General features: G+C 37.6%; 1 protein-coding gene and 1 long non-coding RNA gene across 2 annotated transcripts; one reads left to right on the top strand and one right to left on the bottom strand.

The window, feature by feature from the left end:
- Positions 1-5,038: 5,038 nt before the first annotated feature.
- GABRA2 (gamma-aminobutyric acid type A receptor subunit alpha2) lies at positions 5,039-49,054 on the bottom strand. Its single transcript, XM_053458420.1, has 10 exons — positions 48,909-49,054; positions 48,282-48,387; positions 46,562-46,677; positions 32,929-32,996; positions 23,130-23,350; positions 18,930-19,012; positions 17,278-17,421; positions 16,264-16,416; positions 7,638-7,840; positions 5,039-5,586 (listed from the first exon to the last, which is right to left on the bottom strand). The coding sequence occupies exons 2-10, from the start codon at positions 48,353-48,355 to the stop codon at positions 5,293-5,295; spliced, it is 1,356 nt and encodes a 451-aa protein (XP_053314395.1). The 5' UTR covers positions 48,356-48,387; positions 48,909-49,054; the 3' UTR covers positions 5,039-5,292.
- On the top strand, positions 38,349-38,705 carry LOC128482193 (uncharacterized). Its single transcript, XR_008351007.1, has 2 exons — positions 38,349-38,437; positions 38,612-38,705. It is a non-coding gene; the product is annotated as an uncharacterized LOC128482193 (long non-coding RNA).
- Positions 49,055-72,089: the final 23,035 nt, after the last annotated feature.

Below are 72,089 nucleotides of genomic sequence, written 5' to 3' on the forward strand. Positions count from 1 at the left end.
TCAGTTCCACCAGTTCAGCTAGCTTCATACAATATTGATAAATACTTGAAAGTGAGCTTTCACATGTCACACTAGGCTCAAAATAAATTTAAGAACATCTAGACTTGGAAGTAGTAAGAATACTTACTAAAAGAATACTTAACCTTTCAATATATGTACATTCTCTTTTAGATATTGGTCAATACATTATATAACCAAAGAGTATATTCCAGCACAGTAACGGAACAGTAACTGTGACACTCATAAAAAATGCTTCTGTTCTATTGGCCAACACTAGGGTAGGGGACACTGAAAGTTTAAGTATAGGCAATTAAAAAATTGCTGCATTTTTCCCTCTTAGCATCTTCTTTTGATCCATTTTTTTATATGTTTAGAATTATAGCCTAGTATTAATGAACATTTATTTTCCTCTTCAAAATGTACCAAATTACTATTTTACATCTTTTAATATAAAGAAAATATATTGACATTGGGCAAAGAAGTGTAAAACTCACTACAATTCATGTAAGAGAACAGTATTTTTTCACGTGTGAGTTTTCAAACCTATTAATACATAGATACCCATCTATTTTTTACCCTTTAGTTACAGTAATTTATTCTAGGGTTAAGGTTAACTTCACTCCTATTATTTGTATCACAACTCAATTTGTTAATTTCCATATAATTAGAAGCTATTATCTCATGTATTACTCTATATATTCGGTTTATAGCTTTATAGTATATCTCCTAGGAATTTATTTTGCTTATAAAGAAGGAGTAGAACACCAAGTGTTAAAAAAAATATATACAATGTATTGTGTCAAATTCATTTTGTTTTAGGACAACATGATAATGATTAAACTGTGTATATACATATATATATATATACAAAGCGCAAAACAATGTTTAATATTCGTTCTTCACTAGCAAAAAAAAACTTAAATTTTCTATAACACGGCATTAACATCCCTACCTCCCCACATACATGCAGTATATATATATATATATATATATATATATATATATATATATATATATATATATATATGTACACACACAAAACACCTATTCTATGCTATTATTTATGTTATAATGTATAAGTCTAGCAGCTAATAATGCTTATTTGGCTTCATAGTCTATGTGCATATTAAATATATATATGTGTGTCAGAATTGCATTTCTCACTAGACACAAAGTGAATGAAGAGAGTAACACTGAGGATTGCAATTGTAAGCTAAGGGCATTTGCAGGGCCGGCCCTACAATGGAGCCGACTGGGGCAATTGCCCCAGGCGGCACTTTTGAAGGGGCGGCACTTTGGAGGAGAGAGAGGGGCGCCGAGTGGTTTTCGCTTACCCGCTCGGCGCCCCTCTCTCCTCCGCGGCGAGTCTCCCTGTTCGGTCTCGGTGCCGGCTTGTAATGCTGAGCGCCGGAAGTGGCGTCAATTTCCGGCGCTCGGCATTACAAGCCGGCACCGTGGCAGAGCAGGGAGACTCGCCGCAGGACTGTTTAAACGTAAGTACTTTTAAACGGGGGGGGGTAAGGGTAGATAATGGCGTCGCCCCAGGCGGCATTAAGTCTTGGGCCGGCCCTGGGCATTTGGCATGTAGGCTTCTTTCTACATATATCTATCAAGATGTAAAGTTAATACATGTAGGACACATGCAGGACTTATTATAGGTACATGTAACCAGGTGACTCTACCTACCTGCGACATCTGTTCCTTGGGTCAGCTTAACTACCACCATAGTCTGTTGAGGGTCTATGTATCTGCAGACCATGGAGGAGGCATTGGTGGAGAGGTCTGGCCCAGTAGTTGCAGAGACTTTGAACTTCACTCAGGTACAGTTGGGCACAAGCACCTTTATGTTGAAATACGCCCTTCATACTCTTCTTTCATCACTAGTCAAAATAATCAAACTGTTTTTTTTTCCTTTTTTTAAAAAAAACAAAAACAAATGTAAAACTAGCTATTTTATGCCAGTACCTGACTATTAAAACATTATGGAGTATGGATATATACAAGTTGGGTATATAAAGCTACAACTGGGAAAACACTTTGGAATGGTGGAAATTCTTCAAACACGGCTGGACAGAATCAAGAAGCATGCTGCGGACACAACATTACACAATCCTGCAGTAATGGCAAATCAGCTAGCACTGCATAAGAGTAAAACAGAATACAGACTGCAACACAACGAAAGCTGTGAGTCTGTGTAACTGGTTTGCACTGGATGGAGTAAGAGTGCGCGTAAGGTGGAAGAGAGTTGCCGGCTGTACTTTCCCCTAGGGACCAAAGGGTGCCAGGCCTCTCCTGCAGAACTCTTGGTTGGTATGATGAAGAGAACTAATACCAAATAAACAATGAACTTTAATTGCAATACTTTAACTTAAAAAAAATACTGCTTTTTATGTAAAATAACTAATTCAATCTTAAAACAACCTAAATCTTATTTCCACTAGTACAAATTAAGCTAAATTAAAATATCTGCTTTTACCATATCACAATCAACATTACAAACAGCTTTTTTTTTTTTTTTTAAACAAAAATTATATGGAAAAAATGCAGAAGGGATATTTACATTGTATCTACTATTTAAACACTTAACAATATACATACATATTAAACAAGTTTGTATGGCACAAGCTATTCAGTACATCCCTAGATCTATTATGAGTGACATGATGCATAACATTCAGAAGGGGTCATAATAAATTGGAATAACAAATACATTTTTCAGTTATGATAGAGGTCACAGTAAACTCTAGAGGAGAACTTTGTACTTGCAAACCTCCAGTTGAACTATAATGCTCTAAATTAGTTTATTCTTTGAATTTCATGTTTGCATGATCATGAATGAATGGTGTACAACAATGTAAGCTTAAGGTAAAACTGGGTTATATGATCTAATGACTGCAATACACTGCAAATCAACTAAATTTGCCCTTGCTGACACGACATCAATATATATATGCTACTTGCCGGAGATTATTGCTTACCATCATATATGCATATTATATTGCACACACACTACAATGGAAGATCCAGATTCAATGTAGGTGTTCTGTTTGTCAAGATATATACATATCAAAATAAATATTTCTATATTTCTATGTGATAAAGTGCTCAGCTTGGCGTAACCTATGTGCCTCACATTTGGTAATAAGGAATAATTAATACCCTTTACATCTCGTGCTGTGTTGCCTAAGTTATACATTCTTTGCTTTCAGGCTTAATAGAAAAAACTCTGTAATTAAATGTATTTGTGACCTTGGCGTTCACATTTTCATGCAATGGATACTTTTAAGGTAAAGTAACAAAGTAACGAACTATGCTTACACCTCATTCTGCTACTTTATTAAATAATCAGAAATATGTACAGCCTTGACAAATGTTCATAAAATGCAGCGCTATATTGTACTGAAATACGGTAAAAAAAATGCAATGCAAAGAACACCGTACAGCTACAATGTTTTCACATAAAAGAGAAAAGCTAGCAATTATCTGTTAATGTACAATTTCAGCTATTAGGAGGATTTGCAATAAAGTGCCACTAGCTTGAAACCGTTTTTGTGTTAATAAGAATGTAGGGCAAAGAGGCACCGTAATGCTTTGGAGTGTCAGATATGAGAACGTGCGCTGTAGGGAAAGCACTATTCATGTCTCTGAAACTCAAAGTGTAACTCTATTATAATAGTTTAAAGTGTGGGATTGTAATTGTGGGTTTGGGCATTAAATTATACTCCTTAATGTCTATATTTGGGTAAACATGTATGAAAAAATCATGATAAAAATGCTGTTATGTAAATTACAATTTTAAAGGGGCATTGCCACCTATCAGATTATCTCTGGGTCTAATTGATGCAGCTAGATCACTGAAAGTGTGTTGCATCTTCCCACTTAGACTTCCATTCCATTTCCATGTTTATTGACGAATTATGGAAAATAAAGGGAAATGTGCATAAAATGCTCTTGCATCGTTAGAATGTAATTCTTAAAAGCAGATCAGAACGGATATGGAATATTAAATATGCATAATATCAACACAAGTGACAGATCATTTTTAGCAGTGGATCCAAAGAGATCTTGTCTGGCCACACAAGATAGGGCACTGAGTCTGGGCCTATATTTCAGCTGTATTACTGAACTGATGAGCTGAATTTTCTGATGTTTGGTTATAGTCAGGCTCTGGAATCAAATATTATCTTTTCTCAGACATGACAGCTCCCCTTTAATGCTCTTTCAATCCCCTTTGAAATTTTAAATCCACAGAGTAAAATCTGGGTTAATAAGTAAAGTGACGTTCACTGCTAAATCCACAACAATTCGTCGGAAATTTTCAAAAAAAACGTATCAATACAACACCACAATTAATTGAAAATGACTTCATTATGGTTTAAAAATAATATTTAAAAAGAGGGAAAAAATAATTGTAAAATAGATCTACATAAAAGGCTATGAAAATGAATGCAAAAGAAATAGAGACAGTCATGTCAGATGATCGTATAACTAAGTAAAGAGTTGGGGTTTTTTTTACAAAATGAATAGAAACATGAAAAAATATCTTTTTCATCTGGTTTTCAGCAAAATGTCAATTTATATGTATAAACCGCATACAGATCCTAATTATAAGAAGGTGACAATAACCTTTTGAGTTGTGTAATATATTGCATTGCAATATTTATCATATGGGTTTCTGGCACAACAAATAGGACATAAGAGGGCAGGATTATAGATCATTAAATAACAGAAGCAGATCTTAGCAAATACGAAAACAGGTGTATACGGCATACAAGTTTCCCTGATTTGTTGAATTGTCACCATATACCAAAGCGATTAGTCTATTGCACAAAAACAAAAATGCACTTTACATTTAAAAAGAAATGAGACGAATTGATAACCTTTAATTTATACGTGAAATATATGCTGCAATTATGAAATTAGAAATACTTGTTTTTTTTTATACACAGCATATTGCATTGTCATAAAAAAGATTGGAATTCTAAATAACAAAATAGGGTTCCACCCCCCCCCCAAAAAAAAACAATGTACTAGCAAATTTGTTTTCTGTTAACGTTAACCACTCTTTGTAAAGTACATGAAAACCTTAGTCCAAAGTGAAAGTACATTGTCGACAAGTTTTTATATTACATGAGAACTAGCTATTCAAAGCTGGTTTTAGTTAACAGAGCTTCTTCCCACTAGAGGTACTTACTGTACATATTGAATCACACACCAGTACTTATTATTAGCCATACTAAAACAATCTATCCATGTTTGAAGATGCTAATAATATGTTAGCAGGTGTTTGTTTTACTTGGACAGGACAAGCCCTTCTATGGCAAGTTCCCTATTCAAATAGGTGGCCCAGTATACCAAGTTAAATGTGCCGAATAAAAGTGGGAACACTATTCTAGACATTCTGTCGATTTTACTAACGCTGTTAAATGTTTTCTTTGCTTCCTGTGGTTTGGCTTTGTTGGCATCTGCTGTAGCGCTTTTTGATATTGTTGGAAGAGCGGAATCCTTTGTGATGTTGGGAGCGTAATTTGCTACTGCCACGGCATAAGCATTGTTTTTCTTAATTACAGACGCTTTTTCTTTTTTCTAGGAGATAAGGAAAAACTTGGTTAAAATAAAACTGTCAGTTGCTTTATTTACCAAGAATGTATATAAAACAGGGTCTATTAAGCAGTTGTCATGGTATCACATTTACTATTCTTCTTCAGTGGGGACTTTCTTATATAATGTTTTAATACTTAAAATCCCTTTAAAAATAACAGTTTTCTGTTTAAAAATAGTCATATTTTAAAGGCCGTAATATCTCTGACAGCTACATATTAGCTATAAGTATGTGTTTTACTATTTTATCTTAATAGAACTTAATGCACAAAAACACTAAGCCCTTATCACATTCCCTCACAAATGGATATTATATCATTATCACTACTTCTCCCAATCAGCCCTGTGTGGTGTAAGACAAAATTAATTTGGGCACTGCTAGGTTTAAGCTAATTTTGGTTTTGAAAACAACGGGGACTGAACAATACGCCAAAAGGCTCTGGACTCGAGTAAGGTGGGAGTTAATATTCAGAGCAATCATCATTGATGCCTTCCCTACACTAAGGCAATGACAAGAGGCAGCATTCATTTATTTGAGAACTGGTATTTTATAATTTAATAATAGTTAGAATGTTAAATAAAACACGCTACGTTACTAATAACATTAGCAAAAAATAACTACAGCAGTATCACTGTATACCAATACTAAGCTGATGAATAATTTCTACAAAAAATGGCGTTACAATTTCCCAGTTTACTCACTGAATCTTTGTAGATTGGCAAAAAAACAGGCTTAAGCATACAAAAAACCTCTAGTTATCCAATATAAATTAAGACCAAAATATCTGTGTGGCTTTGTGACAGTTAACTTACAGGTGTGAAACTTGCTCATCCTATTTTAACTGATTAAAACTCCACAAACTATGTTTCTTCTACTGTTGTTTCCCAGATGGGAAATGTTGTCAAGTTCCAGCTCAATTTTAAGCCATCCCAAGATACTCACAACCAGCAGGGCATTAGATCTGAAGTACTTTCTATTTGATAAGAGCGGGAACTTAAATTAGAAATTCTTGGTTTGCTTTCATTGCCTGCAGCACTGAAAATCAGCATTCCTGTGCTTTTCGGTTGTTTCTTGAATGCTGTTAACAAACTCAATTCACAAACTTGCCTGCAGATTTGTTTTGTTTCAGAAACTCAAAGTAATAAAAGAAAGATGTTTAGACCTAGTCTATGCTGCTCAGGAGAAGTGCTATTACTGCAGTCTGGAACTGCTTAACCTGATAGGGAAAGCAAAATAAAATGTACTTATGCTAATGTGAATATATCTAAAACATGGACACAAGGTAGACAGGAGCACTGCACCAAAGCTCCTGTGGGTACCTTTTCAACCCCGTACTAACAATTTAAGGGGCAGCTCTATCAGATGTCTGGTAACTGAGGTGCCTATAAAGTTCATGTAACACGGATCACTTAAACCTGGCGTAGAAGCTGCACAGACTGCAGAGAGGTAACAAATAGGGGGAGCATAAATGTAACTGTAAATGGTGAGAGAGGGTTTGTGCATGTACAGTATATGTTTGTGTAAGGTATTAATATGTGTTAGTGAATGCTGTTAGAGTGAGTATGGTTTTAGAGAGTGTATTTGTGTAAGTTTAAGTGTATGGTGTTAGAGCGAGTTTTTGTGCGAGTCTATAATATTAATTTGTGTGTTACTGTATAGTATTAGAGTGTGGGTGTCAGTGTGCGTTAGCATGAGTGTTTGGTGCGAGCATGTGTATGCATGTTCCTGTATTATGTTAGTGTGTGTGTGTATATGTCAGTATAAGTATAAGTATGTGTGATCATGCCTTAGTGTATGGTGTCAACATAAGTGTATGAATCAGGGCATGGTGAGTGTGAGAGGTGAGCCTAGGGTTAGTGATGTCTAAGAGAGGGGAAGAGAGGGGGAGAAAGTGTGTTTGTACATGTGAGTGTATGTTGTTAGCGTGAATAGGTGTTAGAGTAAGTTAGCATATGTTAGTTACGGGCAGTAACTAAATTCATAGAATACATTCACATAGATATTAGAGTTGTATTCAAAAAACACATTTTCTTACCTTGTCATTGACAACACTTTTCCCATCCCAAGCCCATCCTCTTTTAGTAAAGTAATTGACAGTGGCGAATTCTATCAATGCTGAAAACACAAAAGCATAGCAAACAGCAATGAACCAATCCATCGCTGTAGCATATGCTACTTTTGGAAGAGAGTTTCTAGCGCTGATGCTAAGTGTCGTCATTGTAAGAACAGTGGTAACACCTAGAGAAAAACAAAAATACAATACAATATTTTAAATGTGAAATCTCTGTTATTTTATAAATAACAAGTCAAAAGGTTTTTTGAATGGGGTATATCTAAAATTATGGAGATGTTTAATTTTAAACACAATAGTCTGGAATATAAAACTGGCCTATAACTGGGTGCATATTAATATGGTGTAGAATTGGGCCCACTATTTCCACTTAAGGCTGTGGGACCAGTGTTCTTGTTGACCATCCTTTCATGCATGGGTTATTTTTAAATAGATTCATTGTCCATCTTGCCTACATTCAAATGTTTAGCTAAAAATTTTTTACGTAGATATAATATGAATTTAATCATTATCCAGCTATTTATTAATGTGGTTAAAATATTGAAAGTATAAAAACAAACCTATTACTACCTCTTACCCATATTTATATCATATGACATTAGCAAAGTGGTGGGGCTCACAAACCAACCACAGACCTTATTTATGCATGGCCTTGTTGGCTGAAGTAAGAAAAAGGGAGGGTGGAGCTCTGTACAGAGGGGTTCCAAGAAGTATTTAGCTGTGCGTTGTTGTGTACCTTTTCTACTCTACTTGTTCTTTCTTGAATAATGGTATGTATAATATATCAGTTTTAGTTCTCACACAAAACATTGAGAGATTCGTCAGCCCCACACACACTTTTTAATGACGGCCAATCAAACTATAAAAGCTTTTGAGGTTGTCAAAGGATTGAGTACAATACTATTTGCTCTGTATACATTATGCATTTTCACAGCATTAATGCCTCTGCATATATCAGGAAAAAAATTGGGACTTTGCATTCCACAAGTAAGTAGAACAGGGTATTATAACATGACCCAGAATGACAAAATGTGACATTATGTCTGGTTCAGTGCATCCTTTGACAATGGACACAATTAATTACTATGCTGTGAACTTTCAGGATACAACATCTGCCGTACTGCAGTGAATCTCAACAGATCATGATTAATTCATAGGGCGTTTACCATACAGCAAATCCCCTGGATCGACAGGAATGTAAATATATGGCACATTTTGACCCAATCTGTTTTGAATATGATTTGTAGAATTCTGAAAATACTCACCTCAGAGACTCTTGATTTATATTGAGCAGCTTTCTCAAATGTGTCCTCCGGCTGAGAAAAGCACCTACCTATCCCGTCATAGATATGTTATCAAAAATAACCCGAGCATTTGCTTATTTTAATTCAAATTGTATTATTGAAATAATTCTCCACTGACAGCTTGAAAGAAGCACTGATAGATTCATGATGACACAATAAGTAACAATAAGTAATAGAAACTTAACAATCATCTCTAAAAGGGCCCTTCTTGCGACTAATATATATATATATATATATATATATATATATATACACACACACACACACACACGCACCGGTATATATTCTTCCGCATCAGACATTACTGCTGCTTGCAGTTCTTAACAATTGGACCCGTGTATTTAAGGCTTACTAAAAATGCTAACTGAAATCTATTCTAATGATTAGAATAATCTATTCCACTTCAATAGCATCCATTTAATGATTATCAAGCTGTTTATTTGGTTAATATCTTGCAAGTGTAAAAACAAACCCATTACTATTACTACCTCTTACCCATATCTGTTAGGGTGCTGACAACAGCCTTTTTTTGTTATAGGGTTGTATTCATAAATGCCAGAAAAACATAAGGCAGTAAGGCTTACAAAACCAAAAAAAGGGAAAGACTCAAGCGAACATCGGAAGATATGAGACCACAAAACCTATAGTCCCCCACACCCTCATTAAAACTGTCTAACCCATTGGTTTGAAACAGTACTAACAAATGTTTTCAACAACATATAAAAAAACATTTGTTCTACAAACAATATATACTATATTTGCATTCATACAGAAGCACTGGAAATTCTTTACCTTAATATAATTTGATATATAGTTCATACTTTACTGGATAACTTTATTATTACATTAGTTTGCATTTGTAGATGTCTTTTATTCACTTTTTTACTTATTTCAACATTCACGTTCCTCTTGAACAATTAAGCCTTTCTTTCTGTGCTTTGTATCTGTCAATGCAATCCCCGTTGCCTAGCAATGGGGCATATAGATATGTAATAGAAGAAGCGGCATTCTAATTATTATTTCCCCTGCAACTTGCCATCTAGATTATATTCCACGAAGTATTTTAGATTCCCAGTCCATCTGTGAGTCATGCACCGATATATTTAGCTCTTCAATCTTCTCCATTTCTGTGCTATCTACCTTTAAACATCTAATTGTACTTTTTTCCCCTCAATATGTTTTTCCTAAACATCTAATTGTACTTTTTTCCCTAGATACCACACCATCATTTAGTTTCCCTAATACATTAAACTCAAAAATCATAGGTGAACGCATTGTCATGAAAACTGAATGATAATGATGTGACTATGTACACATAGACAACCAACCTTAGATTGTTTTAAAACATACACATAGCTAACATATAATATAAGGCTGTTTGTGGGTCCTTTTAAGTCTGTGGGAATATACTTTATTTGAATTCTTCTCAACATGCCACAGTACCACTTTTAGGCATTATACTATACTATTTGGCATGCCACTTATATTTATCATTTCCCAGAATAATGGGATACAAAATACATATGGAACATAGACAAAGAAGACTGATTCCGCTTCCCTGGTTCCATTGATGACGTGAATTACTGCAACTTTCATCCCACTAAGCATTGTACCAGTTTGGCCTTTAATTTACAACACTGCACTGAAAATAACTGTTATTTTATCAATTTTGCCTTTCTGGACAAAACACTCTGTTCCTTTCTTATCTGTGTTTATTGTAAAACTTTCCTGTGTTCTTAATTTCTTTGACTTGAGTAAGGGTATCTGTGATACATTTTAGTGTGATAGATGGATTTCCCCTTTGGATTACCTGCCCTGTAAAGTACAAGTACATGTATTCTAAATGGAGCATCTGAACATTCTCTCTTAATGGACCATTAAGCTCTCCAAATGTACAGCATAGCAGAATATTGAAGTAGACATTGATGTCCATATTGGAGTTAATGGTTGCACAAAATATACCGTACCTAATGAAATTAAGCTTGGTCTTATTAATGTATTTTTATGTGCACTGTTACCAAAACAAGCTTTCATTCAAATCCTTGTAAAGCAAATCTGATGGAGTTGTGAAATTCTAGAAAATGAATTACACCATCCGATATATATGTTATGAGAAGTGCTTGTACAGATTTCAGACTAGGCGGCTAAAGAGGGTGACTGAAATGACAATAGTAACTACTTACTAAAGCAGGAGGTGGCAGGTAAGCAGTTGAAACCACATCCCTTCATGCTATCTTTTACGTGGAGAAAAAGGGACAGATGCCCCGGGTCCAGTCATTATTGGGGTGCCCAAAGCAGCTTCCCATTGAGCCACAAAGAATTCTGGTGCCCGCCACATAGACCACTGGAAAATGATAACCTGCCCTCTTGGTCTCTTTCAAGGTAACTTTCTAAGAATGCCGGAAAGTGATGTCATTTCCTGGCGCGCAGTGCAGTGAAGGTGTGACATTCTGCCCTGGTTTCCTGGCTCCTGTATTGTGCATTCAGGTTTTTGGACTGTTCCTAGTTCAGCCTCTAGTGGCCGCTCTGCCTATGTTTCTGCTCTCCTCCTACTGTTGCCACCTGGCCTCGTTACCTGCTGCCCTGCAGTATAAAGGGCTGTAGCTTCCTGCAAACTGGGCCTTGGCATTGTAGTAATAGGACTGTTTTGCCCTGGTCCTGTTCCTGAATTATTCCTGGCTTCCTTTTTGTTCCTGATTCTGTATTGCTCCTGCCTTCAGCCGTGCGAGTGGGCTTCTTGTCGTGTGCCCTGTAAGTGGGCTTCTTGTCGTGTGCCCTGCAAGTGGGCTTCCTGTCGTGTGCCCAGCCTGAGGGCTTCTAGCAGCATGTCCAGTCCTGTGCTCTGCCAGTGAGCTTCCAGTCGTGTGCCCTGCCGGTGGGCTTCTATTTCAGCATCAACCTTGCCAGTTCCAGTCCCGCACTTCTGTCTGCTGTGCCTGTCTACTTTGCACCATGAATCGCGGTGTACAAACAGACAACGCTATCCCTGCACCGAGGCACCTCGCTAACCTGCTTACCCAGTGTGTGACAGAAGGAGATAGCCAACTGCAAATAGCATGCAGGAGGACCTTAGAGGCAGTAAGTAGTGGTGGCGGCTTTTTCTGGGGAGCTGGTGGGGGTAGTTAAAGGATATCGTTAAGACTGAAGCAGAATAAAATGTAGAGAAGAAAAGAAAGGAAAATGAAATACAAGAGAGAAAAATGTGAGAGGGATTTGAAAAACACAAAAAGGAAGAGAAGTGATTTTCTACTTCTTCTTTTCTATCCTTTCTCTTGCTGAACTTTTTCTGCCTACTTCTTGCACATGACCCCTGCATTGAGTGCCACTCAGCCACATATAAAGCGCAAGGGGACCCCAAGCAACGTTGCCCAGGATCCAACCGATATTAAGATGGTTCTGCATCCCTTGCCACATTCTAACATTTCAAAAGTACTTTGGTGCAAATAGAAGTTGCTTCTGATAATGTGTCGTGAGAAATCACATGGAAAATCCATTATCTAAAGTATGATCTTTCTGCAATAGCACATGTTACTTAACACTATAATTATATAAAGAATGATTCCAATAATAAACTTATCCTGGAAATCCTACAGCACCTACGCAAACATTTTCAGCATTTTGGTGTTTTGGGTTGTTTTTTTTGTGGGGGGTTTGTTTTGTTTTTTTAAATTACTGTACTTTACATATTGGGAGTTCCGTTTGCTAACTAGTAAGCAGACTTATATGTATTTTAATCAACACAGCCATAAAATGGGGTGTATTTCTAATAGCCAAGGATTAGTTGCATCATTTATAAAACATTAATATATGCACAAGAATACATAGATTTTTACTTTTATTTTTGCTGCTGAATTATCTTCAGTAATTGCAATATTTCTCTAAACCATTTTATGTAAAAAAAATTCCTGAAAAGTCATTATTGAGTTTGGCAGATTTAAATTAGCATTATAGAATTCCTTATTAAAATATTCCATGTGTATTTATTCCACAGATATATGCCACACAAGCATGTGCCTTAATCTCGCTATCTAATAAGGTCCAAAAAATGTAATTTCAATCTGAATGTACCAAGCATTTGTATAATAAACCTTTAGTGTTTATTGTATTTCTTTTTTTTTTGTGAAAGGAAGTATCAATTTCTACAGGTCACCTGTACAGCATCTACCATTCTCTCAGTACAGTAAACTTCACAAATTGTTTTGACTTGCGCAAAACTTTTGAAGTATAGTCTAATGGTTGGTTATGGCATTCTGTTATCTACAGCTATGTATAAATCTGAAGCAAGCAGGTATTTTTTAAGTTACAAGAAAGCCTAGAATGTATTCGTACCGTCTAAGAGTCACTCTAATGGAGTCACTCTAATGTCAGACAAACATGGATTTGATTTTTGTTAACAGTTCTATTTTGTTGATGTATATTTGAAAATAAGTTGTTTTCATGCATGTTTTGCTCCTATCAGTGATCATGATAGATTTCCCACTATTACTGGATCATGTCAAATAAGCATTATCACATCATATGCATTACTTTCAACTATAAATCTCCAACATTAACATGTAAATTATGTTGCCTTTTGGCTATTTGTATTTACGTAGACCATTAGTTTCATGTTGTTGAATGCAGAAAACATGATTTATAAAATTGAGACAGATATATTGCTATTTGACATCTTTAAATGTATTTTCTGACACGTACATGTGTTTGTTATTACAGAATAAACCAATCAGAGCTATAGAAAATTCAATATCAGATGTGGTTATTGGATTATAGAAACAAAACAATTTGAATATGGATTTTTCTGAAAGCTGTTACTTCTATTATGCATCTTCCATCTACGATTTATTGAAGTTATGTACGTTCTCCTGTTTTTATATGAAATAGAATTGGACAAAAATATGAAAAACATTCACACTCAATAAAACAATTCCAGGCCAATGAACATATGAATGATTCAGAGGAGAACTGGTTGAAAGTGTTGTGGTCAGCTATTTGGCATCAACTCAACTTGCCGTGTTTGGAGGAGGAGGAATGCTGCCTATGACCCCAAGAACACCATCCCTACCATCAAACATGGAGGTGGAAACATTATGCTTTGAGGGGGTTCTCCTAAGGGGACAGGACAACTTTACAGCATCAAAGGGACGATGGATGGGGCCATGTACAGTCAAATCTTGGGTGAGAACCTCCTTCCCCCAGCCAGGGCATTAAAATGGGTCGTGGACGGGTATTCCAGCATGACAATGACCCCAAACACACGGCAAAGGCAACAAATGAGTGGCTCAAGAAGAAGCACATTAAGGCCCTGGAGTGCTCTAGCCAGTCTCCAGACCTTAATCCCGTAGAAAATCCGTGGAGGGAGCTGAAGGTTAGAGTTGCCAAACATCAGCCTCTAAAACTTAATGACTTGGAGAGGATCTGCAAAGAGGAGTGGGACAAAATCCCTCCTGAGATGTGTGCAAACCTGGTGGCCAACTACAAGAAATGTCTGACTTCTGTGATTGCCAACAAGGGTTTTGTCACCAAATACAAAGTCATGTTTTGCAAAGGGGTCAAATACTTATTTCACTGAGTTAAATGCAAATCAATTTTTAACTTATTTGAAATGCGTTATTCTGGATTTTTGTTGTTGTTGTCTGTATCTCACTGTTCAAATAAACCTACCATTAAAATTATAGACTGATCATGTCTTTGTCAGTGGGCTAACGTACAAAATCAGCAGGGGATCAAATAATTTTTTCCTTCATTGTATTTGTGTGTGGAAACATGCATGTGTAATTGTGTGTGTGTGTGTGTGTTTGTGTGCGAGCATGCATGCATAATTGTGAGTATGTGTGAGCATGCATGCGTAATTGTGTATGTGATAAAGGATTTCTAACTGTGTGAGAGCATGGATGTGTGATTCTGTGTGTGAATGTATGTGTAAGTGGGGTCTGATTGAGTGTGTGTTAGAATGAATGTGTATATGTATGTTAGTCAGTATGTGTGTGTGTGTAATTTGTATATTTGAGTGTGTTCATATGTGTGCCAGAATGTTTGTTGGAAGGGGGGGCGAGGGGCACAGACAAGTTGTTTGGGGGAAATGATGGCACATATCAGCTGTTGGGGGGCAGGGGTCCTGTGGTTTCTAGTTATGCCCCTGTATACAATGATGTGTTTAGGATATTATCCTTCTCCTTCCAGGCTTCAACATTCATACTTAGACCATAAAATCCTGGTTGAAGAGGTCACAGCCCAATCTAGGAGCATATTGCTAATGTACGATATACTCAAAAAGCCATTATATAGCTTCAGCAAATTACATTTTGCTAGTATTTCTCCTCTGAAACCATGTGTCATATAATGTGTACATTTCTATAGTAACCACATTTCCCTCCTTCAAAGGGCAAGCTATAAATATTAAAGCAATAGGTTTTTCAATATTATTTCACACTTCCAGAATCTGGTGAGCAGTAACAGAATGCAAATGATGGAAGAAAAAAAAAAAGAATAACGAGCTTCAGCAGTGTAGCAATACTCAATTATATTATACATATAGTTTCTACCCACCCTATTTGGTAATGTTTAAATAGAGTGCAACCATATTGAGATGATGATTAGTCATAAAAGCAGAAGGAGAAAATATGTTGTACATGAAAGCAAACCACATATGTCAAGACAAAAATGTGTATAAAGGTACATTTTGCAAATGTATTATAGTATATCCGATTAAATACAGTTATGTATAAATCTATATTTATATAGCGGAAAATTAATTATCAAGTGCTAATGGATGGATGAACATAGATATTGTAGTTGAAGTCCCAGAAGACGGTATCTTTGTTTGCCATAACTTTTAGGTATGTCTTGTTAGATTGCCGGGGGTGATACTTTAGGGGCTCTTCTTGAGAAAAGGAGCTGTGGGATTTTGAATTTTGTCCTATATATATTTATTGACCATAAAATTAAAAATATTGTCAACTTAGTGATGGTAAACATTTAAGAAAACGAATTCTAACATTTCTATATGCAAGTCTGGATCCCTGTTTCTACAGAGAAGACCAGGGACAAGGTAGTTTTTTTCTAGGGGACAATTCTGCAGACTTTACTCTTAATGTGTGAAGTTTAATTGTTTCTAGGGTTAAAAGGTAACCATTTTAATGCATGCTAGCAGTATTATTACAGTATACCCCCCATATCCTTTTCAAATTCCAATGATAAAATAATAAAAAATAGGTGCTACTATGAAACATATTTCATTTCAAATTACCAAAAATCATGACCTAGGAAATGTAGCTAATTCTACTCACCAAAAACTGTCCTTGCTGGTACAGATTCCCTGTTTAGCCAGAAAGATACCTGAGACAAGATAACTGTCATAATGCAGGGGAGGTATGTCTGAATCACAAAATAACCAATTTTTCTCTTCAAATGAAAATGCGTAGTCATTACAGTGTATTCCCCTAAGGAAAAAAAATATACAGTGTCCAGCAACAGCAAATAATACAACCTCTGTTATCACTACTAAATACTTGAATAATACATAACTATCCCAAGATCTGTATAACATATTATAACAATGCTTATATAGCTTATTTCATTACATTTTATTTATAGCATTCCAATAGATTCCTTAGCACTATTACAATCGCAGGGAGTGATTTTCATAACATTAACAATAGACAAAATAACATTGACACACATACTAATACAGAAAGACAAAAACCTTGCTCTTGTAAGCTTATATTTCTTTCTTTCTGCCTGCCTGCCTGTCTGTCTGTCTGGAAATCAACATTTGTTTGCAAGCAGGGGAGGGCTGACACAGTGGAGTGCTCTCTGGTCCCTTGCTCCTCCCAGTAACATAGTTACTAGCACACACACACACTTAAACACTCACTACAACACATGCATACACTCACACTAACAAATACCTAACACTCATTCTAACATACTCACTCCATTACTCTATCAATCACATCTCACACACCATACCTCGTCACTGCTCACTTCTCACACCCGTACTTTTCGAAGATCCGCTTTCCTTATAACTGTAATTACTGTGGGGTCGCATAATACCACATTGCATGACCCACTGTGCACCACTCTCCGCGCACCAAGTCCAGCTCTGTTTGAAAAACTTTAGACCCAAACAGAGAGAAATACCCCCCCCAGCAGCCTGGGTCATTGTGCCATTGTGCCCCTGTTTGCATACATCTTCAACAACTTGTATACACGGGTCATGCAAGACACATGTGAAGGTAAACTCAGTGAAATGAAACCAAGAAAACGCCCCATTCTTTTGCAGTTAGGTATATTTCACAAACCTGTGCTTGACTTAATAGTTTCTTTTCCAACTAAATGACCCAAAAGAACATACTGATTCAATCTTGACCCATCTGGTGCCACCACAACTGACTCTGTGGCATTACGCGTCCAAACATATGTTACTTCTGAGGTGGTATAGGCATCTGTAGAAGAAAATGTAATAAGTGTATGATTCATATATTAATATTTATAAGATATTAGCTACATTTATATCTATCTTGGAACACATGCAAACATACAGATATCTCTACATTTATTTATATGAAATAGTGATAACAGTACAGCATAACAGCAAACACAAACACAAATATATTTGAATAAATAGATGTGTAAACATCTTTTCTCCATTGTGCTTCAGTGCTTATATACAAGCATAGTGGGTGTTTACTAGAATCTATTACTTTCACAAGTGTGAAATATATTAACCTGCCGATACACACATACAGTGTGTCACAGAAATATTATTATTCTGTATCACTTCACGTATACTTTCAATGTGGATTATGAAGAAAACTATAAATAATAACACATTAATAAAAATGGCATGGGTATTCCCTTTTAAATATGGCCACTCATTGTTAGTTCTAGAACCGATATATTTCAACCAACTCTTGAACAAGGCATCAACGTTAATATGATGTACAATATGTACAACATTTTTTTTTTTTTTTTTTTTTTACTTTTGTTATTTTGACACTTCACAAAAATGATAAGAAAAAGGAAAATGCTGAAAATAAATATTGCTCAGAAAGCTACCAAACAATAATGTGCTTGTAAGGAATGAATCACCTAAGTTAAATAGAGGAAGAACTGCTGCATCCTGAGATCTAGCACAGTGGTTGATGTAACGTGGCTTGATCTGAGAAGGAGATAAGGGCCAGCTAAGTGAGTAGCTGGGAAATTAAATGCTATATATAAATGAAAATCAGCAACCATTTATTTGGCACTCTGCACGATCTATAGCTGGGAGCTGCCCAGTAAAGTAAGTGGAGCTGTTAAGAGCCAGAACATTAGATTTAATTGCTCCTTAACCCCTTAATGACAAAGTCCGCACATGTACGTGCTCAAAATACATTGTTTTCAATGGGTTTAGGGACCCCCCATTGTCCTTAAGGGGTTAAGAATATAGGCAGAACAATTTGGAAAGGGGGTAAAAAGTGGGATAAATGAAGAAGGAAACAGAACTGACCTAGACAGTAAAATAGGCCTTGAAACTGTAATGCCAGTGTCCACTTGCTGGATACACACAATGCTTTTACACCAGCCTACAGGCAGAGGTATATTCCCAGTCCCATGTGTCCAGAAGGTGGCCACACACTGCATTACAATAACCATGGCTGATGGCCAGTCTGGGCCTGCATGGAAGGGTTGAAAACCAACAGGAGAATTTATGAAGTGAAGAAATAACAGGAAGAGATGGTAACTGGTTACAAACAGCTAAATCAATCCAATTTTTTGGCCGTATTTAGTTTAAGTTTATTCACTTTGGCCCAAACAATAGCCCGAAAGTACAAACTTGCTCTATGGCGTATTTTGTTGAAAACTATCCCTGCTACTTCATAATAAGTTCAATGAATGTAATTACGAGTTAAACAGACAAATACATGCAATGCAGTTAATGACATTTTTACAATAAGTTGCAAATACTTACAGCTGCCAAATTTTAATGGGCAAGCGTGAGCATCCATGGGAAAATCCTCCAAATGCATTGGACATTCAGCTTGGACTGTAAGCCTGAAGAGCAAAGATCGGTATTTTATTGTTCTAAGGAGCAATACAAAAGGAAATCTGTTTCACAAAAGCAACAGCGCTTATGGTGGATGAGATAAAAATGTTCTGCGCTGGTAATGACATCATTAACATTTAAATCAGCTCCTCTGTTTTTTTATTTTATGTAGGCCTTTGGAAGTTTATTTATTCATCACATCAAATTCTTAGAAATAAAAACAAGATTTACATATCTTGCATATATTAATCAACTGAATCAGGCTACGCATAGATGTCACATTAGAGCAATACAATTTCTAGACACTAAGCTTATTGTGAAGGAATGGAAACTAAAGCTTTTTCAACTGAATACATCTATTAAATCCATGCACACATTTGTTTTTTCGTGTTCATTCATAGCAAAATAGTTGTTCAACTTCTGAAAGCAAAGAAAGAGAGGATATGTGTGATACAGCATCATAGGCATATCTTGGAACTCTCAGGGTTTGACCCAGAGTCTTATGGTTTTTGCTCCAATCTCAATGATGGACAATAAAATGACTAATATTTCATGAGTCACGAGGGGAAGTTCAATCAGAAAGTTCCCAGGTACTATCATATGTACCAACATTCTTACATTTTTCACTACAGTTCCAATAACCACCTTGGCTGCTGGCTATGCATCCCATAGCAGTGTCCCAAAAATCAAGACTGACGTCAGTTTTGGAATGGCAATGCCTGAATTCACAATTATTATCATCTTCCATTACAATATCCATCAGTATGATCTTTCGTCGTTTACAGCCTGGGCCTCAAATATTAGGACAGGACATTTTGAAGGGCCAGCTTGGGATGTAGCACTTCCACAATACATTGGTTAACCATATTGTAAATATACAATAATAGCCAAAGGAGGCTGTCATATGTAGCATTTTCACCAGTTGGTTCAGATTCAGAGACACTTGGCGGATGGATAATAGCTTTTTAAGTAATGGATTTAATGTGCTCCTCGTGACAATTACATGCGTCATTCCCTCTGAAGAACCCCCCATTCAAACATCTGAAATAAAGACACAATACGTGACAGGTTGGAATAAAATGGCCTCAACTTTTTTTTTAACAAGCGTAAAACAAAAGGTAATAAAGCATCAACCGGGGTTCCCCTCCCCAGGATCCATTACTTCTTAAACTAGGACATCATAAAACCACCTGGGCCTGAGTAAATGCCTGAGACACCACCAGCCAACCCTAGGCACTCCAAGCTAACTCTCAGGCACCAAGCCACAACCACATTAGCTAGGTGGCGTTATCATCCACCATAACAGAACTGGTGTACTGCACTTTAACACCCCTAGGCATTACTCTGGACCCACCAAACGCTGTGACACAGCTACACCTACCAAAATACATGATCCTGGGCAGGCGGGCAAATCACTGGCTGGGTAAGCACAAAAATGGACCCAAAACTAATTGCCCGAAACTTACAGTTGTGATCAAAAGTTTGCATACCCATGGAGAATTGGTAATTTAGGAACCAAAATTAAAGAAAACAGGCAGGTAACGTTCTCCTGGCATTCACCAAACACATACTTGCCCATCAGACTGCCAAACACAGAAGTGTGATTGAGCACACCACAGGACACCACTCGATCTGACGCTTTGCATTGCACTTGGTGATGGGGCTTTAATATAGCTGCCCGACTATGGAAACGCGTTTCATGAGGTACCGGCAGCACAGGTTTTGTGCTGAAATTAATGGCAGTGGAAGTTTGTATTGCTTCAGCTATGGAATTAGCAGAGCTTTGGTGACTTTTATGCGCCATGCGCCTCAGCACTTGGTGACCCGCTCTGTGACTTTATGTGGTCTTCCACTTCATGGCTGTGTTGCTGCTGTTCCTAAACACTTCCACTCTCCAATAATACCACTTACATTTGACCGTGAAATATCTAGCAGGGGTGAAATTTCACAAATAGACTTATTGCAAAGATCTTATCACATCTTATCACAGTAACATACTTAAATTCACTGAGCTCTTCAGAATTTTTTTTTTTACAAATGTTTCTAAATGCAGACCACACGGCTAGGCACCATACACCTGTTGCAATGGGTCTCATTGAAATTCATCTAGGTATAGGACAGGTATAGGGAGGGAATGGATCAAGTAATGTATCTTGGGCAATTAATTCATCTTTACCCAGTATACCATCCCCAGTTAGGACATATAATACGGTCACCACATCTGCAGGTCTAGTTTTAATTGTCTGAGTAGAGGGAGATTTGCCGAGTACAACCAAGACAGCTGTGACAGGATATTAACTCATCAAATTTGTGTGCTTTGCCCATTTTGACTGAGCTCCTCCATGTTTTAGGCACGTTCCTGTCATCCCCTGTACATTTTATAATTATACCCCCACCTACATTCCTTATAATAGCTTCAAAGTCAATTTAAAAAGGTTAGTTTATGTCATGAATGGCTTAAATTTAAATGTAAAAATGCCCATGTATAAGCTGAATGCTGACAACATTTAGAGATAAAAGTTAACCATGAAAATATTAAGTTATACAAATTGGTATGCCCATATTTCAGGTAGGTATGAACAAACAGCTAAAATAAAGGCAGGAAATCATAGTTATGGAATTATAAACCTTGCCTTTTTTCTATGATGTTCACTTCAAAGATTTCCAAAACCATCAAAGCATTATTAATCTTCCAATTGATGCTAATCCAAGCTAATCATTTTGGCAGGAGTAATAATGTTCTGAATGACAAAATGCTATAAGGCATACCTTTGCTATTTGGAGGCCTTTCAAGCATAGGCCGGATCTTCAGCTTTGAAAAATCATCATTTTGTTCTTTGTGCTCTTTAGAAGACTAAAATTATAAATTATTTCCAGAATTAGACCTTTCCGTATCGTTCTTACTGCAGGTAGCGATGCGTGGCCAAGAGCTCAAGACAAATGCATAATTTCCTTGAGTTTTGAGGACACAGTGTGTATCTACCTTAGAAGTTTTTTTTTTTTAAATCTTGTAAAATGCTCAACCCAGTTTGAGGAAATTGATATACTTGGGCCTGCTGCTTCAAATACAGTATTAGATACCTGAACCTGGTTAATTTCTATGCAAATGTAAGAAATATGACTGATACAAATAGTTAGTCATATAAATACGTCATTCGTCTAAATACAAATACATATAACTTTATATTAACTCTAACACCAATGATATGAAAAGCCAGACCTACTTAGTGAAGGCAAAAACATAGTTTACATAAAAATATTTCCACCCAAATAGTAAAATACACACATACATACATACATCCATACATATATATATATATGTGTGTGGATAGATGATAGACAATGGGAGGTGTCACAGTGTCCAATCATTCTGCTCCAACTACACGATCTCTGGACTTTAGCTTTAAGTCCTGATGAGCATTACAAACAATTTTCATGCTGACATGGCTTTTATATGTTTGTGCATATATACAGTACAAGCATCTTCAAATGTCTGTTTATAATTACACAGAAACATGTGCCTCTAAATGAAGAGTTTGAACAGTACAATCCATCCACTATTAGCAGCAAATTGTCTGTGGGACTTTGGTTCCTGAAAATTGTAATCAATACACTGCACTGTTTTGCAATCCGGTTAAATATAAGAAATTTGACCATTGATACTATTTTACGATGCATACCATCTTTAGGAAAATCACTAAATTACAAACGATGTGGTTGAAATTAAAAAACCCTTGTGTTTTGGAGAGAGACTGGCTCGAAAAACCAAATAAATGCTAACTTTTGTCAGTCCAGGTTTAAAAAAAATAAATAAATGCAATTTTCACCACGACTATTTTAGGTTTATTAAATTAAGTGGCTACGTGTTCTGACAAAGTCTACCACTCGTTTAACTTCACTTTTCTGGACTTATTGTGCATTTTATTATAAATACAAAATGCATTATTTTGCATTAATACATGAAAATGATCCCTCTAGAAAATGATGGAAACTATTACAATTTATATATTATTATGTTAGCAATTTTGTGTAATTATAGTTAATAGTATTATATTTATAGATTATATAGTATCCCTTTGGACAAAAAAAAACTACAAACACACACACACAGAAATACAAACATACCTCATTGTATACAAAAGGGTTCCATCATCTTGAATTCTTAAAAGCTTATTTGGCATTGTCATATTGTGAGCAATAGATTTCTTTCCATTATGAAAGAATGTGTCTGGAGTCCAAATTTTATTTGCCATCAGATTGTTTAGTCGAAGAATGTGCATGGGTCCTTTGAATCGTAGTCTCTCATCTTGCCAGTTTTGACGAAAAAACACATCTATTGTGTATTCCTACAATGTAAAGAAAGCATTAAAAGTTTATCACTGCTTAACAATAATGAACACAAAAAAATCAATGCTGCAGTATTTGTCACAGAAAAGACACTGTGACTTCTTCTTCCGATGCAAAGTCAACCCAATCCATTCTAGCTTTTCTAACAAGATACTTCCTGTTTTGGTATGTGCTGTTTTTCTGTGTTTTAGAAGAAACTGAATACATTTTACATATTTTTAACTATACTCATAATCCAGTCTGGTTTTCACTTTCCGTGAGTGTTTTTGTTTTGTATTGGACTTTGGTCTCACAGTTTAAGAAGCCGTTTCTATGCACCTATATACTGAGATGAGTTACATATACATTAGATGCTGCAGTGGTCTCTATTTTGTGTTTTAACATTTGTACCATTATAACATAAGATGCATACCTTACTTTGTTGCGGTGCCGGCATTTCATGCTGAGCACCGAAATATGATGTCATATTCCGGCGCTCAGCTGTAAACGCCGGCCACGCAACGGAGTCACGGAGAGTGAGGGGCACCAAGCCGTTGCTGAAAACTTCACGAGCAACCGCTTGGTGCCCCTGCCTAGGGCTTAAATTAAAGCATCGTTTTTTTTTGTTGTTTTAACTTTATTTAACATCCAGAGCGGCAGAGCAAGAAGACGGACGCCTCCCGCTCCCACCGCAGGACTCAACAAGGTAAGTAAGGATAATGAGAAAAAGGGAGAGGGGGTGAGGGGAAGGCAGTGACAAGGGGCAGGGGGGGAGGCAGTGAGATGGGGCAGAGGGGGGGAGGCAGTGAGAAGGGGCAGAGGTGGTAGATAGTGAGAAAGGGGAGTTTTGTGACAAGATTTTTTTCCTTTCCTTTTTTGGGATGGGGGGGCGCCACAGGAGTAGTCCGCACAGGGCGCCGGAACACTTAAGGCCGGCTCTGTCTGTACGATTCCTGCTAGGGGCTCATTTTCCCTGCCCTTACAAAATAAACCGTACAATAAACCCTGTATGATAACCTAGCAAGAAGAGTGAGAAGTGAGGGGAAAACAAAGTCTTCACACTTAATAAAAGAAACAAATAATAAAGAAAATAAAAAAATAAATACTAAATAATGGAGTTACTGAACCCAGGGGAAATTAAGGTCTTTAAGTAGCATTAGTTAAATTAAAATTAGAAATATTAAGTTGTATGTCCAAATATTATCTTAAAAGAAGCCCTACTAGTCCTGAAAATAAAATAATTTGTGTGTGTAGGATATAAGATTTGAATAATGATTTAATTAAAACCACATATGTGCTAGTCCTCAACAGAGCCCGCCATTAGACATGCTAAGGTGATCTTACTGCCACCGGATGTATAGCAGAAACGACACCGTCTTGTATCAAGGAGACAAGTACTTGCTACTACTAGCACAGCAGCTCCCACCAAAGCAACAAGGCTTGATGTCAGATGCCTGACAGGGTATGCTGAGTTTTCTTTCTGTATGTATAAGGGGTCCTGAAAATCCATGTGCCAAAGGGGCACCCAGAGGGCCTTTTAAGCAGTAGTCCTCCAGTCTACAAAAGTCTTATCACCAATGGGTTAATCAAGAAATGTATTACTCTTTGAACTAACTGAACTTTCGAACTAGTGCACCATCACCTCCAAAATCTGAATCAGTACTCTTGTGGCTTTCCACAAAGTACCCAACCACTTAAAAACCCTTTAGTCTTCCTATAAGAGCTGGTTTTGTCTTCCATTATCCTATAAGAGCCCTTAAACCAATGCCAGCTGGCAGAGATGCTTGTCCTTAATTGTGTCTCGCCGCCATTTGACTGCTTCTTGCACTAGCCAAGTGTTTACGAATGCTAATACTATTTTCAATATCATGTCTTCAACTATACCGTATAGTACACTAATTTGAAGAACAGAAATTTTAAACATATCACATGCATTAATGCTATTGACTAACAAATCAGTTGAACGAATGACTCATTCAATTAACCAATTTATTCTAATTTTAAGGTTTCAGCTACCGATTTCTCTAAATAAAATATTTTAGGAGGTTTGCCTTTTTGAATTTTAGACACTTTATCACCCTTACCATATGCAGCATCTGTTTTACTTCAATTTACACTGGATTAAACCCAATTATTTTCAACATACATCATTAACATCCCTGCTTTTCATATTCATGTTGCCATTTAAGATAGATGTGAACTCATTTGCTTTAAGTCATTTTAACAAAGGTTTGTTGTGCTTTTACCAAGTATGATTTTACATTTTGTCCTTTCTTTTCTGATTAACTATCATTTAACTTTCCCCCATACTTACCCAATCTGCATGATGGTATATTTCAGCTAGTAAAAGGAGCATGGGCGTAGGAGCCCCTAAAAATCTGGGGGGGATAGCATTTTTACTGGTAGGGTATACCTGGCCATTTCACCAACAGGGACTTTATGACATCACATTATAAATACAGACACATTAATATGTAGTTGGCCCCCCTTTGCAGCTATAATGGCTTCCACTCTTCTGGGAACGATTTCCACAAGATTTTGGAGAGTTTCTGTGGGGAATTTTTGCAACCATGCCTTTATGGACCTTGTTTTGTACACTGGGGCACAGTCATGATGGAATAGAAAAGGACCTTCCCCAAAACTGTTCCCACAAAGTTAGAAGCATAGTGTTGTCCAAAATGTCTTAGTTTATCACCTTCAGCTCATAAAACGTTCTACTGGATGAATGGGAGAAAATTCCCACAGAAACAGAAAAATCTTACAACCACAGATGGACTGCACTGGACCCAGCCACAGAGACTACTATGATGTATTCAAGGAACCATCTAACACGTCATGCACACAGGAACATATCCACACACTTAAACACTTGAATAACATACACACGCATGCACACACTTACATACACACACAATAATACACCCCAAAAGATTCCCACACTAATATACCTAGACACATGCCCACTATAACACACCTGGAAACATACTAACATACCCATAAAAACAGATGTGCACAATAACATACCCACAAACATACGCTATCACACCCAGACACGCAAACACATCCTTCACTTACTCTGCCTACCCCTAGATTTAACACGTGGCGCTTTGTATTAGTGATGGCCTAGACCAAGTGTCCAAATGCTACACACAGTGACACACACACTCATTTTAACCAGAAATAGGCCTGGATTTAACCCTAGGTGCCCCTGAGTTAAACGTGTTACAGGGAATCATTCTCTTCCCTTTAACACACACATGCACTGCTCTTACGCATGCCTGCCCACAAAAACAGATATCTACGCTGCAATTGCCTGCAGATACACACTTGCCAATACTCACACATATGCACTACTCTTATACACGCCTGCCCAAACATACATAAACTGCTCACACACACACACGCCTCCCCATAAATATACACTGCCCTTGCACATACTTACACAGACGTATACACTATAAGACAAATACACTCCTTATATACACACATATACACTGCCCATACACACGTACACATATACACTGCCCATACACACGTACACATATACACTGCCCATACACACGTACACATATACACTGCCCATACACACGTACACATATACACTGCCCATACACACGTACACATATACAATGCCCATACACACGTACACATATACACAGCCCATACACACGTACACATATACACAGCCCATACACACGTACACATATACACTGCCCATACAGACGTACACATATACACTGCCCATACAGACGTACACATATACACTGCCCATACAGACGTACACATATACACTGCCCATACACACGTACACATATACACTGCCCATACAGACGTACACATACACACTGCCCATACACACTGCCCATACACACGTACACATATACACTGCCCATACACACGTACACATATACACTGCCCATACACGCTGCCCATACACATATACACTGCCCTCATATGCGCGTGCCCATACACACACATATACACACACATATGCCTGCCCAAGTGCCCATACACATTCATAAACATTGCCCATATACATGCCTCACCATATGTATATGCACACACACATATCAGACCCCCCCCTCCGTTTTGCACATCAGACCCCCCCTCCGTTTTGCACATCAGACCCCCCCTCGGTTTTGCACATCAGACCCCCCCTCCGTTTTGCACATCAGACCCCCCCCCTCCGTTTTGCACATCAGACCCCCCCCTCCGTTTTGCACATCAGACCCCCCCCTCCGTTTTGCACATCAGACCCCCCCCTCCGTTTTGCACATCAGACCCCCCCCTCCGTTTTGCACATCAGACCCCCCCTCCGTTTTGCACATCAGACCCCCCCCTCCGTTTTGCACATCAGACCCCCCCCTCCGTTTTGCACATCAGACCCCCCCTCCGTTTTGCACATCAGACCCCCCCCTCCGTTTTGCACATCAGACCCCCCCCCCTCCGTTTTGCACATCAGACCCCCCCCCTCCGTTTTGCACATCAGACCCCCCCCCTCCGTTTTGCACATCAGACCCCCCCTCCGTTTTGCACATCAGACCCCCCCCCTCCGTTTTGCACATCAGACCCCCCCCCTCCGTTTTGCACATCAGACCCCCCCCCTCCGTTTTGCACATCAGACCCCCCCCCTCCGTTTTGCACATCAGACCCCCCCCCCTCCGTTTTGCACATCAGACCCCCCCCCCTCCGTTTTGCACATCAGACCCCCCCCCCTCCGTTTTGCACATCAGACCCCCCCCCCTCCGTTTTGCACATCAGACCCCCCCCCCCTCCGTTTTGCACATCAGACCCCCCCCCCTCCGTTTTGCACATCAGACCCCCCCCCTCCGTTTTGCACATCAGACCCCCCCCCCCTCCGTTTTGCACATCTCTTACCTTTCTCTTCCTCTTTGCCCTCTGGCTTGCTGCTGACTCTCAATGCAGTGCGGCTGCCCACACCTGTTTATTCTGAGCGCCGGGGCTGGGATATAAACGTCATATCCCGTCGCCCGGCGCTCAGTGACTGGTAAGTGTTACTTTAATGTTGGACTGGTTAGGGAAATCCCCAACCAGTCCTGTACGCTGCAGCTGCTGATCGGGCCGCTGGGCGCAGACGGCATTCACCTCACACAGCCCTGGGGGGGATTTCTCTATTATCGGTCCCCCCCGCATGATTTCCTGGGGGGGATCCATCCCCCCGTCCCCCCCGGTTCCTACGCCCGTGAAAAGGAGCCATGAATGAAAACAAAGGCTAAGATGTTAGAGGTAATTTAAGGGTGTTTTACTTTACCAAGAGGGCGGTAGATAAGCAGAACCGATTAGGCATTTGGCAAGACCAAGGGCCAAATATGGTTTGAGTTTTTTTCAGCAGGAACAAATGGCAGAGTTTCTTATCTACCCTGACATCCTTATTGGTCTAAAGCCCAGAGAAACATCCAAAAATAATTGGGTAACGCAACTATAATTTAATATGGGGACTACAATATGGCTTTGGATATGTTTATATGTGCGCAATCACAATCAGGAACGGCCCGACAATGGAGCCGAGTGGGGCAACCGAGAGAGAGAGAGAGAGAGAGAGAGAGAGAGAGGTGGTCTCGGAGGTCTCGGTGCCGGCTTGTAATGTTGAGCGCCGGAAGATGACATCATTTCTGGCGCTCAGCATTACAAGCCGGCACCGAAACCAAGCAGGGAGACTCACCGCAGGACTGCTGAAAGGTAAGTATGTGGGGGGGGTAGATAATGGGGGGGTGCGCGGCAGGGAGAGGAAGGGTAGATAATGGGGGGGGGCATTTTAAACTTCGCCCCAGGCGGCATTTTGTCTTGGGCCGGCCCTGTGCACAATATACACATATTTCATACTTGCTTAATTAAAGGGGTCATGCCAAATTTATTTTATTTCAGGGATCACTGGATGAAATCAAGTTGTTTTGAAGTTTGTAAGTAAAGGGCTTTGCAGACTGACATAATGTGCAGGGCAAAGCAAGGAACATTTTTAGAATGAATAAATAAAAAATTTACTTTTCCTTCCCTTTCCTTTGTGTACTATAATTAAATAAAATACACCATGTTAATTTGCTAGCATAGATATATAAGGAACAATATGGTTTAAAAAAAAATGATAATGAATATGATTTTATAGACCTGGTTAAGGATGTGGTCCTTCACATGATCAGTCAGATTCGTCACTGATGATTCTAGGTGTCTGATCGCAGTAATTACATTACTAAAATGTATTTCTTCTGATGAGTTAGTTATATGATGATAGAGGGTAAATGCTAGGAGGAAATGCTGTTTAATATGAGACCAAAAATGGACTAATACATCAAAGGCACTCATGATTTATTGTAATTCAGTAATAACCTAAGGCACCTTATGCAGCAAACAATTAGTTTAGAGTGGGAAATGCTTTTAGCTGTAGCACAGTCGATACCTGGCAAAGAAGAAGATGGATTTCTTTATAACATAGAGTAATGGTCAGCAATGGATTGGATGCTAATATAGTCCTGGGGCTGATGAAAGAAAATATTATATATATATATATATATATATATATATATATAACAGGGGGTAGTAAAGAGGAAAATTAAATGTATTTTAGGAATAAATGTTTTATTTGACTGCGGTGTATTAAAAAGCTCTGAATCAAGCATTTGAAAATACTGTCCCATCACTTAAGGTTCAGGCAGTTGTAGATGGATTTGTGGCTCTAGGTGTTGTGTTTCCATTACAACTTGCCATGCTTGTCTAAAGAGGACAACTGTAAATACTACACTTTTCTGTTTTAGAAATTTACACCAACTTGAAAATGTAAAAAATACTTAAAGATTCTTCTGCCTGGAAAACTTGCATTCACAGTTTTGCCAACACAATAAGTACATAGTTTTGGTCATCAGCGGTCACTGCATGAGTTGCCTCTACTCACCAGTCTCATCAGTCCATGACTGCGGTTCACACCCCAAAATACTGCCATTCCATAAAATTAAATTAGCCCACTTGGTATTTTAATGTTTTTCAAATTAAATTACATCAGAAGAGATATGTTCCGTTTGATCAATTTGTTGAATTCCAGTAGTCCATACTTTTGAGGACTATATTCTTTTAAAATGAAGAGATATAGCAACATCTCCTGTTAAGGACATGTCACACCTGTACAGAACAGAAAATGTAACTTGCCTGGTAACGGGAGTGTGAACAAAATTAAGCATTAGGTGGGACGACCTCACAATCTTTCCCAGGATGCACCAAATAGTGCAGGGGCAAAAATTTCAATATTGTTGAAAATAAGTGTTCCCATTTGAATTAATCAAAAAAGCACAATTTTCAACATCTGCAGGAGCATTTACAAGCTGCACATACTTTTTATCATGTGTGCATTGTGGTGTTCCAAGCAATTATGCAAATTATGACACAAACAACGGTTAAAACAATCAGAATCCCTTGCGCTAGAGAATTTCTGTGGGAAAAAAGTTTTCTGGCTTACCTTGTGGATGTAAGCTAGTATTTAGTAATGTCTCTTTTATTTCATATTATTATTATTATAATATAATAAATATCAAGAAAAGTACAGGAGACCTAAATTGGAGAGGAGTATTGCTTTTCACCCTTACACAAAAGACACAATGCTTTGCGCAACACTGAAATTAACTTAAGACTTGCAGAGTAGATTGCAGTCTAGTAAATAATATATATTAGGAGTACGTTCATGTCCAGGTCTGTTTCCAGGAGTCAGTAAAAACTACATCTGCTTTGCAGAATCTGTATTACTGCAAAGAGATCTCTTTCTCTGGAACCGTTGAGTATATACACAGGCACACATCTGGTTAACTAAACAGGCTAATGTGCCCCCCCCCCACATCGGCAGAGAGTTGCACAGAGAAACATTGTGCATTGTGCTGAGAGCTGATATATTTCTGCAAATGGAGCAGTCTTGACAAAACACATGACTGTTCCTTTAATAAAATACTTTAGAAATACATACCGTATTTGCTCGATTATAAGACGAGGTTTTTTTCAGAGCAAATGCTCTGAAAAATAACCCTCGTCTTGTAATCGGGGTCGTCTTCTAATCAGACCTCAAATGAGGTCTGACTATTAGACTAAGATCCAGATCCCCCGCATCGCTGCAGGGGACCTGGATCCTCCTGTGCGGTAACCTCAGCTGCTGCCGGCGTCTATCACCGAGCGCCGGCGAAAGTGCCGGCAGCAGCCGAGGTTGCATAAGCGCATACCTTCCCGGGATAGCCCGTCCACTGTGGGGAAGCAGAGCCGGTTGGGGAGATTCATCCAGAAGACCGGAACCCGGCGGTACTGCGCTGTCCCTGCACAGACCTCTTCAATTTTCTGGAGGAGGCGGGGCCTAGCGGGGTCACACAGCGTCATGCTGTAATCCCGCGGGAGCTGCAGCAAGCGCTGAGGCATCGCAGTGAGTGAAGTGCCTGAGTGAGTAGGTAAGTGTCTGGGTGGGTAGGTAAGTGTAAGTGTCTGGGTGGGTAGGTAAGTGTCTGGGTGGGTAGGTAAGTGTAAGTGTCTGGGTGGGTAGGTAAGTGTCTGGGTGGGTAGGGAAGTGTAAGTGTCTGGGTGGGTAGGTAAGTGTCTGGGTGGGTAGGGAAGTGTAAGTGTCTCAGTGGGTAGGTAAGTGTCTGGGTGGGTAGGGAAGTGTAAGTGTCTCAGTGGGTAGGTAAGTGTCTGGGTGGGTAGGTAAGTGTCTGGGTGGGTAGTGTCTGAGTATGTAAGTGTCCCCCTATATGCCACTCTGTCCCATGATATGCCTTTTAACCCCCTATATGCCAGAGTGGCATATAGGGGGTTAAAAGGCATATCATGGGACAGAGTGGCATATAGGAGGGTATAAGGCATGCCTGGGGGCAGATGTGCATAACTGGAGGGCAGGTTGGTAAATAAAAGGAAATTAAAAACAAACAAATAGTTTACATGAATTATTATTTATTTACTAGTAAAACTTTTTTCCTATGGGGTCGTCTTATAATCAGGCTTTTTCTTTTTTTCCTAAATTAATATTCAGATTTTGGGGGGTCGTCTTATAATCGGGGTCGTCTTATAATCGAGCAAATACGGTAATTAAAAAAAAATATCAAAATATCTGGATATTTTGTATTCTTTAGGCAGGTATCATAAGAATAATCTTGGGTGCCTTGTTGGTTATTTGCTTTACAATTACATCTAATTAAAAACTTAAGGAAACAATTTAGATTTAGTAACGAGAAGCAGTTTCATATGTTTTGAATAATAGAACCTGCAGTGATTACATTTTCGCTTTGTAGATTCCGTGTTCTAATCAAGCAAATCAGGACATTAGCTGATCATGCAAGTGCTTCTTGGCAAAGATTTATTTGAGCAATGATGAAATTTAGCAGGCTGGAAATGCCAGGTTTTGTCATTTATCATGCCTTGAGTGGCAAGCTTATTCTTGCTTGGCTGCCCTAATTTACAATTCAGACATGAGCACGTAAGATGTCCTGAATGCCTTTATATTAAAGCTATTACAATTTGGCTTTATTTGACAAAGGATCCATGGAAGTTAAAACACATCCTTTAGGTACACATCTGAAAACAAACAAGCAAAAGATATGTTGAAGGAATTGCAATGACTCACCATATCTGTATCAGAAACAGGGCCAAAGCTTGTCACGTAGATATCAGTGTGGACTTCTGTTACTCGGCCTAGAATAAGAAACCAACCAGTATTTAAAACCAATAAAATACTAAATTTAACATTAACAGTGCTTTAAATATTGTTTGTCACTTTATATATTTTGTATTGTCGTGGTTGTATATTGATTTGCATTGAATATACTAGGTCAGATATAACAACTATACCAATTGTGTTTTAGTATTTGGGACATTCCTCATTAGCAGAGGACAGCTAGCACCATTCAACACAGGACAAGCCCAATCCAGAAGCTCCCAAAATATTTGGCAAATGATGGCAAGGGAAACAATGTGCAACACTCATAATCCGGTACTGTCCAATACATATTTGCCAAAACGTACTACAAAAAGATCACATTAAGGATGCAGCCAACGTGTAAACCACTCTGGTAGCTATTTGTGGAACTAGAAGTTAATCCGTTAGAAAAGCTTTCTGGAGGTCTCCCAAATTCTTTAAATAAGAGCATCTATAGGGGTAATTTCCCTCTTCCCCATTTGGCAACCCTCCTGTTCTTTAGGATATTGGTGTACTATGCCTCTTTATCTATACAAATATCCCTTTAGAAATATCAATATTGATTTGGAGATGCTAAATGAAACTCTGGTAAAACCTTTTTGTAATTGTTGATAATTAAACATAAAGATTAGACTTGTGTATTCAGATTTACAGAATTCTGGTAAATTCAGCAACTCGTACAAAAGCCACAAAAACAAGCCCTGACCCTCCCCCACACGCACACGAATCGGATGAAAACAAAGCAAAAAAGCTCAGAATTTTCAGCCAAAATTTGTGGGCGCCATTCACATTTTATGTATCCTCCTAAACATAGTCCCATTCCAGTTTACTGCATGAAAGTGGGCCAAATCGGGATCTAATAGACCCAAAACAATCATTTTTGTTTGTTTCATTAGGGATCCTCCTCGTTACAAATCCAAATGCACAAGTTTAGTACCAATACTACTATGCACATTTCTATAAAATGATATGTTTTTATTATATTTGTATATTATTGTATAATACAAAAGGGGGTACAATCAGTAAGCAATATGGTTTAAACTATTTTAAACGTACAAGCATTCTTTATATAGTAACAACTTAAATATAACATATTTCTTGTATGTTAACATATTTGTATTTTAATGACCTTAGCACTAGTGCTGAGAATTTTATACCAACAAGCTCCTTAACTCTGTTTTCGATACTACAGCATTTCATAGCTTTAATTTTTTGTAACATATTTTATGCAGAAAATAGTAGACATGGCTCCGGCCAACTCTTCATGTTCGTTTTCGTGGGGGGAAAAAATCTTTGTATTCGACGAATATTTGCATGTTCCTGTGTTCGGTTCGGGCGAATATTTGTGTGCATTCTTCGTGTTCTTTTTTTTTCTTCATCATTTTTTGCCTTTTTGCAGAAGGGGTTAATACGGGGTTAACGCGATACGCACTAGGCAGCAGCTTTGGCGCCAAGATTTTAAATGTCCGTACGAGCAACTCTATTGATGGCAGACGAGCCCCCTGCTGGCGACCAATAGAGTCGCTCGTACAGACTTTTTAAATCCTGGTGCCGCAACTTGTCAAGGAGAGACCACTGGTCTCATCGCTCCAAGAGTTAAAGGTCCGTACGAACGACCAATAGAGTCACTTGTACAAACCTTTAACTCTTGGACCATGGTCTCCCCAGGCCAAGTTGGTTGATGCCAGAGAAGGCCCCTGCAGGCGACCAATATAGTCGCTTGCACGACCCTTTAACAGGGAACTTGGCCTGTCTCCCCATTGCAAGGGTTAAAGGTCTTTAACTCCTGAAAGCGAACCTACGGATTTCTGCTCCCGTTAACCCCTGCGATGCTGCGTAAATAAGGTAGGCTAGACAGGGAACGGACCAGGGAGATTGGTAAACGAAGGCAAAGATTCTTTGTGTTGTGTGTCTTCGTATACATTATGCCGCCGCCACCGCCATGTTAGGTATTCGACTGAACAAGGAAAATGCACCCTTCATGTTCGTTTTCATATTCACCCGAATACGAATCCACAAGGCTAGAAAATAGCCACTTTAACCTTGCAGCAGGATAAGAGAATCTGCAGGTTACAAGGCATATACAGCACATAATCATATCTTAAGTCAAAAACTTTGATATTACATCTGATATATTCCAAAATGTGATATTAGAACCATTTCGATTTTTCATTCATTTAGTTTTAAAAGGAGACACTTCAACCCCATCCTAGCTTTTGCATACATAACTGATAAAAGGGAAATAATTGGTTGATATGCCATTAAACAACTTTAAAGATTCCTTTTCCCTAATTGTTTATGTGGCTTCAATTCACTCCTAAATTTGGAGTACATCATAAATAAAGAAACCATCATCTTCATTAAACATTACAATCTGTAACCATGGAAACTGCCACCCTCTAATGCAAGATTTTCTTTAAAAAAATACGCCAAATTGTTTTGTTTGTACTACTGGCTTGCTGTTGTTACCTGGTAATACAGATATGTGTTTTATTGTCTGAGGGCCTCAGGAACCAGTTCATTGTTTCATCCTATGCACAAATAAATAGGTTTTACTTGGCATATTAATACCAGCTTCCCCAGAACTAGGATTGAGCTACATTTTATCAAGTTATTGTGTAGCAACAGTTATTTCTTAATTCTAAGTGGAGGGGATTTTCATCACGTTTCTTGTCCCCACCGTAACGTTTTCAGCGTGACCCTTGAAAACATGCAAATATCCAGTCAGGAAACTTCTTTTAAAAAAGGAATGCTACCAAATGTAGACATGAGTGAAACATTAAAAAATAGAATTTGGTGTTAGAATTATCAGTTGTAAGGGAATCTGCTTATTGAAGGTTAACAGGACCTTTTGCGGTAGAGATGCAAGAAAAACTAAAATGGGATTTGAGATACACCCTGGCTCAGCTACACCCCCCCCAAAAAAAAAAGCTACCTAAAAAAAAATAAAACTACCTCCAAACAAAATTTTAAAAAATAAGGCCGCTACTTAAACCAATGTAATGCTCATCCCCCCAGATGGAATTATGCGGAGGGCATCTCAGCCTTCTAGCTGGAGAAACACGCTAGGAGGTGGCCCTCCATATTGCATATGGGTGTGTCTACAATCAAGGGATAGAAGGTTTTATAAATTCAGCATCTAAGGTCTCAGAACATTTTACAGGCAGTCTTTCCAAAAATTCCCAAGCATATTGTTTGTTTTATTTCTTAACGTTTTATTTGTTTGGACACAAAAGGTGTCTTGTTATTGTTAGCGCCCATCTACATATCTAAGAATTTTATAATTTCCAAATCGGAGAGACAAGTACAGTCTTGGTAAAGGATGTCAGGTAAGCCAGTGGCGTATATTGTTAATGCTTAATAGTTACGTGCAGAGTATTTCTTTGGGGGGAAAAACAATATGTACGTTTTAATTCTCTGATACCACTTCTTAAGTAGCACTGACATTTCTAAAAACCATCAAATGGTCTACATTATTGGTTTGTTAGATGCTGCCCCCGAAGAAAACTGCTGTCCATGTTAACATAGAGACATAGGGACATAGAAATTGACTGAAGGTAAGACATCGAGTTTGATCATCACTAGTGAATGGGCCAGTTAAAAGAGAGATCAAGACAGCCCTCCATAGTTTCCTTCCGCACTTCCTGTAAAAGTGGAGTGCTGGGATATGACATCATATCTTGATGCCCACTAGAAAGGACAAAGATGGAGAAGCAAGGAGGAGCAGGCGGTGCTGCATTGGGTTAGGTCTAGGGCTGCACTATAAATAAATATGCCACTTTCTTTAACACCATATGCCAACACGCACACTCACTAACACCAAAACACACAAACTAATTCTCTAACACCATAAGATAACACATCCACAAGCTAATGCCATACACACCTATACATTATAGAACAACCTTTTATCTTTGGAGTGGCCACGGTATTTATGAAGTGTTTATCCCACTAGATGCAAATTTGCATAGGAATCACTGTTTAATGTTGTTTTGAATAAACGTCTCAGTGTGATGGGGTTTTTTTTTATCTTTCTGTTGGGTTTCAGTTAGATTGACTTGCATTCTTATGTAAATGGATGAGCAGAGATAAGCCCGTCAGCATAATATCTCACCAGTTTTTAGGACAATAGCTACTGCTAATAGTATTAAAATGCTTTATTCGGCTGAAATCTGCTAAACCTTTTTAAGCTAAGTAAATCATCGTCTATTCAAAAAGTATGGTTTCTATGTTTAGGGACCGCAGAGCAGCAAGTGTTTTGCAGCGAAGATAATTTCTGCCTGCATGGATTCCAAATCAATGAATTTATGACCCTGTTTAGAATAGAAATTCAAGGGACAAAGTTCTTAATGTGAAACAAGCACCATGGAGGGTTATTGAATGTTGCTGAATGATAGCACTTTGCTATATATGTTCTCTAATTCCAGACAGCATGACAGAGAGTTCTTGCTTAAATCTTAGCTAATAAAATCTGATATACACACTTTGAACAATCCATCTTTTTACTTCAACAAAAGAAAAAATAGATATTTGTTTGTAGGTTTAAACTATTATATATATATATATATATATATATAGTTATATATATAGTTATAAGGCATCTCATCAATGAAATACATAATTACATCTATACATCTAATGACATATTTACATTCATAACTATACATAGAAACATATAGTTTGATGGCAGATAAGAACCATTTGTAAGACCCATCTTATAATTCAATAGCTTGTAGAACCACCTTTAGCAGCCATAATTTGATGCAATTGTTTTCTGTATGACTTTATCGGTCTCTTCAACATTGTGGGTCCACTCCTGGGAAGATTGGCAACTGTCTTGAACGTTTTGCACATTTGAATAATCTTTCTCACTGTAGAATGATGGACTTTAAATTGTTTGGAAATGGCCTTATATCCGTTCCCAGATTGATGGACAGCAACAATTGCTAATGTCTAAACTCCTTGGCATTGTGTTAACACACCTGACTGCTCCAGACCAGAAAACTGATACAACTTCGGCATTTATAGTGGTGGTCACAGTTGCTGTTGATCAATTACTCAAGGCCATTTGATTAACAGCACCTGTCTGCTACTTAGCATCTCGATTCCTATGGAACCAGTAAGGGTGTACTTAGTTTTTCACATATGGCTTCTCCATTTTGGCTTTATTTTTGTTGAGTAAATCATGATATTGTGTAATATATAGTTACATATGGCATATGGTGTTCATCTGAGGTTGTACTTACCTAATTTGTTTTATCTGCTAAGGAACAATATATGTGTGTGCAAAATTTACATAAAGAATTATTCACAGGGATAATTTTCAAAAAAGGTTTTTGTAAAAACAGTGAGCAAATGCAAGTCTATTATTAGACCTTATCATTGCAGATAAAAAATAATTGTCAAGAGATCAAAGAAAGCTTAAAATAATAATAATGTGTTGTCAGGTTTTTTAATACCTGACAGAGCTGCAACAGCAGATAAAAAGAAGAATCCTTGTGCTGTGTAGGTGTATATAGACAAACAGAAAGAAAGAACATAAGTTTCAAGGCTGAGGCAAATAACACATTATGGGCATGTATCAGGAAATGTGTTTAGAGTGGAGAATAAGATTTATGTAATGTTGAAAGATATTTAAAGAATTAAAAATAATTTATGATCGAGTTATTTCATACAGAAAATTACATTATTTTGACCAGGTAAAAGGTGCTATATATTGTTACTGACCCCCACTTTTTTTTCTTATTCCCTATAAAAACCACCAGAAAAATGATACACCTTACCCTCTGATGGTAGTACCTATGGTCACCATAGTGTACTCTATCTCAGTGTCTTTGATTGTGCTCCTGTGTTTGACCGGCTTGACCCAGACTATCCTGAATTCCAGCTTCCTGACCTTGGTTTGTTACTGAACTATTCTGCATTCCGGTTCTCTGACTCTGGCTTGTTTCACACTTCCCTGTTTTGAGACTCCTGACTTAAACCTGGTTTGATCTACCTGTGTGTGCACTCTTGGAGTTAGTCCCGGGTCTTGGAAGATCATCACGAAGTGCCATGGCCAAAGTTTGTGGTATTCACTTTTTTGGTGTTTCCCCCATGCACACACTAGTTAGACTTCAGGTATGAATTTTTAGATTTGGTTATGTGTCACTACCAGACAACACCTTAATATGCATTCGGCAATATCTCCTAAGTATGGTGATATCACTCATGCATAGCTTTGTGGGGTTGTTTGGGTACTAAAAGGCCACATTTGGGACGTACATTTCAGTTTTTCAACTTAGAACTTTAACATTTTGCCATCCTGCACCGATTTCATAGTTTGGATACCTTTGAAGCCAGCCAATTCAATTTACCACTCATATAACCATATATTTTTGAAAAAACTAAACCCCCACGGTAGTTCACATGCAGTGTCTGAACTGAACGCCAAACTGTTGGTATGGGCATTGTAAACACATACATAAAAATAAATAAATTAAAAATAATATATGCACTTGTGTTTCTAACTCCCAATCTAAACTAACCCTTATTTCAACTGCCCAGTAACTAATAAAATAAAAACAAGAAAGCCACAAAAAAAATGTAAAAAAAACCCATTGAGTTGTAAAATGTACTGAATCAGAGCAACAGCATGGGGTTGCAAGGGTTAAATTAAATAAACTTTAAAAAAAAAAAAAAAGCTTTAAAATGTAAAAAAAAATAGGGGAAATGAAGGGATGGTAAGGGTTAATTTTAATAAATTGTATACATTTTTAATAAAATGTACCTGTACTTCTGTTACTCTCTGTACCTCATTATGAGCCTGAGACTTTGTCATAGGATCATCAGAATGACTGATCGGGTCCAAGAACTCTGCCTCAATTGTGAGAGGGAGTCTTGGACGAAGGAGGACGTGAAGGGTTTAAGAAAGAGGAAGGTTACTTGCAATTTGCAAACTACAGCTTTGGACAAATTAAGACCTTTCGTCTCTAGTGCAAACTTGGTCTGCAAGCTTGGATTAACTGAAGTTAGCAAAACTTTGAATGCATTTGTCATTTAGATACTGAGATGGTATCCATCTGAATTCTTGTGCTTGAATACTTATTATTTTGTATATCACAAATATTGGCAAGCTGCAAATTGTGGAATTAGTAAAGGCTTGTGGATCATTCAATAGACTTATCATGATAGAAGCTGCAATATAAAGCATCAATGACTGAAGTTGTCACTTTATAGTCTTGTGCATTCTAATTTATATTCCACAAATCGCATACAAGGCTCAGAATTTGGGTCTGAAATTTGTGAGGCCACATTAACTCACATTCTCATTCCCTTTCTCACGCTTTCTAAATGTTTCCCTACCTTTTCTGCCGACCACGTCTGCCAACCACTTTTACATCTTCTTCTTCAAAAGCCTTCTTCAGAAGCAGAAGAAGTGGTCGATAGAAGCGGAAATGGTCGTCAGATAAGGTGGAGAAACATTTAAAAAACGTATGAGAAAGAGTGGTGAGAGAGAATGTTAGAGTGTATATGGGCACCAGGCAACACATTTTGTTCCTGAATCAAAAATGCCCCTGAATCGAATGGGCAGAGAACAAACTTTGTTTTGATGGCTGTTGTAGGAGATACAGCACGCATGAAGCAGGGTTTTCTTTAAAAAAAAAATTCTGTTTTTTATAAATCAACATACAGACAACAGCACAGCATATACCGAGGATGTTACAAATATGTCAAAAGCAAACCAAACATAAATCAAAACCGATTGTTGGCTTGACTGCCCAATAAAAGGTTTTAATCAAAGGCTCCAAAGACTTTCTTATAAGCTTTCATTTTTCTCGCTCTATGATGTTATAAACAACAAACTAACTTATCTGTTTATTTCCGGTTTAAATATTAAATAGTAATACAGCGATGGTTGACGGAACATTTCCTGTTGACTTTCCCAGGATTATATAATGGCATAGGAGACACATTTTATGGTTAGATGAAAGGAAAAATCATTTGTAACGTAAAAAAAGTTATTTACCGGTGGCATTAAGGATGGGGGGATACAGAAGTTCTGGAACATGCAAAAGGTAGTAGTATAAATACCTTCAAGGGACTGTTTGGATAATTATCCCAGCAGAAGTGGTAGAGGCTAACGCAGTGAGGGTATTTAAGCATGCATGGGGCAGCCATATGGCTATCCAGAACATTATGCATTTTTTTATTTTTACAACAGGAAAGGATTGCAGACAAGAAAGAAAGAAGAACGCACAGGCATTGACGGTGTCATTTGAGCACTGCTGAATGCATTCAGGTGACAAGCATGAGGATTGAAACATGTTGCAATCCATGTGTGTTGCTACTACGCAATCTGCTAAACAAGCTAAATGCCATAAAAAGTGGAGGGGCCAAGTGGCTCTGCAGAGTGTTTCACACATAAATGAAGGAACACGTAAATAAACAAACAGCTTTAAAAATATTACAAGTTGTAATATAACTGTGGTCTGTACCATGGAACACAATTAAACCTTAGTATATCTGTCGTATTTGATAGGCTTCTCTCTTCTAAAGGCTTAACTCTTCTGTCCATCGTGATGTACTTCAATATTATAAAAATAGTGTCCTAAAGCCATATAGTGATGGCATGGCACATAATGAAGACATTCAACTCCAATCTTTATCCAATTCCATGTCAGAAGTATCATGCAATCATGTGTAAATGCAAGACATCAACTAAGTATGGAACATTTGCTTTTACACCAAACTCAAAGGCTATGTTTGCCGAGAGAGATGCCTTCTCCCATTGCTCAAAGAGGATCCAATCGAAGGCAGCGGTCTGTGCATGTTCTAACATGGCTGCTTTTTACTATGCTTTCAATAGTAAAGATACTTGCATGTTACTAGCGCTGATCTATTGTTAGATCAGCTGGCTGTCATACAGGAATAATAACCTATTCCCATTCAACCTGCAGAGCAGTGGCGTCACCAGGGGGGGGCCAGAGGGGGCCATGGCCCCCCCTACATTATGCTGTGCCCCCCAGTGTGCCCCCCCAATTGAAACGCTATACCATTGACCCGGTGTGCCGGAACACTAAGCTCTAATTGCAGCTGATGCGGCTGACAGTTTCAAAGCAGCTGTAAAACCGCCTCCGCTGGCTGCTTAATGGATTGCAGGCATGCCGATCACTGACTGAGGCTCTTCGTCCCGCCCCTTTGAAGGGGGCGGGCTCTTACGGAACAGTTGCTTGTCACTGCCTGACAGGGAGAAGAGCACGAGGGAGAAGAGCAGCCTGCTGTGTTACAGTGGAAGAATGAAGGCCAGCAAAAAAAAGTATTTTATTTTAAATAAATAGTGGAGGTGACAGAAGGAGGGACATTAACAAGGGGGGGGCTGCATTGGGAAAATTAAATAATACAAAAAGATGGTGGTTGGGGACATAATTACACATCAGGGTGGTGAGAAGGATGTCACATATATCAATACACAAACGGGGGGGGGTATACACATGGGTATGGGGGCCATTATATTAACCAGTACAAGGGGTTGGTGCATCAATACACAAGGGGGGGGGGCTGGCTGGGGGCATCAAATAAATCAATACACAAGGGAGGGGGCTGGCTGGGGGCATCAAATAAATCAATACACAAGGGGGGGCTGGCTGGGGGCATCAATTAAATCAATACACAAGGGAGGGGGGCTGGCTGGGGGCATCAAATAAATCAATACACAAGGGTGTATTGCAAAAATGCACAAAGGGGGGTGGCTGGGGGGGCACAAATACACAAGGGTCAATACACACAAACAGCAAAGCAATGTGGAAGGCATTTTATATGGTTATCCCATCCTGATGTGGGGTCCATGTGGCAGCAGAGCCTGTCCTGGTGTATGTGTTTGGGTGTCAGTGTGGCAGAGCCTGTCCTGATATGAGTTTGGTCATCTGTTTCCTGGCACTTTACTTGCTGTAGAGGGTTAAATAAAACTTTGTAATTTTTATTTATCCAGATTTTGTTGTCACTTCAGAGGACAAAACTTTCTAGGCCTAGAAATCAGAGGAAAAGTAAAGGTTATGTGTTATTTACTCTTATTTCAATCTGAATATATTATTAAAAGTCAGATGTTGGTTCAGAGTTTGTGAAACGCAATTCTTGATTTCATTATACAGGACGCTATTCCCCTTTGGTTTTACAGGCCTTCACAGACCAAGTGGTACTCAGCTTAGTTATATGCAGCTGTATGCATTGTGTTATCTGTGATGAGGTGTTCATTTGGTGACGCAGCGCTAAGATGGTTGTGATGCATTAATGGCTAAAAGTTTTGTTGAAGTTTCCATTATGTCTAATCTCCTTAATTTATTTGGGCCTTTTAACTTTTTTGATTTCTGGGATTTTAATAATGTGATAAAAAAGAATGATTTATAGTTGTTTGGATGTCAAATAGTGTGTCAAATTCTGTTGATCTCTATCGGCTAAGTTTCCATACATTATTTATGTATACCTGCAAATACAGGGTTTTTTTTCTCATTCAGTTGCGTGTGCTGTTTCCATGTGTTGTTTATTTGATCTATACCTGAACTACAGGGTGTAAGTAAAAGAGCGGTATGGTTTAGTGAATGAGGGGACAAAGGGACTCTGGGGATGATTACAGGGGAGAGGACAATGTCACGGTGCAGTCAGAAGGAGGGAACACTGCACTGACTCTCACTGTCTTCCCCTGATCTGCAGTCAGTGTGGCAAATATATTGGCAGCAGGGTTTAATATTAATATATATCGGAAGCTGGGACTAATATTTATATATATCGGCAGCAGGGGCTAATATTAATATATATTGGCGGCAGGGCCTATTATCAATAAATATTGGCTGCAGGGGCTAATATTTATATATATTGGCTGCAGGGACTAATAATATATATCGGCAGAAGGGGCTAATATTAATATATGTTGGCAGCAGGGTATAATTTCTATGTATATCGGCAGCAGGGTATAATATTAGTATGTATCCGCAGCAGGGGCTAATATTAATATATATCCGCAGCAGGGGTTAATATTAATATATATCGGAAGCAGGGTGTAATATTTCTATATATCTGCAGCAGGGTCTAATATTTATATATATATTGTCAGCAGGGGCTAATATTAAAGAATGAAAAATAACTGTCACTTTAGCTGTTATTTTGAAATCATATTTTTATCACAGTCTTTACTTCAAAGAGATAAATACATATTATGTAGTTAAAAATGCACGTCTAACGTGTGTATGTATATATATATATATATATATATATATACTGTATATGTACCGTTTTATAATTGGCCCCCCTACTTTGGTCCCTGGCCCCCCATGTGCCCCCCCTAAATATGAAAGCTGGAGACGCCACTGCTGCAGAGGATCAGATATTGTGCCATAACAAGCAACCCCATCGGTCAAATTCACCCTACCCCCAAATAACTTTTTTTTTTTAAATGAAAAAAACCCACAAACCAGTAAATTCATTTTTTTAAATAAAAAATGGGCAGATACATCTATGTGGACTGATGGGGCTGATAAGAATTATAGTCCACAAATGTGTGCATCTGCAGCGCAAGAAGGGGCTCAATGTGGAATGTGTATTCTCTCTCTGGATTGTGTTTCTTTAGCATATGTGTTTCTTTTGCATGCTTATGGTATTTTAACCCATAAGTTTACGTGCACCTACCCTGCCATATGTTGTGTCCACCTATATGGGCTGCAAGGGCAATCTATATTCATATACGGTTACATTTGCTAGGAATTCTAAGGATGTTCAGGGCTTTTCATAAAATATTTAGTTTCTACTTTGTATATTATTTGGATAGTTATATATATTCGGTTATAATGGAGATAAAATATGTTTTTAAGTGTTTTTTTTTTCAGTTTTGTACCTTTATATCCTGTCACGTCAATCACCTTTTACATATGAAAAAGAAAGTCCTATCTGTCCTTGAAAAAACTGTGTATAATTTGTGTGTGTATGCAAAAAAATGCGCATGCTTAAAAGGTGAATTGTGATTTCCATTGATGAAATCTAGATGAAATAGGCTCTACGCCGCTGAGTGCATTTCCATTGGATGTTTTTTATGCTCTAACAACCAAGTGGTATATAATGTACTGTTTTTTTCTATTTGCATTTTGATAACCAAAACTCTAACTTAAAGATAAGTAAATATACATATATATATTCCTCTTCTTTGCGCACCCTCACATCACATTTATTTTATACTGTATATTATAGGCATGTTTAACCCCTTAAAGGACAATGGGTGGTCCCTAAACCCGTTGAAAACAATGCATTTTGAGCCCGTACATGTACGGGCTTTGTCATTAAGGGGTTAAAAGATTCAGATACCTGAGGTATTTTATGCTTTTTACTGCATGTTAAATTTGCTATTGCAGTTATCAAGAGCTCCCACACATTCACACACACATTTTAAAAGATAATATACAATGAATACACATCTAAGATAAAACAAAGCAACATAAGAAAACATAAGAACACCGCATTAAAAGATGCCTTTACTAATATTAGTATTGTTATATGGGTATAAAAAAAAACCAAGACAACACACAATCCTTGTGGTCAAAAAACTGAAAGACTAAGGTGAGACACTTGTCAAAAGGTTTATCACATAAGAAATAATAATACCCTTAGTGTACAAAGATTTGTATTCATTCCATGATGCTTGTTTCACCTTTTAATTTATCATTAAAGAGAAACAAAGCAAAATGTAATATAATGAATATTACAACACTGTTTTGAAGCCATTATTAAAAGTATGATTAATTAACATGAATAAACAAATCTATCCATATATCATTTATACATATGTATATATATATATATATATATATATATATATATATATATATATATATATATATATATATATATAGTGTACATACAGATAAATCTATAGCTACAGATGAATAATACAAAAAAAAAGCAGCCTCACTACCTTCAAACGGAAAAAAAAGTTTGCAAGCTGTAAGAAAAACAGCTGTGATATAAATGCCAATGATTTAGGAACGTACACAAAGAAACTCTACATTATTGTATATTATTATAGCAAACACCAACCCAGTCAGCATTAAAAAGAAAAAGCGACAGGAAGAAGAGCTCTAGATTTCACACTGCATGAATTAATCCTCACCCCTGTCCTGATCAGAATTATTTCAGGAGGATGTGGATGCGTGTAGCTTAAAAATCACAGGTTTTACAAGAATAATTAAAACAAGGTAAATCTGCATGATGGCTTATTTAGAATCTAATAAATCTATTCTAACTCCAAAAAGTTTTTTTTTTTTTTTTTTAGCATATTACCTAATTGATACTATTAACAATATAACAAGTGTAGTTTTCATAATATGATCCAGAAATATGATAATATCAATGTGTCTTACAAATTATCATGATCAATTTTATATTATCATCTTTATCATCATATTACATCACTGTTCATTATTCTAATACCCAATATAGAAAACACAAATATTTTAGAGGAAATAAAAATGTAAAAGTAGAAAACAGAACAATAAATGATTAGGTCAGAACGTAGAACCATAAATAATTAGGAAATTACCTCCTAATCCAGGCCTTAGGCGATTATCATACCCATCCAAAAGACGATCTAAAATTCTTGTAAAGATAGTGATGTTATTTTTTGCATCATCATCCAAAGTATCTGCCAGGCCTTGCCTAATGGAAAAAAAGAAGTTTTGTGACATATTTAAATGCATTACAATATTTAAAAGCAATAATCTAAGACCCTATTAGCAAGCTATTTCATCTCAATATAAAAAAATAAATAAAAAATAAATAAATATAATAATAATAAAATATATATATATATATATATATATATATTATTATTATTATATTTATTTATTTTGTACTAGCTTTATAAAAAGGCTTGGTTTGCTAGACTAAACACTTATGATGATATGTCATTAAATTTAGGAAGGGAAGTCTAAAGATGTTTTGTAAGTTAGAACATTAATACATAAGTTAAGTATAACGTAAAAAGGATATAGAATTTAAGGGTTTAGCAAATTAGTTATTGCATTGATATTGAAACATTAAAAAAATAAAATAAAAAATTCATGCATATTGACATTATAGTTTACTTCAAAATATTATGTACATTATGTATATAATAACATGCATTAATATTAGCATGTAAATTATATGTATGCTTATAAATGAACATAAGCAAAGTTAGATGTACATGTCTAAATGCCTGGCACATAGCCATCTCAACTTCATGTCATGATGTAATAACTTTATCTTACCTTTATAATCTACATTAAGCACACGCTTCCATTGATGTTATACCACCATAATGTGCCCACAATGTCTCTACATATGATAAACTAGACTATTTAAAATCATTAAACCTTATATGCATTTGTTTAATGTTCCTTATTAATAACTGCAATGTAGTTATTTGGAAATGTATAAAATCATTTATAGAATGGGAACTGAATTCTCAACATGCCATTTAATTTGTGTCCAATTCCAACCACAACTTTTATTTGCAGAATATCAGGAATATGCTTTATTGTATTTAAGGAAAGTATATTTCTGATAAAATAAGAAATCAATGGTTAGATTCACATTTGCTAATATTTATATATATTTTTAAACATGTAATAATAACAGAACATAATAAACCAATAATTAGTCTATAATATTACATGCTGGCTTTGTCCACTACCCCCATCTAGAGGTTGGCAGCATTCACATTCTGTTGTACAAGAGCAAAGACAATTTCCAACAAAGCTATCATCACTTAGCATGGTTCAAAGCAGTACTCTGTCTAGGACAATCCAAATTAGAAGGTTCTTTTTCTAGCATGTGCTGATTTCAACACTATGGTATACAATAGTTTGAAGTATTAGAGATATGGAAGGTCTGTTCTACTCTTTGTGCATTGTATGTGCTTTTGGTAGTATAGTAATTTAACTGCTATGTAATGAGCACATGGCAGGGGCAAATAGTATGCACAGAGGTTTTCATGAGATTTTGCATAGTAATGTAAAAAGAGCAACCCCAACTGGCATGGCAATTATAATGTGAAATGGTTACTATTTGCTGTAGTAATAATGATAATAATAATAATAATAATAAAAACAACAACCACAACTAAATAACAAACTAAAATAAAGCAGATGTCAACAAAATTATATGGCAACCAATGTGATTTTCTGTAACTGGTTGCTTTTCAGACAAAAATTGCTGAAGCAGATAAAAATAAACTAAGTTATGTCTTTAGTGGTAGAAAGATAAAAATATCTCCTCACCTTGATGACTCCCATACTACCAGCGCGAGGAACAATACTATTTTCTTTGTGCAGAACAGCATTTTGGAATCCATGGTTGTTCTGAAGAAGATCTTAAATCAAGTACCTGAGATAGGAAAATAGCATTATTAAGGGAAAGAAGAGGAATCACTAGGCAACCACAGTTGATTCAAGTCACAGTGTGTCTGCATGCAGGGTCCATAAGGACAGAACTGAAGTCTGTAGGTACTGGGAACATTGTATTGAACGTTTGCAACAATGTATCACCAGTATCATGTGCTACATGGCCAGCTTATAGATCCTTACTAATCATTCGATTTGTATCAGACATGCAGCGCACAAAAACACGAGTGGGACTGCCATTCCACGGCTGAAACTGACATAACATCAAACGAGTGTAGCAGTACACATGCCATTATGTAGCCATCAACATCACGTTCTATGGGCAACATCTGCTACAAAATCAGTACATTAAAAATATAGATCCAAGCTCTGGGGTTCGTGTTTCAGAAGAAGAGAGAGCTTTGGGGGGGTTCAAATCCGTTAAGTGGCAAGTTGTTTGGAATCCAGTAGCCATAAGGGGAGAGACTTGCAGGATGCCATTCACAAAGGCTTTGGGTTATGTACCTGGAGTCAGTGAAAAGCCTCTGGCTTCGGGGTTGAAGGGGGTTCCTCGCCAGCACTGACCCTGCAGAGGATGCTGGAGCTGCAGGTGCGGAGAGGCTGCTGCAGCGGCTCGCTGACAACAGGATCCTGGCTGCTTTGAATGGAGGAGGGTCTCTGGCGGGGGCGAGCTTCACGGCTACTGCTGCTGTTGTGCACGCGCACCAAATACACGGAGACGCGCAGTGTTCCCGGAGTTCCCCAGCATGCAGTACTCCAGCTCATTCGGGGTGATGGTGAGATCGGGGGTGGAGAGAGAGAGAGAGGGATCGATTTATTTGGTTTGTCATTAAGCGTGAATGTGGTGTACATCGCTCTACTTCTCTCTATAAAGCTGCCGGGTGAGCTGCGGTAAGGAGCAGGGGGCGCCTGCGCGGTTTTAGAGCAGCATCCCTATTACATACCGAGACTCCATACAGCGAGACCTGGTGCTGCTGCTGCACCCCGACCACCCCCACTGCATGCAGTACGGAGATGACAAACCCACCACATTCCCTCAAGCGAATCGTCATTTTCTGCATGGGGTCCCTTTAAATATCCCCTTCTTACAGTTAGGGTGCAGAGAATTTTCTGCCTCCCCTGCTATTATCATATACCAACCATACATACACACTGGAGTCTAATCCATTCATACATGGGTTCGGATTTTGTCGAACTTCTGCTTTAATAAACGTTGACTGTAGCAGTGAATGAAGTGCAGTCACGATTTTCTATTAGCTGCCGAATGAGTGTTCCATTTATTTTAATGTGATGAGGATCGCAATTATCTGCCTGTGAATCAGCTCGATTAGTGACGCTGGTGTAACCCATGCAGTCTCCTAACATTGTGGAAGTGACTGCTGGTCCAGTAACACTGGATGGCTTTGGATGGAGAGAGATGCTTGCAACTAGATCCAGCCACATACAAGTCTAGAGTTCAAACTTAGAAATGTGCAGCTAACTAATTCAATTAAGAATTATTCTAAGTAAATCTCTTGAAATCCATCTCTGTATATTCACACACCTTTATTTATCTATAAAAGCTATTAAAAAAACAAAACTGAAACATATTCAGGTGTTATGGGGAAATTCACTAAATAGTTTTGTTTACACTGCAATAAGATGACATATCTGTACTCACCTGATTTACTATGCATTATGTAGAACCAACAGCCTTTATTGCAGGATATACCAGCCAGGGTTGGGCCCTTCCTAATGCAAGTTCAAGTGTTTGCTATTTAGATGATGCTGCATTTACTATGATCAAGGTTCCAGTAACAATGCATTAGAAATGGTTAGGCAGATTTCGAAATACTTCACTGGTTACTGTATAATGTATTTCTTAAGTATACATATTTTATAAGCACTTACTTTTAATGGGACCCTTGATGTATAAAAGCAGATTTATTTTTGTTTTCAGAGCTGCAATGGAAATCAATATATGTCTGTCTGTCTATCTGTCTATCTATCTATCTTTCATTCCAGCATTGTTACTAACAGCTTTACAGCACTTTGAATCTCTGCTATAGAGCCTGTATTCTACTACAGGCTGATGTAAGTTAACTAAACACTTATAATTGGCAAGATTAATTTGCATTTGATTGTTTTGAGTCACGATCTAACATAAATCAATACATAAAATCATTTATGCAGGAGATATTGAGTTACTTAATTTTAATAGTGTTCATGTCCCCTTCCATTGAAATGCATTCTATGAACGTCAGTACTGAATTTTACACAATTAAGGTATTTTTTTAAAAAAATAATTGGCAAAAGATGTCAGATGTTTTTTGACTGCAGCCGTGGAAGGGAATTTGTTTTTTTGGTCAATCAAGGTCCTCAGGGGCACATAATATTAGGATTTGTCTAGTAAATATTTTTTTCTTTATCACAGATTTGCAACTCACTGTTCCTTTATAACTGGTGCCCAATACCTAGATCTTATTTCAACCGCTAAAGAAATTGAACTGGATTGCTGCATAGATATGGAAATGTGTTATTGTCTATGCCACCAGTTCAAAGGCTTGTGGGTGTTTGCAGGTGCGTTAAACTTTTTAAACTGTTTTCTCTTTGCATTATGAAGGGACAATCTTGGTAAACTTCTCCAGCAAGAAGAGTTGAATTGGAGCATTGGTAAACCAGTGAGGTCACTTACTAGAAATGCTTCACATTTCATGGGGCAAAAGCGGCCCTTCATACCTAGGGATACTACAGACTTGAAATACGGTACTTAAGGTTAAATGTAGATTCACCTAAAAACTGCAACAAGCATTTTAGTAATTTGTGTGTTTGTAATGCTCTGTTGCGATAGATGGTTGTACTCCGCATAACATCAGTGGATGTCAAAATCATTTTATTAGTTCTGGCTAATTGATTCACATTCTATGGAACGATTTAATAAAATAAAAGACCAGGCCTTTACTATAGCTGTGAACTTCTGAGATCCCGGAAAAGCTTTTTATGCTGAGCAACACAGCAGGTGAATCTATTTGTACTTGTATAGAAAGCTCACAAGGCAGACTAGAGAGATGGTGAAATTAAACATTTTCTGGCAAATAAGAAAATGCAATATAGTGTCTCAGAATTCTGTCCTCACACTTAAATGTATTGATTTTTTTATTATTACTTTTTAAATGGCGTTAGACTGACAATTCTGCATGCTTATGGTAGGTCTTCCAAAAACAAAAGTCCTCCATACATACATTCAGTTTGTGTGCATCTCAGTCTTGGGCATGTCCATACTGGCACAGGTGAAATATTTTATCTAACTTGTTATATAGCATGGCTTAGGAATAGCCCACTTTTTTGCTACAAAAATAGCATTCCAATATAGTCTATGAATATAATAGAATAGCCGAAAAAGGTCATGCATATAACAGGTGAAGTTCAACATGCAAAACCTAAAGGTATGCATTTTGGGGATGAAATAAGCACCCTACCAGCAAATGAAAGAGGCTGTAATGCACTTTTTCAAGACTACAAATAATAGTGAGTTTGCATCACCGGTACCAATTGTACCACTGAAAAAAGGGTATTTTCCCCAGCAGCTTCTGCTTATTTCCTGGCACACGGTACTACTTGGTCTGTTGTGTGTTGGCACAAGCAATGTGACGCACTTTCATTATTAAAGGTTGCCTACACCTGCCCAGCATTGTGGTTTGCCAGCAGACTAAACAACCTAGAGCGTCATCAAACTAAAATGGGTGCGGAAGAATAGTATGGGCATTCTTTAGTTAAAGTACACCTATACTGCTAACAGGTTACTGCTAATTGCCTCGAAATTCTATGAAAAATACATGCTTTTGCTTTAAATTTGTAATATTCAATAATAAAGTTCCCTTTTTCGCTTTTCATTGGAGATTGTGTATAAAAGTGATTCTGATGCAAAGTTACAGCAGTGGACTTATCAACATAACAACCAAGGACCGGTCCAGTCAGCAGGAACCTGGCATTTATTGCATGGTATTATTTTATTTTTTTTAGAGCCATCATATTCAGCAGTGCTATACAATTCAAGTTTACGGGATTTCCTGAAGAAATGGATTTTAACTTTTTTTGAAGGACTGGAGACAAAGGGAGAGTTGGATACGCTGGGGTAGATCATTTTACATGATAAGGGCAACCCCTTCAGAAGTCTTATATATGATTATTAGAGGTATACATAAGGATAGGTGACGCTCATCAGATGAGCAGCGGGGAGACAGTTAAATAGGCAAATAGCTATGAAGAGCTTTGTAGGATGTACATTTTTTAATGTACACATTTAACAATCTTTGCTTTTTAAATAAGCACATTATTATATGTTTTAATATTTTTCTGTACAATGTGTTTTATGTACTGTTAAAACATTTTATAAACCCTTTCTTTCAGTGATGAAGAATTCTGCACTGTCCAACAAGTTAAACAATGAAACACAATGTTGGGTGTTATTGTGAAACCACTAATATATGGTACAACTAAGTGGTCCTTGAAAACAAAAAAGTTGGCATGCATAAAATTTACAATTTCTTGACAACAAACCACAATTCACACCTATTGTTTTGTTTTTGTTGGTGAACTGAGCAGGATTTAGCATTTTATTTAATATAAAAGTTTAGTTCTATACTAATTGGTAAAATCCATTTAGTCCAAAATTTTGTTCTGAAACTTTGTTCTGTTTGCAAGGTAATGGATATACCAGAAAATACTCTTAAACAGAGAGACCATGTGTGTTGCTGGGTTGCTAACTACTTTTTGGACCCTTTAATGATGCTCGTAAAGTAACTGTTAACTGCTTAATGGGCTAAATCTAGTGTTGCATCATTTTCATTATGTTTGATTCATTGATTATTACACTACTCTCAGGTTTATGAATATTGAATCTTTCCTATTGGCACAGCTTAACTGAAATTTAAAGATAAAAATGTGAGTGCTTAATACATACACCTGGCAGTATTTCTTTTTTAACCAAACTAGAATCTTTATTTTGTATCTTATATTGGCCTGACTAATGTTCTATCACATTCCCTTCTTTCTCCAGTCCCCCATTCCTAGTTTCCTTTTTTGCTTCTACAATATACTCTGTTCTTATCCCCACGTAAATTAAGTTAATTACCACAACTTCCATTCCTTATCAACTGTGAAATATGTTTCTTGCTCTGGATTTTTCTATTGTCCTCAGTTCCTCTTTCAGGCCTCTGTCTCTTCCATGCTTTTTATCACTTAACTACTGAATTACCTTGCTACCTACCCTTCTATATGTTAATGCATTCACTCCTCTGATCCTGATGATTTAATTGGATACTATATCTTCATCTCTCATGTTACCACTTGGTCAATAGTTACTATTGTAGTGAGGTGTTAGTAATAGAGTCATCTTTCTGCTCTTGGACTAGATGACCAGCACTCCAGACCAGATACACTCTGTTTGGAAAGATATGCATGGAAGAACTGATGAAAAGAGCAATGTAGGGAGGGTCTGATTAAACATGATGCAGCTCTGTTCTCCTTATATTGTTCTTTCACCGAGAACACATTTTGCATATAGTGTTTTAAATTGGGAAGCTTCTTGTCTTTTATTATTTCAGTCAATCTATATTGCAGCCTTTCTTTTCACATCACATAAGAGAAATATAAGTTTAAGAAATTAACCCTTCTACTAAAACCTGTTTTCAAAATTGATAGCAACGACCAAAAAAATAAAATACAAAATTAAAATGGAAATGGAATATACTCCAGTTACAATACCGTTAATAGTAAAATACAAGAATACCAGTCAATGAACAACATTTTTGCTGATTTCATCCATAAGAAGCTTTACAAACCAGACGTTTTTGTTGTTTTTAATATTTTCAATTGCTCATTTCACTAATAACATTACAAAAAATAAGCAAATACTGATTCTATTAACTGTATCTTGTGTGCATGTAGGCAGTGAATCAATATTTGTATCTGCGAAACAATTACAGATATGCTGACACCAATGTACACAATAAATGGGCTACTAATAGAAACATAAACAAAAGTATGTGGGGTTATATATAAAAAGGGATATTCTTGAAAAGGTTTTTAAAGTGTTCATATCACCCTACCTGGAAACATTACATGGGGTGGGAGTGCAAAGAGTGAGTATGGCTCCACTGACCCAGAGAATGAGGCGAGTGACCCGGAAGAGCATTGCTTTACCTGAAGACTCCTGGTTAGGCCTGGTGAGCTCCCAGGTATATGTTGCCTAAAGGTGGTGCCGGCCCTGTACACCTGTCCGATTGCTTGTTAACACAAATAGCTAATCAGCCAATCACATGGTAGCAAATCAATGCATTTAGGCATGTAGCAGTGGCGTCTCCAGCTTTCATATTTAAAGGGGGGCACATGGGCGTACAACAACAACAACAAGTATTTATATAGTGCTTTTCTCCCAGTGGGACTCAAAGCACTTTACAGGTATATGCATATGAGAAACAGTGAATTATCTGAAGGATTGGGAGAAAAGATGGGTTTTAAGTCTTTTTTTTAAAAGTCTCTAAAGATGGAGCATCTCTGATTGAAAGTGGTAGAGAGTTCCAGAATGTGGGAGCAGCATGGCAGAATGCGTTGGAGCCGGATTTTGTGCGCACTTTGGGTAATAAGAGAAGAGACGTGTGGATCGGAGGGGGCGAGCAAGGATGTAGGGTGGTAATAGCTATTTCAGGTAACAGGGTCCCTGGTCCTTTAGGGCTTTAAATGACAACACGCCTATCTTAAAGTGAATTCTCCATTTGATAGGAAGCCAATGGAGAGACCGTAAAATAGGCCTAATATGGCAAGAGCGGGGTTGATTTGTTAATAGTCTGGCTGCTGCGTTCTGAGCCAACTGCAGTTTGTGAAGATCTTTTTCTGGGAGGCCTACATACAGAGCATTGCAATCAGGCCCGGACTGGCCATCGGGCACACCGGGCATTTGCCTGGTGGGCCGGGCCACGGCAGGGCCGCATTGATTTAGGGGCTGATGGAGCTGCAGCTCCAGGCCCCTACCCTACCTACGGCCGCATTAACGCAGGGCATAAGGGGCACCTGCCCCTTAGGCCCGCCGCAACTGCGACCAGGTCCGCCACTCTAAGGGGCCGGGAAGTCCCCACCAAGGCCGGCCTTAGGGGTCTGCGGCCGCACAGGGTTTAAATTAAAACATCGGGGTTTTTTTTAAACTTTATTTAACATGGAGGATGTTAAATAAAGTTGAAAAAAAACCCCGATGTTTTAATTTAAACCCTGTGCGGCCGCAGACCCCTAAGGCCTGCCCTGGTGGGGGCTTCCCGGACCCTTAGGGCAGGGCCGACCTTTGGGGTGTGCGACCGCACAGGGCGCCACACTCCAGGGTCAGTAATGTCCGCCGCTGGTTCAACCCGGCTTAAAATCACTCAAGGGAGCCGGAGGTCTGTTAAAGACCTCCGATACCGCTCCCTTGTGATCCGCACGGCAACAGCTGCTGTGCGCCGGGGTTTGTTGTCAGATCCCGGCCCACAGCACTGAAGCCGCGCCCACCGCTGTCCGTGCCCTCTGACCCGGAAGAAGACAGAAGAACTGAAGAAGAGGAAAAGAAGGTGAAAGAAGAAAGGAAAGGTAGGAAAGCATTAAGTGAGAGTGGATTGGTATATGTGTGGATTAGTATATATGTGTGGATTGGTATATGTGTGGATTAGTATATATGTGTGGATTGGTGTATATGTGTGGTTTGGTATATATGTGTGGTTTGGTATATATGTGTGGATTGGTATATATGTGTGGATTGGTATATATGTGTGGTTTGGTATATATGTGTGGTTTGGTATATATGTGTGGATTGGTATATGTGTGTGGATTGGTATATGTGTGTGGATTGGTATATATGTGTGGATTGGTATATATGTGTGGTTTGGTATATATGTGTGGATTGGTATATGTGTGGATTGGTATATGTGTGTGGATTGGTATATGTGTGTGGATTGGTATATATGTGTGGATTGGTATATGTGTGTGGATTGGTATATGTGTGTGGATTGGTATATATGCGTGGTTTGGTATATATATGTGTGGATTGGTATATGTGTGGTTTGGTATATATATATGTGTGTGGATTGGTATATATGTGTGGATTGGTATATGTGTGTGGATTGGTATATGTGTGTGGATTGGTATATGTGTGTGGATTGGTATATGTGTGTGGATTGGTATATATGTGTGGATTGGTATATATGTGTGGATTGGTATATATGTGTGGATTGGTATATGTGTGTGGATTGGTATATATGTGTGGATTGGTATATATGTGTGGATTGGTATATATATATGTGTGGATTGGTATACGTGTGGATTGGTATATGTGTGTGGATTAGTATATGTGTGGATTGGTAAGTGTGTGAGAGTGATGGGTGTTATGCTGTACCATTTCCATTGTCTTTTTCATGATCTAATTATGCTCTAAAAGTACATCATAACTCCCATCACTCTATACTGTTCCATACAGTGGCAGAGCTGGGAGGCAGAGGCCTTGCACCCCCACCGCAGGACTCCTGAAAGGTAAGTGAACTTCAAAGAGGGAGAGGGTAGATAGTTAGGAGGGGGTAGTTGCGGCGGGCTTAAGGGGCTCTGCGTTAATGCGGCCATATAGGACCAGTCAGTCCTGACTGGGCTTATTTTAAGGTGGGGGCCTGGAGCCACAGCTCCATCAGCCCCTAAGTCAATCCTGCCCTGCCTCAGGCGCGGTCGCAGTTGCTGCTTGCTCCGGCAACAAGGTAAGTAGGGTGAGGGAGGGGGGTGCAGTGAGAAGGGGCAGAGGGGGGTTAGATAGTGAGAAAGGGGGAGAGGGGATAGATAGAGGCGGTACATATTGAGAAGTGGGGAAGGGGGTACATAGTAAAAAGGGGGAACATAGTGAGAAGGGGCAGATAAGATGAAGAGAGGAGGTAATGTGAATGCGTATGAGAATGAATGAATTCATGTGAGGATGAATTGCTTGAATGATTTGTGAGACTGCATTAATGAATTTGTTAATGATTTGCCTGAATGATTAAATGCAAAGATGGTACATGAAGGGTGGGCTTTAACAATAAATAAATAAATAAATAAATAAATATGGGCTGCTCAGGCTTAAATGCCCGGGCCTATTTTTTGTCCCAGTCCGGGCCTGGACCCCGGTAGTTCCGCCACTGAGTGTTCCCATCTTCTGATGCCTACTTCCAGCAGGATAATGCATCATGTCACAAAAGTCACATCATCTCAAACTGATTTCTTGAACATGACAATGAGTTCACTGTATTTCAATGGCCTCCACGATCACAAGATCTCAATCCAATAGAGCACCTTTGGGATGTGGTGGAACAGGAGATTCGATCATGGATGTGCAGCCACCAAATCTGCAGCAACCGTATGAAGCCATCATGTCCATATGGACCAAAATCTCTGAGGAATGTTTCCAGCACCTTGTAGAAAGTATACCACGAAGAATAAAGGCAGTTCTGAAGGCAAAATCTGGTACTAGCAAGGTGTAGCTAATAAAGTGGCCAGTGAGTGTATGTTGTGTATTTGTTTACATACACAACTGTATATGTTGCAAGTTGTTTCTCACAGTCTTTTTTCAGCATATTATTTTTCTCCATGTATATATTCATTTTTTAAACATTGTTCTTTTATTTTGCTAGCAGGCGTTTCATACAATTACTTCTTGTAGTAGAGAATACAATTTAAATCTAGTCCATCCCTTTGAGAGTATAAAACTTTAATCTAGGATTTCCTTGAAGGCATGGGGAAGAATTAAACTGATATCAAACAACACAAATGAGACTGCACAGCCTATATACAGTTATGAATATGTTGACTGATCTAGAACTAACTGACTCCTTCAAGGAGCATTGCAGTTAACTTGTAGTGACAAAATTATGAATTAGTTATGTAACTTTGTATTTTTAATATGAAAACCTTCCCTCTAGACAATATACTCAGGACAAATACAAGTGTGTCACTGCTCTTTCACAAAGATATGGTTACATACTGTCTGCATCCTATAAGGCAAAACTTTTAAATGATTCATCTTTTACAGTAATAATTTAAAAAGAAATGTGTTGCTCTTAGCTATCCAAATGATGAAAAGTGGGCTTTTTGTTTTAAATAAATTTACAGAAGCAAGTTTCCATAAATGCATTTAAAACATATCCAAATTTGTATACTGATGAATGGGCACTCCAAAATGGTCAGGAAAGTCAGGTTGTAACTTAAGTGCAGTTTTTTGTAAACGGCAACAACAAAAAAGTCTCTCTCCACTTTTTATGGTATACTTTCCCTTTAAATCAAACAGGTTTTTTGACACCAAATAAAAGTACACAAATAAACAGACCTACTTCTTTCCGGAGGCTAACAGTAGTTCCCTTACTACCAGTTACTGGACCAGCTAATCTGGGTTCCAGTAAATAGAGCAAATACACAGGCAATATTTTTGGAGAGCAAGGTCTCTCACTACTCTTTGGCTTTTAGAGGCAGACACCTACCTAACAGATCTCCAAACACACTATCCCAGTGCAGCCTGATTCTGAGACCACTCCCTGCTCTTTTAGATTTACTATTTAGGCCCGAGCAAATTGCCCGGGAGAAAGTGTGCAAGCAGGGGTAAAAAGCTTAACTATTTAATAGCCCTCATAAACTGCTTGTTGTATCCTCTGGCTAACGTATAGATTGAAAAAGTAAAAAACCAAAGCAAAACTATAGCACCGCACCACAGGTGATAAATAAAACCAGTAAGTAAAAGTGTTACTCTTTCAACCTCTATCTCTCTCTCTTTCTCTCTCTCAATAAATAAGATGGCAGAGACAGGGTGTTTAGGGGGACAGACAATCTCTTTAGGGGCAAAGATGGCAAAGGCAATCTGGTGGCTCTATCAAGATGTTTAGTGACAAAGATGGCACATGCATGCTGTTTGGGGGCACTGACAAGCTTGGGCAAAGATGGCACAGATATGTTTGGGGACTATGATGGCACAGACAGGCTTGTTGGTAATACGGATGTAACTGACAAGATGGGGTCACATGCAAGCTGGGGACAAAGTCGGGCAGGGGGCAATTATTTACACCAGGGCCCTGTGGTTTCTATTTACACCCCTGCATTCAATTCTATAAATTAATGAAAATTATTGTTAAATATTATATGAATATGAAGGGGTAAGATAAAATGATTACGATTATGGGGAAATTGGTATAGTGATGATGAGAAGTTATGTTAGGCAGCGTGAAGATGGAGGGGATTGATTGTGGTGCAATTTGGGGAGATAATAGTAGGGGATGGAAATTATGGTGGGGAAGAATATGATAATAGGAGTATGAATATAGTGGCAAGGGGATAATGATAGTGGTTGAGTATTTGAATGAATTAGGATTTTGGGGGTATGGTGATGGTCAACAGCAGCTCTACACACATACATATAAACATACAAACTAATTAACACTTTAAACAAACAACACCATACACTTACATATACATACACACACCACTGTAACATCAAAAACATATGCATACATACACACGGAACCCCACCATACACTTGTACATACATACAAACAGCTACTCTAACACCATGCACTTGCACATGTACACACAGCCACTTTCTCTGTTAATCCATGCAGATCACACATGCCCCCTCCTTCAGCCTCCCTCTTTTTTATTTGCAATGTTTATTACCTACTGTGAAAGTGAAGTAAAAACCTTTGTTTTCAGTAATTTATTTAAATAAATGTAAAATGGTTTATTTCATACACAATAGGGCTGGTATTCAATTATTTCCAGGGCATGACTGAGCCCTAGTATACAAAGCAACATTGATAAATACATGGTTTGACAAGTTGTGTGAGGAGGAACAAGAGTGACCAACACAGAGCCCTGACCTTATCCCCACTGAACACCTTTAGGATGAATTGGAACATTGATCGCGAGCCAGGCCTTCTTGTCCAGTATCAGTGCCTGACCTCACAAATACTCTTTTAACTAAATGGACAATATTTCTGAACAGGTTGTCTGTTTTTTCACTATTTATTACTGCTTTTTTCTACATACATGTATCTGAGGGCCATAAATGTTACGTTCAGTGATATTAAGCACAGTTCAGTGGGCAAAAAAGGTTTGGAAAAACGGATTTGTAGCAAACTGTGCATTTATTCACACATGAACACCCCAAAATGAAACCATAAAAATAAACCCTAGCTCCCATTGGAGCCCTTTTCTGTCATATTCTCTGCTGGTTGTAAGAGTTCAAGGAGTTTAAATATCCACATCCTGCACATATTGCAGGCTTCATGAAAACCCAAGTGGAAAGGACATCCAGTTTGTTGCAAAACTGGTGGTGAAGCATTGGCCCGTCCAACTTGCCAAATACTCTACCCCTGGGACCCATTGCACATCATCTGAGTACAAAAGCCACACAAAACATCTCCCTGGGACTGTTCAATGTCACAATTAAAGGTATCAACTTTGACTAAAGACCAAATTAACAGTACACGCCAACCCTCATATTAACATTAATGCAATAACCGCTGAGTGTACTTTTCTTCAGTATCTTATATATAGATTTGCATGCCCTCCAGGTCTGTTGCCTTTCAAAAGATGCATTTGTCAAGCATAGGGGTGTATTTGGATAGGAGGATAGAGATGTAAGTTTAAGTTTAAATCTGATTCTGGAGGGTATGGGGAGCCAATGAAGTGATTGTCATAGTGGGGCAGCGGATGAGGAACGGCGGCAGAGAAAAATAATCTGGCTTCAGTGTTGAGGATGGATTAAAGTGGTGAAAGGCGGCAGAGGGGGAGACCAGTTGCAATAATCCAGGCAGGATATCACAAGGGATAAAGCATATGCACAGGCAAGCTACCATGACACCTGCATCTTCTGTTTGTACGAAACACAGAATCATTTTTTGAGCTCCTCTGCCAGTGACCAATAGAGTCGCTCGTACGGACCTTTAAATCCTGGAGCGGCGAGACCAATGGTCTCCCCAGGTCAAGTTCTGCTGTCAGGCGTTAAAGGTCTGTACGTGCGACTTTATTGATCGTCGTTAGGACTTAAAGGTCTGTATGAGCGTCTCTATTGGTCGCTTGTATGGACCTTTAAGTCCTGGAGCGGGAAGACCAGTGGTATTAGCCTTCTAAAAAAAAAAAAAAAAAAAAACGAAGAAAAAAAATGAACACCAGCCCGAACCGAGCAGGAACGGGTGAATGTTCGTGGAATACGAAGATTTATTTTCCCCACGAAGATAAACACGAAGACAAGCACAAAGAGTTGGACGGTCTCCACTAAAGATAGGTCATGAATAATCTTGTTAACTCCCCTTTAGAGAAGTATACCAATAGTAGGAGGCTATTGAAATATTTAAGTTCTTTCATTTGTCAACTATTGGTAAGCTTTCAGAGACACCATTTAGCTTCAGGACATTCAAACACCTTGTAGTGGGATTTGCAATTCTTATATAACTAAATATGCTTAATAAAGTTTTATAACATTCTTTAGATCCAACCTGTGAGGTTTGTGGATTGATAGCAGGGAATCATTATTAACCCGATGAAAAAAGAGCACTAATGTATGGACATAAACATTTTGAATTCTTCTCAGTCAATGATCTTAATATTGATGTATACCTGATCAACTGTAAAAGTACATGTTTGCTTTAAAGAGTCAGAGATGAAATAAGAGACACTTTTTTTTAAATAATAGTAAATATTTACTTATCAGGCCACGTGGCGTATAATGATATTAACAACAATAGATTATAATTTTTGGTTGTTCTTTTTGTAATATATAGCACTTTAGCAGAAAACACATTAAACCCTTGACGACAACTGACATGTAACGGAAATGCATCCCCATAACGACAAGTGAAGTGCCTGGTACATCATGGAGTTAAACGGGTTTATAAAGCAATCAAAGATTGCTTTCTTCTACCAAACAATGTTGCTGTAATGCCTTGATATTCCTGCAGGGGTCCCTCATTTTTATAAGCAAGTCATAAAAAATCCATACATGTAAAGAATTAAAATTTGAAAAACCATGGGATGTCTAGTTTTCAAAAACGTATGGTTTGATGAAGTAAATTGAATTGGCTGGGTTGAAAGATGCCCCAAATAGGACATGGGCACAAACTGGCCTGATGTCATAATTTTTTTAAATAAATGACATTATATATATATATATATATATATATATATATATATATATATATACATATATATATATATATAAATAAATGTAAAATTATATATAATATAATAAATTATTGTTAATACAAAAGAAAAAAGCTTTCTGAACTATCCCTTGATCCCCGCCAAATTATTAAAACATCATCTATAAATCTTTTTCAGAGCACCAGGTTTGCACCAAACAGATTTCCCTTCCATATGTGCTTCCCAATCTGCTACATAGAGATTAGCATAGTTTGACACAAACTGGTGCCTACGGTGGTATTACATTTCTGTAAATAAAATTCACCTTCCAACCAAAAATAATTGTAAATTACAATAAATGAGATGCAATCCAAAATAAAGTTCCTTTGGGGGATTATATCTATGTCGCTGCTAAGGACCTTTTCTATTGCTCTTCGTCTGTTCTCATGTTGTATTACCGTATAGAACGAGGCCACATCAACTGTAGCCCATGTCTCATGTCTTTTATATAGGAAAGAGACTTACATATTTTTGTAATAAAAAAATCAACATACTCAGAGGTTCACAGGCCAATGATTTAATCTCATTTATAATAGGCTTCCCAGGGGGCTCTTTGAGGAGAAAATCAAAGACTGGTGTTGGGGATATTTTTCCTGTTGATATTGAAGTTCATTTTTGTTCAGTTTGTTATTAAGAGTTGAACTGTACTCTTAAGTGGGGTTCTTTGTAAGTTTTATATAAGTTTCCTTATCATTCATGATTTTATTTCATTTAGTACTCTCTATCAAGGATCAAGGCTCTCCCTTTATCTACTTGTTTTACTACAAGATTATTTTTACTTTTTAAATTATCCAAAGCCATTTATTCCTCTCTTGTCACATTACATTTTTTATTCTTTTATCGACCTAACTTTTCAATATCTTTTACTAAGGGATCAGTAAACAAAAAGTGTTCACTCTTTTCCCTACATAGGAAGATCGTGGAGCTAGGTTTTAACAAGGTATGTATGAATGGATCTTTTTCTTCTTCCATCTGTTTCTGGGGTTGCATAAAACCTTATTTTCTTAGAAATGTTTGTGTATCCATAAATAAATTAGATATATTATTTGGGGTAAATTTAAGACATTTGCTTAAGTTTATTGCAGACTGCTCTAGGGGTACCAAATAAATATTTTCTGTTTCCTTTAATGTTGGTTGAAATCTCTTTCCTCTTAATCTCTTATTGTCTGTCGTTTTTCAATGGGCTCTGGTGTGTTGCCGTAAACCTGTTTCTGAGATCTATTGGGGAAGTACTCTGTAATTGATGGACACATTTTTTCACCTTCCTATCCCACCCTTTAGAGATGACTTCCCTAGAAGTCTGATCCTCTATCAAGTCTATCCTATTACTTATGCTGTTAATTATAGGAAAGTAGGGTGCTATATCAATATTTTTATATGTCCCCTGGTATTGTAATTGTTCTCTAAATGTTTCTTTACCTCCTCTTTTATCTTAGAAGATATTTCCACTCTTATCGTATTCCAATATTTTGTTAAACTGATGTCTGTGATTTAATCCTTTAAAAGTGCTTTGATTCCTATTTACAGTATATAGTTCCTCTGTGATGTTGCTCTATGTGTATAAATAAATCTGTGATATAAATCTATGTTCAGACTGGTTCAATCTAAACAATGGCACCAGACAGGGGTGTCCCTTGTATCCTATTTTATACATATTATCAACTGTTATAACAGCTATAAATATAAGGAAGAACATTAGTTTACATAACCTAGTGGCTAAAATAACACAAGGTGGCACTGGTTTCCCAGTCATCCAAGAATGATATGAGGCTTCAGTTGTATTCTATATGTATAAAATGCAGCTAAACTCCTCCGAAAAAGAGGTATAGAAGAAAATAGAATCAGAAGCATGTAAAACCAATGGGCTACCTTGCATTATGTGGGGCATAAAGAGTTTAAATAGAAAAATGAAAACTTTTACTGGAACATATATTGATGTAGCATAACTTGTTTTAAAAAAATAGACCTACATGATAAGATCCTGAATCTTGCACAGAATACATTATTGCAGATTTGGACCTGACTAACTGGAAAGATAAAGTCATCTAGTACATAAAGGATATGATGTCTAATGCAAGTATTGAGTCCCTCCCCTATTTGAAACAAAAATATAATTTCCCTTAGTCGGAAATATTTAGTTCCCTTAGAGTTAAATGCTTCTTAAATAAACATTTCTTTATTGGATGTAAATATGTTCTCACATCACAGAAAGAAAGCAAAAACTTCCTTAACATTGATTAAAACATCATCATATTGATAGGGTCATCTCCAAGATAATGACACAGGGTTGCAGCTAAGTCACAGAATTAAATAGTCATCAAATAGAAAATGTTTCCATTAAAGTTTTTGAAATATTACAAATCACTGTCAACTCTACAGTGAAATTATATGTATTACACCACATTGAGCAGCAACATAACCCTGGAGCAGAGTTGACAAGCAACCAGGAACTGGAAGGCAGTACAGTACCTTGCTCTAATTCACCAAATCAAATATTTTGATCACATAAACATTATTGACAAAATTGCTTTGTTAGAAATATAAAGCAAGTCCATAAATCTTATGGACCAAATGTATTTTTTATGGAAATCTGAACTCACTCTGGGCTAAGGTAATGCTCCAGTGAGTTCTAAGCCAAATTTAATTATACATAAAATCGGTTAATGTATCATCTACACTGGTATTCAAAAAAAATTGTTTCCAGCTTTACATATCCAAAAAAAAACAAGAATTTATCAGTATAACAGGCTTTTTAAATGCTAACATCACATTTACATTATACATTCAGCTTCCTTCATAGTCGGTAACATATTCCTTTTTTTTATATCTATAATACATGCTCCAATAAAGGTGAAGAATTACATTTTCGATTCCGCTTTATATCCTTTGTGAAAGCTCATTCCCAAAGCATGTTACAGATTATACTACAACACAAAGAACCAAGAGGAAAAGCCATCTTTAATGTGAATGCGTCTTTGGGGAAAAAAAAGCATATTACCGACAGCTTGTCACAAATCATATAACATTTTAACATGTAAAAACAATAATGGAACAGAGGTAAAATACTGTCCACTGTCTCATTTCTATCTTCTTCACCTTTTCTTGTTCTTTATCGAAGAATACGGATGGAAAACAGCGCTAACTTTAAAAGGAGCATTAATGCATTACTTTCTTAGTAATAACTCTCAACCAAGGCTTCCAGATTTTATAAAATTTGTGGACTGATGTGCTTGAAAAAAGCTATGTTCCATTAAGCATTGATATTTTATTTGATTAATGACATTCTTAATGTTTATTAATGTCTTTTGTTGCCACTTCCTCGCTATGAATATTTTCATAGCCAATAAACAATGTATGACTAGAGCTCTGTGATTACAGGGTAAATTAATTAAGTCCAAATGTAGGAGTGCTTTATTTGGGGTAGGTATAATATTATTATTTATGAGTTCTGATATAATCATGTATAATTCATGCCAAGATTGCTCAATCTTACTACAATCCCACCAAATATGTCTGAATGTACCTTGTTCCAAATTGCATCTCCAACATTACATTTGGCTAGCCTAACAGGAATTATGTACCAACGTTACATGATTTTATAATGTAATTCTATCAAATTTAAACAATCAGAAATTCTGTTAATTTCCAATAAGCTAGATATCCACTGGTTTAGATCTATTTGAAGTCTAAGATCATATTGCCATGAATTCAAGGCATTAATATTTATTGGCATTTCTATCTCTTCCAACAGTAGGTAGCATTTCTTCAGACATTTAATAATTATCTCCAAGGAAAACATATCGTTAATCTGTTGGCGCAAGGCATCCTTTCCCCCAACATATAGATGAGTGCTTAAATAATACTAGACTTGGGCGCCGGTCAACTCTTCGTGTTCGTCTTTGTGGGGGAAAAGTTCTTCGTATTCAGCGAATATTCGCCCGTTCCTGTGATCGGTTCGGGCGAATATTTGTGTACATTCTTCGTGTTTTTTGTAGAAGGGGTTAATTCGGGGTTACCGCTACTTCATAGGTTGGTGGCAGATGAGCCCCCTGCTAGCAACCAATAGAGTCGCTCGTACAGACTTAAAAAAATCCTCGTGTAGTGACTTTATTGGTCGTTCGTACGGACTTTTAACTGTTGGAGCAGGGAGACCAGTGGTCTCTGCCTGCCAAGTTGTACCAAATTTACCCCTGGCGGCGAACCTACAGATTTCCGCTTCCGTCTACCCCCGCGATGCTCGTCTATATTTTGCCGCCTCCACCATAATTTCTTCGTGTTTCGGTTTGAACAAAAACGCACTAATCGTGTTTGTTTTCATGTTTGCCCGAAAACAAATACACAAGTCTAAATAATACCCAATCCTTAACACATTAAAGAATTCCAGGTTGCCAAACATAAATTCCTTCCTTGAGAGAAGGATTTTATATTCTTAGAGATCAAAATATCGCTAATTCTTTGACTTTTAAAATTTGTTCAGTTTCTAAGACTGGAGATATTGTTTTGAATAATTTCTAAAGGGGCCGATGAAATGATTTTATTTTTAATTCCTATACGCTGTTTAAAGAATTTCCAAAATTCCATAGACCTGGGCATATCTCCCCAGACAGGGCACGTTTGATCCGCCCTTGCTTTTGTTAGCATATAGGATTTTCCTTGATATTCCGTTTTTTTTTAATCTACCCAAATAAATTTCACAATATTTTTTTGAAATGTTTGAATCAAGGAGATCGGGAGTCTAATAGGTATCATGGGTAACAGATTAAGCCATTTGGGAATTATAAAAAATCTAATTATATTCATTCTGCCTAACCATGATACAAATTTTTCCTCCATTTCTGTTCTTATCAAACCTGGAATATCCATTATCAGCACTTGTGTCTTTTTAGTATTTAATTTATAATTGGAGAATTTGCTAAAGATTGAGATTTCTCCCATCAAAGTTTAGGGAATTCACCGGATCATACAGATATAATAAAACGTCATCCGCGTATAAACTGATTTTACTTTCTCCGATCCTTATTCCCTTAATTTCACCATTATTCCTAATCTTGGACGCAAAAGGCTCTATAGTAAGGACGTATAATAGGGGTGCCAGAGGGCAACCCTGCCTAGTACCATTTGCAATTCCGAACATAACCAAGCAGATGAAGCCTTCACCAAAGCCATAACAACGTAATGTCTCCTCAAGAAAGGTCCAACTGAACCTGTCGAAGGCCTTCTCGGAGTCTAGGGCCAGGAACACTGAGGGAATTTTATAAGTGGATACATATTCTACAAGGTCAATTATTTTACGCGTATTATCATTGGATTGTCTGCCTTTGATCCTTATGAATTAACTGCGGGCAAATTATTTTCAATCGATCAGCTAAAATAGAGAGATCTGTCTAAAATTGGACATTTTCGTGCAGTCTTTCCCTGGTTTAGGAATAGAGAGAATAGCTGCCTCCAACATACTGTTTGGAAACATCTTAGTTACGCTAATATCATTGAATATATTGGTTAATTTGGGTGATAGTTGATTAATGAGTTTTTGGTAAAATAATGATGTATATCCATCCATGGATTCTAATACCGTATTTGCCTGATTATAAGACGACCCCCCAAAATCTGAATATTAATTTAGAAAAAAAAGCCTGAATATAAGACGACCCTATAGGAAAAAAGTTTTACCAGTAAATGTTAATTCATGTAAACTATTTTTTTTAATAAAAGCTATGATTGAGAAAAACATTTTGTTTTTATTTTCCAACCTGCCCCCCCAGTTATGCACATCTGCCCCCAACCCTCTAAATACCACTGTGACCCATGATATGCCTTTTAAGCCTCTATATGCCACTGTGCCCAATGAAATGCCTTTTGACCCCCTATGTGCCACTCTGCCTCAAGAAATGCCATATACCCCTATATGCCACTTTGGCATTTAGGGGGTTAAAATGCATATTATGGGGCAGAGTGGCATATAGGGAGGTATAAGGCATTTCAGGAGGCAGAATGGCATCTAGAGGGTTAAAATGCATTTCTGGAGGCAGAGTGGCATTAAGGGGGTTAAAAGGCATATCATAGAGCACTCTGCCTACAGAAATGCCTTATGCCCCCATTTAACCCCCCAAACTTACCGGTGCTTCTGATTCCCTGGTGTGTAGTCGGGGCAGCAGGTAGACGTCTACGCTATTCGCGTAGACAACTTCCGCTGCAGCCAGAAGGAGGTGCGGTTAGCAGCGGGGGTTGTCTGCGTCCATCGCCCAGACCTTCCCTGGCTAAAAGACTTAGGAACATAAATGGATGGTGTCCTCTGCGTGATCGGGGCACACAGCTCTTTGTCTTAAATGGAATAGTCTTAATAAGGGTATTACAAAGGATTTTCCTTTAGAAATAATCACACTTTACTTAATATCACAGGTGCACTAGTGTTGTTTCATATTTCCTTTATAAGTTCATTTATTTTATCACTTCCTGGGTCATAGGAGCAAAGGGGATGGTAATTTTTCTCATGACATGTATTTACTACATCACTAGAACAATCATATTGGATCATTTGATCAGCCTTTACAACTGGGGTTCACAGAATAGGGCTTAACACATTACAAAAAGAATGAATATTTCTTTGTTTTTGTTTATTATGTTTATGTAAATGGAAATAAAATGTGTCTTTAAAAAAATGGATCATTTAACTACAGTTTCACTTCATCAGTTTTTCATGTGGATTACTAAATACGTAAAACTGTGCATCAAGGTTAATAGAACTGAACAAATTCTGTAAAACTGTTTAGTATGGTCTAAGACTTTCTCGAGAGTACAAAAAATGGATCTAAGTTAAATTATTAAGCATTTATGTAAAAACCATATTAATTATGTGGAATATACAAGAGAAAATCTAAAAAATGTAAGTGGTCTTTATGATACTCAAGTAGATAGAATATAAATATGATTAGTATTATTTTGTACTATTAATAAAATAGGAATCTATAAAATTATGAGTATTGAGATATTATGCACATTTTATTGTGTATTATGTAGTCTGCTTTTATCTTGCCCTCAGTTTTGTTCTCATTCCTACTGCAAAGTATATGACGTAAAGGAATAAAAAGAATGGAAATGCATTTGAGATTGCTTCCAGTGACCTTGAACAGAATTAGTAAATGACAAGGGAACAAAACAACAGATGAATTAAGATGTTTTGCATCTTTCTAAGTTTTGATTGCTTAACTATAATGTATTCCTAAGTGGAGACACATCACATATCTATGTGTGTATGTGGCAACATATTGGTATGGCTAAATAAACAAAAAAAACACTAGGATACTATGCCTGCTTACCCATACAGTTACTTTAAAATCTCTCTCTTTGTCTCTTTTGTCCAGCTGGAGTCAGTAGTATCTAGGACTGCTGTGTATGCTATCTTTTCTCACCTCTGTGATGCTATCTCTGTTATGCTCCCCCTTGAGCGATACAGTAATTAATATTTCAGTACCTGGAGCTTACTCATTTTAACTGTCAGTAGAGATTTGTTTTTCTTTCTTTAAAGCAGCTTTTTAGATATGAGCTACTCTATGTTATAGCTTAATGATATCATCCACAGAGACCTCTGTAATACATATGTTTGAATCAGAACCATCTCATTAGCAACATGTTTTGTGCTTTTTTTTTGTTACGCTTTCACTAATCTCTCCAAATCGCGTCTTGTGAATGGAAGAGATAGATAATTCTAAGGTTATCCTGGCATAAAAAACATATTTAGTGAAAGGGCACTTGTCATGGAAAATAATATATATACAACCTCTAAAAATGCAGGAAATTGCATCTACACACTGTGCTAGCAGAATGAATACCAAAATGCGTAGGTAAAATCATATTTCGAATGATATATTTGTATCTTCTAAAAATACTTATGGTATCATTTTTAATGGTAAGGAATGACTAAGCTGAAATGAGGGAAGTTGTGATTAACATTTTTAGAATTTTAGCTCCATTTTCCTTAAAGCATATATGTCGGAATCACAGGACTTGAACCAGCGACATTAGGCATGGCACCCTAAGGCTGTGCCCACCAGGTTGCTCTTTGCCCCCCCATGTCCCTGTCAAGTGTGTCTCAGGTTCCTGTGGCATTTATGGCTCTCAGGTAATAAAATGTTCTCACCCTGAACCTGTCCTGGCACAGTAACTCACGGCTAATCTAGTACCCACAGTCAGGATACACAAGACTTACGTAATGCAGTTACAATTGGTTTTCCTGTTGTGTTACTAAAGCTGTGACCAATGCCTTTACCCAACTGCTGTGTCAGGTGTCTTTCTTGGGTGTGGGTATTTGCTATGTTCTTGATGGATACAAACCTAACCAGTTATATCCACTACCAGCTCACTGGAGTTACTAGTTATCTTGAACTGTGTTTTTTAGTTTACAATTACCATAACTGCTGAGTTCCCAAACCTGATTTCCACCTAAGAGAAACCTAAGAGAGTGCATCTTAAGTAAAAAATCAAGTTAAAAATAAACCATGTATTGACTAGTAAAAGAAAATGTAAGGAGAAAACGTTAATTGCATTTAGACTCAGGCAGATTTAGACTTTGAAAAGTACTCATGTTATTAACCCTGTTAATGACGTCTCAGTTCTTCCACTAGTGTAATCTTCATACGGTGGTACTCACGGTACATATGTCAAAAATGTCCTGGTGCAATCCATATGACCTCCAATATAACTGAGAATGCAAACATTCGAGCACACATCTATATGAAGACATAGTATTGTGTTAAACATTCATTTAAAAAAAATGTATTCTTACCCCACCCTGTGATTTGGCACCAGTACATCTAAGCATTGATACATGTATGATCAAGAACTCTGAAGATTGTGTAAATAGCCCTATGATATAAGCAAGATTTAGAGAAAGGAGTAAAAAAAAACTCACTGTAATATCTCAAGTGACAAAAACTGAAGTAAAGATAGTACGCTCCAAAATACATTTTATGCCCCATTAATTCTAAATGTTTATGACAGATATAGTTGCGATTTAAGGGCTATGCCTTCCCAAATAAACTAAATAAAGACGCATACAACCAAGTTGGTTGAAAAGACCACAACCAATTTATTGATTATCACACAAACCTGTAAATTGTAAACATAGGTGTGTAATCATAGACAATAGGGATTCCCATGTTAGAGATCAGAGAATAAGAAAAAAAGGAGGAAAGGTGATGCCATTGATTGATACAAGGGGATGGGAAGCTGTGTTTAATAATGGCTACATGTTAGACGTTTAATCTAGAAAACAGATGGTGCACAACTAATATACGATTGATTGTACATTTGGGTATACTGAGTGCATGCATTGAATTACTCATTATATATCTGTAAATAAAATAAAAAAAAAGTCACTCTTAATAACTTTCCTGTTTAATTATGTATTTTTATAATTCTTCATTTACAGATATATAAATTGCCTTAAAATTATGTCAGTAACCTCAATAAACTGTTAATGTT

This window comes from Spea bombifrons, chromosome 1 (genome assembly GCF_027358695.1).
Source record: "Spea bombifrons isolate aSpeBom1 chromosome 1, aSpeBom1.2.pri, whole genome shotgun sequence".
Taxonomy (NCBI): Eukaryota; Metazoa; Chordata; class Amphibia; order Anura; family Pelobatidae; genus Spea; species Spea bombifrons.

Bases quoted from the DNA above. Each gene is read 5' to 3' on its own strand.
- GABRA2 (XM_053458420.1), bottom strand. From the start codon at position 48,355: ATGGATTCCAAAATGCTGTTCTGCACAAAGAAAATAGTATTGTTCCTC. The intron at 32,997-46,561 runs GTAATTTCCTAA...TTCTTATTCTAG, and splicing joins CCTAAGGCCTGGATTAGGAG to GCCGAGTAACAGAAGTCCAC. The intron at 5,587-7,637 runs GTAAGAAAATGT...CTTATCTCCTAG, and splicing joins AAAGTGTTGTCAATGACAAG to AAAAAAGAAAAAGCGTCTGT.